This window comes from Sturnira hondurensis, unplaced genomic scaffold (assembly GCF_014824575.4).
Source record: "Sturnira hondurensis isolate 20B ecotype Veracruz unplaced genomic scaffold, ASM1482457v3 Scaffold0010448, whole genome shotgun sequence".
NCBI classification, from domain to species: domain Eukaryota; kingdom Metazoa; phylum Chordata; class Mammalia; order Chiroptera; family Phyllostomidae; genus Sturnira; species Sturnira hondurensis.
In genome coordinates, this window is record NW_028083079.1 from 1,408,302 (window position 1) to 1,480,390 (window position 72,089).

At 42.1% G+C, this 72,089-nt stretch overlaps 1 protein-coding gene across 1 annotated transcript; it reads right to left on the reverse strand.

Annotated features, from left to right (window-relative positions):
- Positions 1–21,007: 21,007 nt before the first annotated feature.
- On the reverse strand, positions 21,008–48,063 carry TNFSF8 (TNF superfamily member 8). Its single transcript, XM_037059138.1, has 4 exons — positions 47,580–48,063; positions 36,445–36,487; positions 23,678–23,749; positions 21,008–21,967 (listed from the first exon to the last, which is right to left on the reverse strand). The coding sequence occupies exons 1-4, from the start codon at positions 47,772–47,774 to the stop codon at positions 21,573–21,575; spliced, it is 705 nt and encodes a 234-aa protein (XP_036915033.1). The 5' UTR covers positions 47,775–48,063; the 3' UTR covers positions 21,008–21,572.
- Between the last annotated feature and the right edge of the window lie 24,026 nt (positions 48,064–72,089).

The window sequence follows — 72,089 nt, forward strand, 5'->3', positions numbered from 1 at the left end:
GCCCCACCCCCAGTGCTCCCCAACTCCCTCCCATTTCTGCCCCCCACCTTAGTTATTGTCCATGTGTCCTTTATACTTGTTCATGTGAGTCTATCCCTTTTTCCCCTGTGAATGTCTCCCCTCTCCCCTCTGGACCCTGTCAGCCTGTTCCCTATTTCAGTGTCTTTGGTCATATTTTACTTGCTTGTTTGTTTTGTTGTTTAGATTCCTGTTAACGGTGATATCATATGGTATTTGACTTTCACCACCTGGCTTATTTCGCTCAGCATAATGCTTTCCAGTTCCATCCATGATGTTGCAAAGGGTAGGAGCTCCTTCTTCCTTTCTGCAGCATAGAATTCCATTGTGTAAATGTACCATAGCTTTTTGATCCAATCATTTACCGATGGGCATCTAGGTTGCTTCCAACTCTTGGCTATCATAAATTGTGCCACTATGAACATCGGGGTGCATAGGTTCTTTTGGATTGGTGCTTCAAGGTTCTTAGGATATACGCCTAGTAGTGGAATTGCTGAGTCAAAAGGCACATTCATTTTTAGCTTTCTTAGAAAATTCCATACTGCTTTCCATAGTGGTTGTACAAGTCTGCAATCCCACCAACAGTGAACTAGGGTCCCCTTTTCCCCACAACCTCTCCAGCACTTGTTGTTTGTTTCTTTGTTTATGATAGCCATTCTGACTGGTGTTAAGTGGTATCTCATTGTGGTTTTAATTTGCATCTCTCTGATAGCTAGTGACATTGAGCATCTTTTCATGTATCTCTGGATCCTCCGTATGTCCCCCTTGGAGAAATGTCTGTTCAAGTCCTTCGCCCATTTTTTAATTGGGTTGCTCATCTTCTTTGAGTGGAGTCGTGTGAGTTCTTTGTATATTTTGGAGATTAAACCTTTGTCTGAGGTATCATTGGCAAATATGCTTTCCCAAGCTGTTGCTTCTCTTTTTATCTTGATACTGTTTTCCTTAGCCATGCAGAAGCTTTTAAGTTTGATGAGATCCCATTTGTTTACTCTTTCCTTTATGTCCCTTGCTCTAGGGGACGTATCAATAAAAATGTTGCTGTGTGGAATATCCGAGATTTTCCTGCCAATGTTCTCCGCTAGGGCTTTAATGGTTTCACGGCTTATATTTAAGTCTTTTATCCACCTTGAATTAGTTTTGGCGTATGGTGTAAGTTGGTGCTCGAGTTTCATTTTTTTGCATGTAGCTGTCCAGTTCTCCCAACACCATTTGTTGAAGAGGCTATCTTTACTCCATTTTATGTTACTGCCCCCTTTGTCGAATATTAATTGACTGTAGAGAGTTGGGTTTATTTCTGGGCTCTCTGTTCTATTCCATTGGTCTATGTGCCTGTTTTTAGGCCAGTACCAGACTGTTTGGATTACAGTGGCCTTGTAATACAGTTTGATATCAGGTATTGTAATCCCTCCTACTTTGTTCTTTCTCAAAATTGCAGCTGCTATTTGGGGTCTTTTATGGTTCCATATAAATTTTTGAAGTGTTTGTTCTATGTCTGTGAAATAATGCCCTTGGTACTTTAATAGGTATTGCATTGAATCTGTAAATTGCTTTGGGTGGTATGGACATTTTGATGATGTTAATTCTTCCAATCCATGAACACGGTATATGTTTCCATTTGTTTGTGTCTTCCTTGATTTCTTTCTTCAGTGTTGTGTAATTGTCTGCATACAGGTCTTTTACCTCCTTGGTTAGATTTATTCCCAGATATTTTATTTTTGTTTTTGCTATATTGAATGGGATTTTTTTCTTGATTTCTGCTTCTGCTGTTTCATTGTTGGTATACAAAAATACCTTTAATTTCTGGATATTGACTTTGTAAACCACTGTTTTGCCAAATTCATTTATTAGTTCGAGCAGTTTTTTGGTGGAGGCTATAGGATTTTCCATGTATGCTATCATGTCATCTGCAAACAATGCCAGTTTTGTTTCCTCCTTTCCAATTTGGATGCCTTTTATTTCCTTTTCTTGTGTGATCGCTGTGGCTAGAACTTCTAATACTATATTGAATAGAAGTGGTGAAAGTGGGAAACCTTGTCTTGTTCCTGATCTTAGTGGAAAAGCTTTTAGTTTTTGCCCATTGAGTGTGATGTTTGCTCTAGGTCTTTCATATATGGCCTTTATTATATTGAGGAATACTCCCTCTACTCCCATTTTTCTGAGTACCTTTATCATAAATGGGTGTTGAACCTTATCAAAAGGTTTTTCCGCATCTGTTGATATGATCATGTGGTTTTTGTCTTTGCTTTTGTTTATGTGATGTATTACATTTACTGATTTACGAATATTGAACCATCCTTGCATCNGTTTTCATTTGTTTCCAGAAATTTTTTGATTTCTTCCCTAATTTCAATCTTGACCCATTCGTTGTTTAATAGCCTACCATTCAGTCTCCATGATTTTGGGTGTTTTGGGTTTTTTCCTGTAGGATTGGTTTCCAATTTCAGTCCCTTGTGATCAGAGAAAATGCTTGGTATGATTTCAATTTTCTTGAATTTGTTGAGACTCATTTTGTGTCCTATCATGTGGTCTATCTTTGAAAATGTTCCATGTGCATTTGAAAAGGATGTGTATTTAGCTTCTTTGGGATGGATGGCTCTATATATATCAATTAGGTCCATTTCATCTAGAGTGTCGTTTAATCCTGCAATATCTTTGTTGATATTTTGTTTGGAAGATCTGTCCATGTTTGACAGTGGGGTGTTAAAATCCCCTACTCTAATTGTGTTGCTGTCAGTATCTTTCTTGAGGTCCTCTAGGATTTTCTTTGTATATTTGGGTGCTCCTATGTTGGGTGCATATATATTTACGATGTTAATGTCTTCTTGGTGGATTCTTCCCTTGAGTATTATGAAGTGACCTTCTGGGTGTCTCTTTATGGCCCTGTTTTTGAAGTCTTTTTTGTCTGATATGAGAATTGCTACCCCGGCTTTTTTTTTTCTTGTCCATTTGCTTGGAAAATTTGTTTCCATCCTTTCACTTTTAGTCTGTGATGGTCTTTTGACCTGAGGTGGGTCTCTTGTAGGCAACATATGTGTGGGTCATGCTTTCTTATCCATTCAGCTATTCTAATCTTTTAATTCAGCTATTCTGTCTTTTAATTGGTGCATTTAATCCATTTACATTTAAGGTTATTATTGAAAGGTACTTATTCATTGCCATTTGTGTACCTGTGTTCCTCTCTGTCTCTCTCTTTTCCTTCCTTTCCTTAAAGCAGCCCTTTTAGTAATTCTTGTAGAGCTGGTTTGGTGGAGGGGTATTCTTTTAGACTTCTTTTGTCTTGGAAGCTCTTTATTTGGCCTTCTGTCTTGATTGAGAGCCTTGCTGGGTAAAGTAGCCTTGGTTGTAGGCCTCTGTTTCTCATTACTTGGAATATTTCCTGCCATTCTCTTCTTGCTTGGAGTGTTTCCATTGAGAAGTCAGTAGCCAACCTTATTGGGACCCCCTTGTATGTTACTTCCTTTTTCTCCCTAGCTGCCTTTAGGATTCTCTCTTTGTCTTGGAGCTTTGCCATTTTAATGATGATGTGTCTTGCAGTAGGCCTCTTGGGGTTCCACCTGCTTGGGATTCTCTGCGATTCCTGGATTCGTGTGACTTTATCTCTCCTTAACTTAGGAAAATTTTCTGTTATTACTCTTTCAAGTAGGTTTTCTATCCCTTGTTGTTCTTCTCCTTCTGGTATTCCTATTATTTGGAGATTATTACGTTTCATATTGTCTTGCATTTCTCTTAAACTCTCCTCATTTTTTCTGATTTTCTTTTCCATTACTTGGTCCGTGTGGGACATTCTTTCTACCCTGTTTTCGACCTCGCTTGTGCGGTCTTCCGCCTTATTGATCCTACTCTTCATACCTTCCACTGTGTTCTTCAGTTCAGAAATTGTATTCTTCATTTCCTCTTGGCCTTTACTGATGGTTTCTATTTCCTTTTTCATGTTGGTGTAGTTTGCAGAGAGTTCGCTCTAGCTCCCCTGTAGTTTCTGGTAGCTCGTTGTAAGCTCTCTGACTTTCCTGATAACCAGTGCTTTGAATTCAATATCTGATAGTTGACTTGCCTCTATTTCATCTAACATTCTTTCTGAGACTTCCTCCTTTTCTTTCATTTGGGGATTGTTTCTTTGTCTTCCCATTGTTTGTGATGCTTTTCTTGTTGGCCTCAGCTTCTTAAATTGATCTGTTCTGGTTCCCTGGGTTTATGGTGTGAACTTCTGTGGTAGGATACCTGTGAAATTCAGTGGTGCAGTCTACTGCAGGTATCTTGGTGTTCTCCGCTTCCACCTACTCCTCTTTTTGGTTTCCAGGTGGTCAAACCTTTTCTTCTGGTCTCACTAGCTGCAGCAGCCTAAGGGGCTATTAGTGTGGCCTTTCTCTCGTCTCGGTGAACTCAACTGGTCTTGCCAGTGCCCTCCCAAGATCCAGCCTGGTGCCGCTCTCCAGCGCCCCACTGAGAGCAGATTTTTCCCCAGGCTTTCCTGCCCTGGCCTGGCGTGAGGGCGTGTGCTCCCAGCCAGGCTTTCCTGGTCTCGCAGGCTTGGGCATGGACCTTTCCCAGTGGTGTGGCAGAACACACAGGGCAACTCACAATTCTCCCAAGCCGGCAACCATGGCCTGACTCCCGGGTTTTTCAGTCTGTGCCCGGCTGGGTATGGAGGGAGCTGATGCCTGGCTCTTTTCCAGAGGCCTTGCTAGTAGCCCAAGGCTACCCGAGTCTGTGGCAGACCCGACTCTCACCCTGTGCTACAGGCTATGCACGGGCAATTCTCAGTTCTCCCAATCCAACAGCCACAGCCCGACTCCAGGCGCTTCTCAGTCTGCACCCAGCTGGGTAGGGAGAGAGCTGATGAGTGGCTCTCTTCCAGGGGCCTTGCTAGTAGCCCGAGGCTCCCAGGGTCTGTGGCAGACCCAACTCTGACCCCACACTACAGGGAACACATGGGCGACTCTCAGTTCTCCCAAGCCGGCAACCGCAGGCTGACTCCACGGGTTATCAGAGCTCTCAGGTTTGCTTCCCACTGCCCACTCCTCTCTCTGCCACTAGAGGCAAACTGATCTCTCCTGGTGTTTTCCAATCTGTGCCCTGCCAGATAGGGAGGGTGCTTTTGACTAGTTCTCTCCCAGGGTTGTTGTTGCCCGCCCTTGGCTCTCAGAGACCAAGGCGGCCCCGCCAGGGCCCTGGGGCAGCCCAGTGGAGGGCCTGCGGCCTCTGCACTGTTCACTCGTACCTTGTTGATCTGCAGTCATCTCCTCTCCTCAACCTCTGGTCATTCAGTGTCCGCTACACTTTCTGAAGTCCTGCCTTCCTATATGCTGGGTCCCTGTTGGGTGTTCACTGCGCTCCTCTGCAGATCAGCCCGGTTTTTCTCCGGCGCATGGAGGGAAGCGAAATCGTTTGTCCTGCTCCACTGCCATCTTCTCCCAAGCCCTTTATTTTTTTTCTTACAGCTCTGGCTAAGACCTGCAGTGCAGTGTGGCACAGAAGTGGTGACAGTATACACCCTTGTCTCGTTACCAACCAGGGGGCAAATACTCAATATTTACCACTGAGTATGATTTTAATTGTAGACTTTTGGTAAATATATTTCTTTTGTTTCTTAGTGTGAAATATTTAAAAGAATCATGGGGATTAGCGAGGAACATCTTTTCTCAATGTTTCTTTCACATGATGGAAGCTCAGTTAGCATAACTCCATGTCTGTCTCTGCTCTTTTTTTATTATGCCACAGGGGTGATAGAATGACTTATCTGGGAAAAGTACAATGGCCATGTTCCTCTCCAAGGCTCTCTTTATCTTCCTCTTGGGGGACCCCTGTCTAATCCAGGATTCAGTGATGCTGTAATAGGCAAGTTTGGCCAAACCTGGGATTTGGCTAGTGAGGCTGGCCCATTTGACTCTTAAACTAAGCTACATTCTCCAAATTGACCTTTCACAACCATAAAGTTGATATTTTAATTTCCCATCTGTCTTAATCTCTGTTTTAATTTTTGGTTTATTCCAGACCTTTGATTCAGAAAGGAAGGACTTGCTATTATTGTCTCCCCCTGCCCCCCAAACAGTTACATCAGGGGAGACTTTTACTTTTTGATGCACTAGTTTTATTAAATAAAACACATCTCTTTAGCAAAGAATTTTTAAAAATCTGTTAAGGGGAGGTATTTTTAAGGTGTGATTTTTCTCAAGCCCTTTAAGCATGCTTTCTTATTCTGCCTAGAACACCTTTGACCTCATCTTGATTACCTTTATCCTCCTCTTCTTCTTACTATGTCTTAGCCGTGTTTGGATCCTTTTTCCTTAAAGGCCTGGGCTTCTCCTCAGCACCACTGTGTCTGCACAGCTAATTTCTCTTCTAGATCCCCTTCTTCCCCACTGGGCCAGGGGTGGGGCTCTCCAAATTCAAATACCACAGTTATCACAGGAGTTCTGTCCCTTAGCAAGACATTCTCATGACAGGCCCTGCTGTAATTTAGCCTCTCCAGGCCACATTTCCATATCTTTAAATTGGAGATATCAATGGACCAAACTCATAGTATACCTGTGAAGATTAAAAGATGTTTGGGCCTTGGCTGGTGTGGTTCAGTGGATTGAGTGCTGGCCTGTGAACTACAGGGTCACTGGTTCACTTCCCAGCCAGGGCACATACTTGGGTTGCAGGCCAGGTCCCTAGTAGGGGGCGTGCAAGAGACAACCACACATTGCTGTTTATTTCCCTCTCTTTCTCCCTCCTGCTCTGCCTAAAAATAAAATGAGTAAAATCTTTTTTTAAATTTAATTATTGTTCAAGTACAGTTTTCTGTCTTTTACTCCCATCCCAGCCCACCCCGCCAGTGCTCCCCACTTCCCTCCCATTTCCACCCCCCTAGTTGTTGTCCATGTGTCCTTTATACTAGTTTTTGTAAATCCTTCTCCCTTTTCCCCTGAAATTCCCTCCCCTCTCCCCTCTGGTCACTTTCCCCCTGTTCTCTATTTCAGTGTCTTTGTTTTTATTTTGCTTGCTTGTTTGTTTTGTTGTTTAGCTTCCTGTTAAAGGTGAGATCATATGGTATTTGCCTTTTAACATCTGGCTTATTTCAAAAAATAAGTAAAATCTTAAAAAGAAAAAAAAATCAGAGTCATTTGGGTAAAAAGCACTTAGACTAATCTGTGGCACTTGGTATTCTTTTATTGCTTGTTAGTAGCTGTTATTAGCTGATATTATTGAATTTGTTGGGCTTTTTAATATATCATTTTATACTTTTACCAGGAAGTTTCGAGTACCTATTACATTTTCCAAACTTGTTTTTAAGTTCTACAAACACACAAATGAGTCTTGTACTTTTCTTGCATTTACTTTGTGCTAGTCATTTTTTACTATTTGCAATAGCAAAATGATAATTTTGATAGTTTAGTATTTTTTTGCCTGTATTTCTGAAAGACCATGAGCCTGATTCTTTTTGAAGTTTTGCTGTTTTGGTGATAATGGATATGTCCCTATTATGTGGAGATTTAGCCTCTTTAAGTATTCAGAGAAAGAAATGTGGTTTAGAATGAAAACTAATTTGGTTGCTGAAACCTGGGTTGAAGTCTTGGTTTTTCTACTTATTTATTTTCTTGGTGATTTTCCTGATTCTCTCGCTTTTTAAAATTGTTGTTCAAGTATAGTGTCTGCATTTACCCCCTACCACTCCACCCCCCACCCCAGCCATCCCTCCCTCCCTCCCTTGCTTCCACCCCACCCTTGGTTCTGTCCATGTGTCCTTTACAGTTCTTCCTGAACACCCTTCCCCTCTTCCCCCCACTACTCCCTTCTCTGATTCTCAGTGTTTCTATGTCAATAAAATCAGGATAGTAATGCCTTTTTAATGTAGCATTTAGCTTTCTTCTGTATTTCAATATTTAGATTAAAGTACTATAATAGTATTTTTGACAAAAATATGATTTAAAAATAGCTGTAACACCAGAATACTGTAAATGTGTATTGTAGTCACTAGTGCACATATATATATATATATATATATATATATATATATATATATATGTGTGTGTGTGTGTGTGTACCTATGCCTATATACATAGGGATATAAGCATATGAGATATACACATATGTATGTATATATGGATCCATATATATGTATCTATATTAGTAGGTAGGTACATAGATAGGTAGATAGATAGATAGATAGATAGAAAGAATTATTAACAATAGCAGAAAAGGGAATAGACCTTCAATATATGAAGGTGATTTTGTAACAGAACTAAAGGGGCTTGTTTGCCTGACACATCAAAGCCCAAACACCAACAGGGGTTTGCAGCAAAAGTTTCTTTAAGGAAATGGTGCCAAACTCAGAGTCACAAGTGAGCTATTGCTGCAAAACCTGGCTCCCCGATGGTTTCTAAGGGATGGGTTATATAGGGGACTAAGGGAGTTAGGGTTGTGAGTAGGGTCATGACCTCTGTTGATTGGTTGGAACCTGGATGTGGGGGCCGTGTGTCTGATCCTGATGTCAGCCACAGTGGCTCTCTGCCTGGTTTTGCAAGGGTGTGTTCTTTGTGGGATTGCTCCTCTTTTCTGGGTCTGAAGCTGGAACATAGCTGAGGCCTAGATTTTATCTCTAGTTTGACTGAAATTCTATCTTTGGGTCAACAGACCTGAGAATTTGTTCCTAAGATTATTGATACTGACCAGAACCACCTTGTCCTGAGGGTTTAATGATTCAGGAAGTGGACATTGCAAGGGAGAAAGAGGCAGGTGAGTCAGGGTGCTGGATGAGGTCAGTTTGAATGAAAAGGAAAGAAAGGGAAAAGTTCATATTAAAGGAATGAAGTTTCCATGCAGTTAACAATTTCAGCTTCTGTTCAAAGAAAAAAATAGTTCATAAGTACCTACCATGTGATTCAAAGAGGAATAATAATGATACCCTGTCTTTATTGGGTACTTACAATATTCCACCACCCACCGTGTTGGCTTTGTCCTGGTGTTTGAATACAACCCCATGTCTGATAGTGTATTTCTGGAAAACTGGATAATTTATTCTGGAAAATAGCCACATATGAGGCTCCATAGTTCACCTAGAATTCACTAAGTCCCCTTTACCAGTGGAAACGAAAGATACATTTTAGAAAAAAATTTTCACTTAAAACCTTTTTCATTATTATAAGGAAGTTCAAATCCTCACATCTCAAAAATTCTTTCATTTAGAGCTCAATCTTTGCTTTGTTTTTATGTAACAGAAAGGTCCATCAATGTGTTTTTTTAAAAAAACAAAAAAATATTTTTTTAAAATGGTAATTTACAATTCTGAGTTTAGAAATCTCCTGGCAGCTGTTTTTCTAACTCAAGTCATCAAGGTTGAATAATAATAATAATAATAATGGAAAAAATGCAATTCAGTGTCAGCCATGATGTTAAGGTTGAACTGAATTGTGTCATTATAAGGATGTGTAGGGCTTTCATCCCTGAAGTACACTGTGATTTTAAATTATTCTGCTTTTTATGGTTCTGTTGTCCCCTCTTACTGCAAGCCATTCCGGCTCACTGTGTTTAGTGGGCTTGCCTCTGAGGCCAGTTCTTCTTTTGTCAGGATAGATACTACCTTGGTCAAAGCCCATGCATTCTTTCATAAAACTCAGCACTCACAGACATTTTAAATTTTATTTTTATTTTTAATTCTTTTATTTCAAAATTATTTTATAATTATTTCTTAAATGGCCACAGACATTTAATATTGACCTGCAATATTATATTAGTTTCAGCTGTACAACATAGCGATTAGACATTTATATGTACCTTAGGAAGTGATCATACTGATAAGTCTAGTACCCATCTGACACCATACATAGTTATTACAACATTATTGGCTATATTTAATATGCTATGCTTTATGTCCCTGTGACTGTTTTATAACTAACAGTTTTTCCATCTTAATTCCTCTTTTTTTCACCTGTCCCCCAACCCCTCCCATCTAGCACAATGCCCACAGGTGTGTTCTGTACTCGATTCTAACACAATTGACACTCCCCTCCTATAGTTGACAATATTGAGAAGTTGACATAGAAGCAGTAGGCAAATCATTGTCTTTGTAGGTAAATTTAGCATGTGTGTGGGGTATGTTAATATGTACTGTATTTTGCTATGCACATTTTTTGCCCAAATTTTTGAGGGAAAGATAAGGATGTGCATTATACATGGGTATAATGATTACATAGCATGGGTATAATAATCCTATGTATAATGTGCACAAAACATGGGTGCCCATTATATATGGCACAGTATGGTCTGTCTTAACATATATGGAATCACCATTAATATATAGAAGGATATGGTGAACATTTTCTATAAGGGGACAAATGGTAAATATTTTAGGCTTTGTAGGCCGTAGAACCTCTCTTGCATTCTGGCACAACTACTTAACTTGTAATCATTGTAGTTCAAAAGCAGCTATGGACTGTATGCCAATGAGTGGACAGAGCTGTGTTCTAATAAAACTTTATTTACCCAAACATGTAAAAGCCCCAGAGGCTGTAGTTTGTTGATCCCAGAATATAGTATAGTCTAGACAAGAAATCAGAATACAGGGGCTCCCAGCTCTGCCCCTTACCAGCTGACTGAACAGCTTAATTCCCTCATGTGTCACTTGAAAGAACAGTTTTGTAAACTCTATAAAGTACTATGCTCACAGAGAACAGACTGACGTTGCCACAAGGGAGGGAGCTGGGGGACTGGGTAAAAAAGTGAAAGGATTAAAAAGTACAAATTGGTAGTTACAAAATAGTCATGAGGATGTAAAGTATACCATAGGGAATATAGTCAATAATATATGAATGGTCGGTGCCATACATATATTAGGGTACTGGAAATATTGGGAGAACACTTTGTAAAGTAGATGATTATCTAACCACTATGTTGTATACCTAAAACTAATATAAAATAATATTGAATGTAAACCAAATGAAAATGAAAATGAAAAAATGCTGTGCAGATATCCAAGATGATATTCATTTAATCTTTCATTTATTCAGCAAATGCACATCACATGTCTAATGTGTGTTAAGAGTTGTCCTAGAACAGCAAGGTGGTGGTTGACAAGAATGAGTCACATGAACTTTGGGTAGGGTACCAATGCCGGACAGCTGGGTGACTGTCCGTTGGGATCATAGGGTAAGATGACGGCCCTGTAGATGGAGGTGGGGTTTTCCCCTGAAGGGTCTTAATATTCACACAGTCACTCTTTTTGGGAAGTGGTTAATTTTGGGCAGGAAATGAGTTGGCACTTTGGGTTCGGGGTGGTCCTACTTCTTTCTGTCTCTGGGGCCAGGAAGAGTTGGACCAAGATTGTAAGTCACGGAAGGGCCTTGGTCATTCTGGCTGTGGAGAATGAGATGCTTCCTGGCTATTTGGAATTCAGCCTAGAATGATGGGTATCATTAAGTGTATGATTTTCCACTAAGTTGTGACAGTAACCAAGAGGAGAAAGAGCCAACATTTCTGGAGCAGCCAGCATGAAGGCTCAGGCTTGTAGAGTTATGGCCTCAAGGTAGCAGTGTCCTTTCCAGAGTCCAGAGTGTGAATGATGGGAGGCCATGCCTAATCATTTGGAAGCAAGAAGCACTTTATGTTGTAGACACTGGAGGGAGAAGTGTACTGCATATAAACATTGTTCTTACCATGAAGTGCACAGTCTAGCAAGGGAGATAAACACATAATCGCACAATTTTAGTACAGGGTGATGACTGCTTAGAGATGAGGACATCAAGGCCTGGGCTGGATGCCTGACTTAGCCTGGGAATGGTTCTTGAGAAATAATAAAATCTTATAAATGAGGTAAGTTAGCTAAGCTGAGGCAGAAGGGCAAGGACCCTGTATCCAAAGAAAGCAGTATGTGCAAAGTCAGGTGGCTTCACAGCAGAGCAGTGTAGGGTCCTCAGGGGTGTGGCTGTGCAGTCAGACTTCAAACATTTATATCCTGGCTCCAAGCTGCTTAAAGTTGGACATGCTTATGTCTGCCTGCCTGCCTTCCTTCCTTCCTTCCTTTTATTCAAGTTTTGGTTATTTTTGAATTTTATTACCCCTTTTGTTTTTTTTAAATTCTATTAAATTTATTGGGGTAACATTGGTTTCAAGTATACAATTCTATAACACATCATATATATACTGCATTGTGTATAAAAAGGGTCCAGAATATAGTGTGACAGAGGAAGGCTTGACCTTGGGTGGTGAGCACACAAAGAAAAAAATTTTATCAGATTAAATGGGCCCTATATTCTTGAGCACTTACTTTCATTCCTTTAAACATACTTTTTTAAAACCAGCCCTAAATAGACAAATAAGCATGTAATTATTTCTGCCTATATGTGCATTTATTGTTTAAAAAATAATTTTTTATTTTTCAATTACAGTTGACTTGTGATATTTTATTAGTTTCAGGTATATATCCCAGTGATTGGACATTATGTAACTTACTAAGTGATCACCCCAATATATCCAGTACCTATATGATATCATACATAGTTGTTACAATATTATTGACTATATTCTCAATGCTGTACTTTATGTCTTCATGACTATTCTGAAACTGCCAATCTATGCTTACGCATTTCTTTAAGGCTGTGTTTCCTCATCTATTAACATGGGAATAAACAGTCTTTCTCACAACAGGTAGTGAAAATAGACCAGTATTTGAAAGCTTCAACATGATGCCTGGAACCTGGTAAGCAAGCATTCAGTAGGTGTTAGCAATTATATGGATTTATATAATATAAAACTGCTTAAATAAACACACCGTAGTTAATGAAAAGAGGAACAGGTAAAGGTCAGATACAATTGAGGGCTGTCTGTTTGAGTGTATGAATGTGGCTTTGGCAATAGTAATTCAGCCTCCTTATGCGTGCTCTTGCTTTGTCCTCATCTTGATGCGTCAATCCCATGACTGTTTGTGGCCTTTCTTTCTTTGACTCCTCTGCATCTGATGCTGAATGCATCAGGCCAGCTGTTAAAATGAAACTAGTGTGAGAGCAGAAGGCACAGTCAGAGGTCGTGATGTGGTACAGTGGTGTCATCTGTACCACCAGCACAGACAATGCAATGATGAAATATCTCAGCTCGTTTTCACTTGCAGCCTTCTGGTAGTGAAGGTGGAGGGGACTTCAGTTCAGCATGTTCTCAGCTAGCTGCCCTGATACCCTCAGCTGCTAATTTCCTGTCTTGCTGTGAGTAAAATCTACAGACTTCCTGAGTGCTGACTTAGTGCCAGACCCTGACCTAGGCGTTGGGGTTCTCAGACAGATTCTTGCTTACGTAGTCCATTCTAAGTGGAAAAAAGACTCGAAAACACCAACACTCTGATGTGACCAGTGCTGCTCTGGAGGAGACAGGAAAGGGACCCCCCAGTACCCTATCTCCCAATATTCAACAGGCTTAATCAAGCCAGTTTTCCCAAAAGTATGAAAGAATCCCATGGGCATTGGCCTTGTGTACATCTTTGTCGGTCCAGTGGCTGTTTTTTCAGGATGCAGGTGGGAGTGGGATTCGATGGGGTTGTGGAAGCTTCGTTTTTCTCAAATTTGCTCTTGATTTGTTTTCCTGCTCCTTTTCCCAGAGTCGGATTCCTCTGAGGATACTGAATATCATTTGTATATATTTCAAGGTAATTGTGTGTTTGTTTTCCCCACAGTTTGGGGGCAGATTATGCTTCTCATTTTATAGCTGTGGAAATACAAGTTTAGAGGATGTTGGTGGCTTATCAAGATCCCAAACTTAGCAGTTGCCTGAGTTAGGATTCAAACTCAAGTTTCCAAGTTGTTTTTCCCTTCTGCTGCCCCGAGATGTGTTTTCTCTCTTTTCCTGGCCATAGGAAAACATATAACTCACTCTGGACTGTATTCCAAGCTTTCCACATATTGGCCAGTATCTTGTACAGTCTTGTACAAGATCTTGCCTAAGATTCCCAAGGGAGAGAACTGGACCAAAAGCTATTTAAAAAACTCAGTGATGATAATTACAAATGAATACTGTCATGGTGACTTGAGGATGCTCTTGGTAGTGTCTGGACCCTCATATTGCATAAGCAGCAGAAGAACAGGGAGACTGTCTCCCAAGTCAGCTTAGGAAGCATAATGGATTCAGTGCAGTTTTCTCCACTTCACAGGGAAAGTCATCAAAGCCAGTGTTCCTAAAAAATTAAATGGCTTATATAGAGAGTTGTCAAGAGGGCTAAGGAAACAAAATCCAGGGTGAGCTTTCATAGAGTATAGGTACCTGTGAGTCTCTTGTGGATCTTATTAAAATGGAAGTTCTGTTTCAATAGGTCTGGGTGGGTGTGAGATTCCAGGCTGCTGGTCTATTTGAACAGCAAGGGTTTAAACACTGACTCAAACTTAGCTTCAAATTTGGGAGCTTAAAGTCATCCTGATGACTGAGTTCTAACCCCAGAGATTCTAACTTAATTGGTGTGAGATATGCCCTGAGGGTTTAAAGAAGTCTTTCAGTTGATTGTAAGATGCAGTAAAATTTGATTTAANGGTACCTGTGAGTCTCTTGTGGATCTTATTAAAATGGAAGTTCTGTTTCAATAGGTCTGGGTGGGTGTGAGATTCCAGGCTGCTGGTCTATTTGAACAGCAAGGGTTTAAACACTGACTCAAACTTAGCTTCAAATTTGGGAGCTTAAAGTCATCCTGATGACTGAGTTCTAACCCCAGAGATTCTAACTTAATTGGGGTGAGATATGCCCTGAGGGTTTAAAGAAGTCTTTCAGTTGATTGTCAGATGCAGTAAAATTTGATTTAAATTCTCTATGTGAGCATTCCCCACTTACAAAAGGAATAGAGTAGCATCCAGCTATCTCATAGGGGTAGGAATAGAGATGAATTATATAGAAGATATACTATACCTTGATCATAAGGGGTTCAATAAACTAAATTAGAGTTTGTCTTTTTCAGATTCTCAGATGGCAGTAGTGGATTTTGTTTTCTGAAAAATTCTCCTTTCCTTAGTCTGCATCCTACTCTCCTGAGTCCTGAAAAACCATTTGAAGAAAAAGATTGTTTTCAATTTACATTTTCATATTTTGGAAAGAGTTTTTGTTCCTTGGGGGAAGGGTAGCTTATTTGCTATCTTCTCTCTAGAATGAGGCCTGTGTTTAAAGAGATTTTCTTTGATTATTCATTTAAGAAATAGTCACTGAATAACGGTTTTGTCCCAGGAGCTGTACTGGGCTCTGAGGGCCTAGTGCTGAATAAGATTGGGTTCCTGCACTTGAGGAGTCCAGGTGTTGAATAGAACCGGGGTGAACAGTACAGTGTTATGCACTTAAGAATGGAACAGTTAAGGGTATTAGGTGAGGCCAGCAGAGTCAGGAAGACTTCTCTGGGGAGATCAGACCATGATAGGTGGTAACCAGGCAAAAGTGAGCGAAACAAGTGTTCTAAGTAGAAGGAAGAACATCTGCAAACACCTGGTGGCAAAGCTGAACACAGAAAGTTTGAGGGATTGGAGTTTGAGAGTTTCAAGTTTAATGTGAACTAGGGGTGGGGAGTGATGTGAGGCTAGAGAGAAGGGCAGGGTCTAGATGGAAAGGGAGCTGGTTCAGAGATCTTAAACTTTAGAAAGGCTGGATTTGCAGAGATTGGAGCAGGTAATGTTGAACTGTGGATGTTCACACACCAGGGCTTGAGTCCCAGCTCTATCAACCACTGGCTGGGTGATCCTGGCCATGCTACCCAGTGTCTCTGAGTCCTGATGTCATTGTCTGCTGAGTGGGGATAATGACGTCTACCTTCTAGGGGTATTTTGAGGATTAAATGAGCAAGGATATCGAAAGTGAATAACATGTGAGAGCTGGGTAAATGATTATTACTACCAAGCTCAAGAACAATAGAGAGTTGTTATTGCTGTTTGGAGATGGGATTTGTGAGGAGACAGGAACCAGTGATGTGAGTTAGGAGGTGATGAGAGTGAATGCAAGTGAGATGATGGTGGCTGGGACTAGAGACATGGATGAATTGAACAGATGTTGATTGGATGGGAAATAGGAAAGAAGGGTGATAGAAAACTCATGTAGACTTTGAGATTTAGAACATGGGAATGGTGACAAGTTGTGGCATCGTGAGCTTGGTTCGGTACCTGCTGAGACTATCCATCAGGGATCAGTTGCAGAGATCAGATTTCACCCCAGCTTGCTTAGCAGGAAGGCATTTATCACAGGATGTTAAATGGCTTAAAGAATTGTCAAGAGGGCAGAAGAAAAAGAATTCAGCTTGAGCTTTCAAGAGCAACTTCTAACCCCTCTCCTAGGAACTAAGCTGCTCAGGTATCTCTTCAGTGATCTTGTACCAGGAAGCTGCCCCCTCAGGAGCCACCATACTGCTGTTTTGAACAGGAAAACACCACAGTCAGGAAGCTGCTACCACTTCTGGTTCTAGGACCAATGGAAATCTGCAACAGACCATCTCAGCAGCATGGATGCTCCTTTTTCCCTATGCCTAGACTCGCCATACTTACTAAGCTAGTATCTAAACATGGGAACCTCTGCAAAAGCAGCTGCAGAAATACCAAATGCCTCCACAGCTGGGCTTGTGGCAGAAGGGACAAGCATCCCAAAGTCTTGTTTCTCTTAGCTGCAAGAGCCCAAGCCACAAGAAAATAAGGAAAGTATATCTTCAGTTTTCCAACTTCTGGAGTAGGGGAGGTCACATGAGAATAGTATTTTGCAAATTGTGAGCTGTGACTCATGAAAGCATTATAAAATCAATTCAGGTGGTCACAACAGATTTTTTTCTTAGTTGCAAATAGTAAGGGCAACTCTTACTTAATGTAATAAAACTTTGTCTTAAGGGTTTGTGTATGTGTCTATATGTATACTTGTTTGCAAAGGAGAATATTTCTTTCTTTGGGTTGTGGTAAAAAAAAGCAAACCTCAAAAGTCATGCACTAGACGTTGAGTGCCAATCTTCCACTGCAGGGTCTCAGAGAGAGCTAATGGATAGAGCCCAGAGTCTACTGAGTATATAGGGCTGGGTTTTAGGAGAAAACCAAGGCTGGATATCTAGATTATATAGTTATTGCCAGGATGTCCTTTATTGGGTTTCCCCGAGCAGGATGGCCCTCATTTACTATGCACAGGTTCACTTTAGGCGGTTACCTTTTACAGAAAACAATGGAGAGGATGCTGGTAATCACATCACAGAAGCGGGATATTTGCAAATGAAAAGGCAAGAGTGGTTGAACTAGTTACACTGGTCCTTGGAAGGTTTAGCATTGTTTTTAGGAAATTTGCTGTAAATGTTTGTCACAATTCCGGGTGAGGGAGTTTTTACCAAAAAGCAAGACTCAAAGCAGCCTGGGTAAATAGCAGGCCTGATCCCCGACAGGAGAACCTATCCGTGGGTGTGGGTCTTGTGCATCTCCCAGTGGGAGGTGGGCCCACACCATGCAGAATGGTCTACAACACTGGGTCATAACCTGGCATCTGGCAGGGGGCAGGGCACCACATGGGCACTCATGATGTGTGCAGAGTGGGTGCACAGAGCAGAGAAGTGCTTAATTAAGAAAGGTAGAAAGAACTATTCAGATTCCAAAGCTCCAGCTCAGGAGCTGTGACCACAGGGGTCTAATTTCACTAGCCACAGTTGATTCAGTAGGTTCAGGCTACTCCGGCAGTCTCCCTCAACCGCTGTTCCACTTTGCATGCTTTCACTTACCCACAGTCAACTGTGGTCTGAGAATATTACACAGAAAGTTCCAGAAATAAACAATTTGTAAGTGTTAAATTACAGGCTGTTCTAAGGACTGTGATGAAATCTCATGCCGAGCAGCTCCCAGTTGAGATGCAACTCATCCCTTTGTCCATGAGATCCAGGCCCTACATGTCCCCTGCCTGTTAGTCATGTAATAGCCATCTTGATTATCAGACCGACTGTCACATGATCACAGTGCTGGTGTTCAAGTCACCCTTCTTTTCATAATAGCCCCCAAATGCAAGAGTAGTGATGCTGGCAATTCCAATATGTCAAAGAGAAGCCCTTAATTTTTTTAAAGTTAATTGCTTTTATTTTTTAAGTTAAAAGATATGTATTGGAATATGTATAGGAAAAAACAGTGTGTATAAGGTTTGGTACAATCTGTGGTTTCAGGCATCCAGTAGGTGTCTTGGAATGTATTTCTTGCAGATAAAGGAGGAACTGCCATATTTATATTTTTTAAAGGATATTTTTGTTGCGTAGAAAAGTGGCAACAAGCAGTGGGAACTGTGCAGAAGATGTGCTTATTATAGCAAAATCAGGAGGCAAAATAAAAGTTCATCTATAGAAGAATGGGCAAATGGTGGGATATTTAAATAATGAAATGTTAGCATATGACAGTTAAATGAATGAGCTAGAACTACAGTATCTGTCTGCATAAATCTCAAAAACTTACTATTACGTGAAATCATTCAATTCACAAAATGTTACATAAAGTATGATATCATTTGTTGAAATTTTAAAAGCTACTCTAAACTCTACTATACAATTTTATGGGAGAACAAGTATAAATTTATGTAAGTGAAGGGAACACACAAACTTCCAGGCAATAGATATTCTCTGGGGAGGGTATAGAGACATGAATGGAGGAATGAGACTTTAGCTTTATATGTATTACTTTATTTTTCAACAGAAGCAGAGACAGATATAGCAAAATATTAATAGTTATTAAATAGGCTGGTAAGGCATGGAAAAATATTATTTTCTGTTCTTTTTATAATTAAAAATAAATAGAAATGAATATAAATTTTGTAATGACCAGAGCAAGAATCAGGCTCCCTCTCCTGACCCCAGAATATGCAGATGACCTTTAAAACAATTACTAAAGAAAATACACACACAGATACATATTTGTATATATAATACACATGTGTGTATAGTGCACACACATGTACACATGTATCGAGATATGGCTGTACACACATAATGCGCTAACACATATATGCACATATATACATAATTTCAAATTAAAACAAGTTTTTAATTTTTTTATTGGGAAAAAATACCAGCCTTACAAATTTCTTCAGTTTCTGAGAGATAGAACTTTTATATCATGGGACACCAACCTTTCCCTGAGATTTGACCATGTATTGAATCTGCAGACCACCTGGGTCTCACATTAGAATGGTGATCCTGGTGTGACTGCAGTGAGGGCCAGGCAGAGCAGAGGACCGCCCTGAGTACTGGGAATACTTCACTGCGGGGCTGGGAAGATGCGGCCTGTGGAATTACAGATGGGCTGCAGAAAGGGACCCATAAAGCCTGGTGGGAAGTAATGGAGACAGGAGTCAGGAGGCTGGGCTCAGACCCTAGCCCTGCTACTAATCATGGGTAAGGACTCCCCAAGTCCCTGCCTTGTATTGGACTTCCATTCGAATGTTGGGTTAAGCTGATCTCTCAGGATCTTTCCAGAGATGACAGACTGACTGTCCTCTCAACTAAGGGCTTTGTCCTTGTGTGGGAATGAGTCAGTGGTATGAATTTTCCCAAGGGCAGCAATACATTTAGTCTATATTGACTTGTTACTTTTCATTAATTCATGCTCTTCTACAAGTTCTGCAAGTATGCTCTGTGTGTGTGTGTGTGTGTGTGTGTGTGTGTATGTGTTGGGGGGTGGAGAAGTGCAGTTAAGTTTTTACCAAAGAGGCGTATGTTTTAGGTAGCCTGACTTCCCAGTTACAGAAACTATTTATTTTACTGGCAAAGACGGTGTCATTTGCTCACCATATGTTCAGGGGGCTGGTTAACTCTCAGGGAGTAACTTTAGTTTTGAACTTCCTAGGTTGCCCACTCCCTATATAACCATTAGGTCATCCACTGCCTGTGTAACTGTTAGGTGACTGACTAGAGATTACTCTCTTACTGTTTTGTCTTGCTACAAGATTCCTTTCAGTGCTGTGCCCCCTGTGTCTTCAGGTGTTGACTTGATAGAGCCTGAGATTGGCAGTCACTCACAATGCCTAAGTCAGGTACCTCTGCTTGGAGGATGGTTGGTGAAAATGGCAAATGGAATAGTTCTTGAGTTGGAATATGAAATGGTAAAAAATGTGCTTAATTTACACATGGTTGGGTTGCAGATACATTTTCAAGAATGTATGAGTTGATCTAAAGCAAAATTCATTTGCCCTGTAGAGTTAGGTTATAACTCTAATGGCAGAGGCCTACTTATTCTCCAGCTTTGGGTCCTCAAAACCTGCTTATATTTTTACCACGTACCACTGGGCTTGGCTTGCTCAGATCAACACCTCTTCCAATGCCTCTTGCTCCCAAAGAGTCTACTAACAAAAAGGGTCTCAGTGTAGACTTTATTGAATAATTCGTTGATGGAGGAGGGGTCAACAGAGTATGCTGCTCAGCTACTCACTTAGTCATTTCTGTTCTCCCAAATTCCTCTCATCCATACTACCGCTGCTGATTTTTTCTTTTTAAATCTTTTCTAATCTTTCTCTGACAAACTTTCCTGAACTCTTAATCTTTTCTTTCCTCTCCCGCTTCCTGAGAAAAATGCAAATTTCACTTCACTAATTTGCATAGAGTTAAATGTCCCTTTTCTTTCTGAAGCATAACCGGGGCTTATGCTTCTAGTCCAATGGCCTTTTCAAACAGTAAGATGCTCCTTCAAAGATGATGGACAGCTGTCAAAGTTGACATAGTGAGTGAAATCTGGCTTTGCTCAGGAGTCCTTTTCAGTGTCTTCAGGGTCATCACTGTCTATCAACAACTTTGTGGGGCCTAACAAACCCTGTCCAGAAATGGTTTTCTGAGAGGTGTTTGAAGCAGGGGACAGAATGAACTCACGAGGGAGATGGCAGCACTTGTGCCCTGACCAAATGACCACATCATTGGGACCACTACATGCTCGATTTAAGAGTTGGCTGAATGCACAGCACTTCCCTGAAAACCAGAAACCATCTGTTGTTGCGTTATTGTCCCCCTTCACTGGAATGGACGGCCCCACAAAGACTCTTCAATTCAGAATGGTCAGTTTGGCAGGGTTTTTCCCCCACACATTTTAGGTCCTACATTTCACACCATTTATCCAGTTGCCCTGAAAGTTGTCTCCAAATTCTGACTCTGTGGAGGTGACATGCAGCCAGATGATGTTAGTGCCATTGGTTTTATACTGGTGTGAGGGCCTTCCCTTTGGTTGGGGGCTTCCAGAACACTGTCTGGAATCTTACTTCACAGATCTGTGATGAGAGAGGCTGGTCTTTGGAGATGTAAGAGACTTCAGAAAGATTCAAATCCAGCCCTTTCATTCTTCAGACATGGATCCTGAACTCCAAGGACAGGAAAGGAATAGCTCCAGGTCATGCTGTGAGTTAGTGGTTGGGGCATAAGCGCATCCCTTCTGATTCCCTTGTGGGGCTCTGTCCACCACACCACATTGCTTCCCTGCTCTCTATCTTAAACTCTCTTTTTAACCCTGGAGTTGTATCTTCCAAAAAGACAGAAGGAGAAGCATACTATTTAATACCCTTTGTGGTTTCAGTCTTGGTCTAGAGTTTCCTTTTTTGCTCAAGTGTTTGGATAGATGAAGTGCTATATGACAGAGGCCAGGAGAAAGGGTTCAGTCTGAACTACTGTATAAGAAGACAGACAACACATTCTCAAGAGGAAAGGTGTTTGTATCCACATACTGGAATTTATCCACCTGGACTGATATGGTGCTGTTGACCTGTAGGTGCTGCAGCAGGAACTGAGAGAGATTCTGGTATATCTTTTCAGTTTGCACTCCAGACTCACACACTGTCACCAGCGTCTGCTTTTTGACATCTTTGTCGATGAGAAGTTCCAACTTTAGGTCGACAGAATGTCCTGGGCATTTCACATAAAACTGCAGTTGGCAAATAATGAAGTACCAACCTGGGAACTGGATGACCAGGTTCCCATCCTGATATCTGACTCCATGGATGATGCCATCTTTGTTCCAAGACAACTTGGTTTTGTTTATATGCTTTGACACTGGAGAGAGAAGAAAAAACAAAACAATTATGGGGTAGATGGCAGGTGCAGGCTAAAAATGTGAAGTCTTTTTCAAGGTTCCCCATTCAAGACTTGTGTCTTCTATAATACTGCCTGCTCTTAATGACCACCTGAGATACCTCCTGTGTTGCTCTTTCTAGGTGGTGCTTAATATTCTTCCCTTTCTCTAATGCTCAAAGCTGAGAGTAAGAACACACAGGGTGCTAGACCTCTCTCTAGCTCCTGTAGAATTACTTTCCACTTAATTATTATATTACTCCGTTATTACAATATCTTTGCCTTTTCAGACTACAAGCTCCTGGATGTATTCCCCTCAAGTTCTGGACTATCATGTTCATTTATCCAATCAATCAATGAATACTTGATCAAGGGGGGACTACTATTTGGTAGGCATTGCACAAAGTATCAGAAATAGGACATTTATTTTTAGTAACCAATTTAGGCATCAAGATGTCCAGGAAAATCTCAGTCTGTTTACTTTCAGAACAAGATGCATCCTTTAACCATTCATTATCTAAATCTTTAAATATCTTCCTCTTCTTAAAAAGGCAGCCAAACATAAATGCAGATAGCCCTTACATGCACATTAAGGAGCTCTTCCAAGCTGGGACTTAATAGAAGGGTAGAATGTCAGCAGATCCTCCCAGGGGTGTTCAGCCTGCGGCCCATGGACCACATGCAGCCCAGGGTGGTATGAATGTGGCCTGATACAAAATAGTAAATTTACTTAAAACATTATGAGATTTTTGTGTGATGACATATTACAATGTATTTAATATGTGGCCCAAGGCAACTCTTTTTCCAGAGTGGCCCAGAAATGCCAAAAGGTTGGACACCCCAGATTATTTATGTGCCAACATATTCCTGTCAGAATCGAAGTCTGTCTGGGCCCTAACAAGGGAAAGTCAGCACTCGGTGCCTTTCAGAACTGGGAAGCAGGCCTGTTTGTTTTAACAGCCTCTATGCCTTCCCTTCAAACCTCCTTGCAGTTCCATTGGAGAGTGCAAACTAATCTAATTGCAAAATTGAATTTCTAAAATGAGCAGAATGGCTATTCAGAGAATCTTGGCTGTTGCCTCCATATCTCATCTTTCCCAGTGTAAGTGGCTCTAATTATCTCATTTATAAGGAGGCTCTTACCTTGCAATAATATGCAAATAGGCCCTGTGCTGACTTGTTCATTAAGCTGTCAATCTGGGGACAGGGCAGTATTGTGGTCCCTTTGTGAATAACTAGGCAGAGGCAGAGATTAAGAGCCTGCATCTCTTGTATGAGGAAAAGCACTATGCACTTGGCCTGCAACTTGTAGGGGGCCGAATAGAGAGGGGTGGAGGGGGTGGGACATAGAGGCCTCTGGGAGCCAGGTAGTCGGTGAGAAGGCGTGAATGCAGGGCAGGTGGCTGAGGCTAGAGGAACCTTACTGTTTTAGAGTAACTCTCTTCTCTTTCTCCTAAGGCATTTTAATTCAAATTGTAAAAGATAGCTTGCAGGCTAAACAGAACACATCTGCAGGTCACATTTGGCCACAGGCCTCATCGTGACCTCTGGCTTAGAAGTTTCAGAATGAGGAAAACAGGTGGAACAATTGTCACTGAACAACAATGAATTTTTAAAAAAGTTTTCCAAATGCAAAAAAGGCTGCAGGACTTGGCCCTGAAATGGTTGGAGTTCCTAGATTCAGTTACTGACCTTGGAGGTAGGCCCATGACTTCTTGAATGGAGCCCTTTCCAGGATACATGAGATGTCCTCTGAGCAATTTCCTAAAAGTGAAATCACACATTATCTGTTTCTCTGCTCTGGGAGTGGGAGACACCAGATCTTTTCCCACAGCCCTTTGATGGAGACCATGACTGTGCTGTTTCCATCTGTGGGCAAGGGGCATCTGTTTGTTTATTCATTTTTTTAGTGGTTTACTGTCTTTATTTTTTAATTTTAATTTATTTTTATTTAATCTCATATGTTATATTTTGTAAATTTAAGGCATACAGCATGTTATTATATATTATAATATGATTGCCATTGAAGCAATACTTATCACATTACATCTTTGTAGTATAATATTCATTATATTATACCACACATTAGATCTCTATAGCTTAGTTTTTTTTCTTTTTTAAAATTGTTAACACTATTACAGATGTCCCCCATTTTCCCCCTATTTGCCCACCTCAGTCTAGCCCCTGGACCCCCTCCCCTGGTTCTCACCACAGAAATCTGTTTATTTCTCATTTTGCCATCAACTACCTTAGTATTTTTTAAAAATGGACCACTTCTACTTGGGCTTTTCCCAGACTGTGGAAGTTGGGGAATGAAAACATACCTGACCCAGGTTCCTCTAAGTACCAGGTGCCATTCTTGCCCTATTACAGGTTTCACTTCACCTAGTCCATTCCCATCTCACTCAGCCCGGCCATGGTAGTCGGGGCAATGATAGGTGATTGTTGATGGTAACTGCTACTGTCCTTCCTTTGAGAGTGCACCGGATACTGAACTGTGTGCTTGTACGTATTCAGCTAATTTAATTCTCAGAGTAACTCTGAAAGGTTAATCTGGGGCCTAGACACAGTCAGTGGTACCAGGTCAAGCAAGTGGTTGGAAACTCCGAGATTCACATCTAAGTCTGTATCCACCCAGAGGCCAGGTTTCCTCCTTGAGGCTGTTTTGCTAGATAGTGGAGATTAAAAACATCCCTGTGTTCAACTGTAAGAGGATATAGGATCAAAGAAATCTAAGCAGGGAGCCTGCTATCAGGAGCTCCGTTGGCAGGGGGAAAAGACAATGTTTATGTCATTATGGCTTAAAATATAAAAATGTTTTATTAAATATATTTACTGGTGATGGTGGCTTAGCTTCTTATGATTGTAACTATTTTGTATGCAAAGAAACAAGTTACACATTTCCTACACTGCCTCGTGAATTCAACTTACTCTGGGCACATTCCATTTTTTCTTTAGGCCTTGATTTCCCTAGCTATAAAACTGGTAAGTCTATGACCTGACATTGACCTCTTTTGGATGATGTCATTATAAATGACTGTTCGTTCTGTCCATCAGACACTAGGCAGCCATAGGCCAATTCAGCTGAAGGCACTACACCCGTGAATTTGCTTACAATTCTTGTTGGGCTCACAATCTTCCCACTGCCCTCTCCTCCCCGGCCTGAGAAAATCTCTCGACTCTTCATGGTACTGGACTTGGAACAGCTGAACATTAAGTGAAGAGTTCCCTCTGCTGCCTTGATAAGCTTGCTGCTAGGGGCATCTTCACCTGAAGCATTGCCCTCACCCCTTAAAGAAGCTCTCTGATCCACATGTGTCTTTCCTGATGAGGACTGGAAGGCCAGCTTCCAGGCTTCTGAATCCATCTTTCACTCATACTCCAATGAACATTGTTGCCCTGCCTGTTTCAGCCCACAGCCCACATGTTTGGGGTGTGTAGAACTGAGATAGGATAGTGAGAGGCTAGGAGAATTCCTGGGCAAGTGGAATGGGGAAACTGAGACAAGAAAATTAAACATGACCAAACAGTTTAAGCAACTTACAGCCAGCTGATGAATCACAAAACCTTATCTCCCCTGACCAAGGGCACTTGAGAGTGAATGGTTAATACCTCTCCTCCCTAACCAGAGAACACAAAGCTTTGATGGCCATAAACCACAGATATCTGGGGGAAGAGAGCAATGCTAATGTGAAAGGAGAGGTAACACCAGAACAAGGGGAGAAGCTGCCAGACTCCCCTTTCAGCTCCCTTAGGAATTTCCCCCTCTCCAGTCCCCACGTTTCCCCGATATAAACTTGCTTCTGAAAGCTCAAGGGAGAGTGGATGGTATGGCTTTAACTCCTCCCCTTCTCAGATGGCTGGCCTCTGATATTTATAAAAGCACAATTATAATCCAATCCCCATCTCTGCTTTTTGGCTGAGTGGTGACAAGCCCTGGACTAGGTTGCCCTCTTGTCTCAGAATCAGATTCAAAACACTGAGGACTGCTTACTGTCTAATGCACTGTGACAGCTGTTGAGATTTCTGTGGTCCTGCCTCCTCTTTGTGGGGTGTGGAACATCAGGTCCGCAGGAGCAATCACAGAGAGGCGTGTTTAGCTGCGTTCTGCTTGAATCCCCTTCCTGACGCCTGTGTGCCTGCAGGATCAGGGCCAAGCTTCTCCACATGGCTTTCATGTTCCCTTGTGTTCTCATCCCTCCCCTCTGTCCTAATAAAATAATAATAGTAATAGTAGTGCTAGGAATAGTAATAATAATAGCTAATACATTTTGAGTGATGGCTATTTTCTAGGTACTTTGCTAAGCATGTTACATGCATTATTTTACTTAATCCTTACAACCACCCCACAAGAAATGCATTATAATGATTTTCATCTTGTGCCTAAGGAATCAAGGTTTTAAAGGGTTAAGTGACTTTTTCACATCCATACATCTAGTCAGTGGTGTAGTGGAGATTCAAACCCAGGCTGCCTGATTTTAATGCCTGAGTGGATTGCTTATCACTACTGGAGTTTGGGGGCTTCTGCTGCCCCTAAACACACATGTTGATTTGCCATTCCACTGGGATTCTCCTTCACTGGGCAAGTAATGGCTCATTTAAAGCATAGCCTGGCAGTCATCCCTTCTAGGAAGCCTCTTCTGACTGTCCCCTCGGTGTTCCTAGTTTCCTCCATTGGACCACAAAGGGACTACTGTTTATATATCCCCACTGCCCCGCACAGAAGATGCTCTGTGGATATTTGTTGAATTGGATCATCTAGTTCACCTCTCTCTCTTCCCTCTGTGGATATCAGGTAAGTTCTTCAGGCATGAGCAAGGTGAATGGGGTGCCTGGTTTGCCTTTCCCCTCCAGATTGAGATACCCCTGGCCTCATTCTCTCATTGGTCCAGCAGGTTGGGCTAGATGTAAATGAGAGGATAAAACTTGTACCCTGGAGTGAGCTCTGCTCACAGGCCAGAGGTCTGCTCACACCGTGCCGTACGTATCAGGTGAGCTTCTGTAAACAGATGGCTGTAAAAGTACAAGCCCGGGCTTGCCTCTCACATAGGCAGGTTCTTTTATTTTTCTCCCCCTTTGGTCTTTGCATGTTTGGTGGGTTGACCTCAGTTGTAATTCTGAGAAACCCAAGAATGAAAAAAAAAACATATTTGAAGTATTTGCATTTCCTGAAGTCAGATGGCGTGGTGTATTTTAATTTTTCTTGAAAAATCTCTTAAATGGTTTCAAGTAAAAGGAAAACCATGAGCCACTGCCTGTGAGAATGACATTGCTAAGGAAAGTGTGCTGGGCTCCAGGATCCAGGAGAGGTTGCAGATAGAATGAATGCCGTGGTTGAACCTGGAGAGGAGCTCAGAGGAGGCCTTGGCCATCTGACAAGGCTGTCAGCAGGAAGGCGGGCAGCCTGCTCTGCTGGCCCTGAAGGCTAAGGCTGCAACCGCGTGTTTAAGGAGTTGACCCACTCCGCTAATGGCTAATGGTGCTCTCATCCCCATTTCTCGGATGAGGCAATGGAAGGACCTTTACTAGGGGCACACAGATTAGACTAGAAGTCACAGTACTGGGACCTCAAATATTTGACCAGTCAAGTGCTGTTTAAAGAGGCATTGGGCTGCTCTGAGGGTCATGTGGCTCTTGTCAAGAGCTGGATGAACATTTTATGTGGCTCGTGTCTCCTTAGCACCCTGGGGACATGATTTTCTAGTTCTGAAAACAGGAAGGAGTGACTTATCAATGGGTAGTGCTATGTGCAGCTGTAATCCTGCAATGTCCCTGGAATTTTGTGTGCTGGGAGCATAGAGTACAAAACATTCCCTTTCATTCATTTCCCAGATGAATGTAAAATCTGGGATCAGGGTTGGTTTGAAGAACTGAAGACTTCCATGGGGAAAATGAGAGCTTTCTGTAAGTCATGGCTGAGTGTATGGCTTGGGAGTTAGAAACTAGGAATTTCCCCTCTTTGTGTTCTCATGTCCCTAGCTAGATGGAGAGCAGTGTGGATTTGATGATCTAGGAAGCCCCTTCTCACTTATTCTACCAAGCTCTGTAGACTCAGCTGTACACTGCCAGGCCTGCCATGGGGCAGGGGAAGTCAGTCGTAGCTCCAGCTGTCTGTCTGTATGGACATGCTGCTCTTCCCCAGCTAGAAGACTGTCTTCTCCTAGTCAGACTCCAGACATCTGCCGTGGTAGAACAGAACATTACAGCTCTGGGAATAATCAGAGTTACATAGGGCCTGGCTCCTTAAGGATGTGCATGCTTCATAGAAATGGAAGTTCCCGAGAAGTCACTTGGTCCAGGCATGGTAATCAGCAATAATATATGTGCTCCCCAATGTTACCCCACTGCATACTTGTCCTAGGTCACTCCATAAGTTAGGGACAGAGGCAGGACCAGGGTCTAGTGTTCCTTACTCCTTTGGGGCATTCTATCTTTCAGTCAACTCAAGGGCCCTGGGAATTCTGAGGGCCAAGGCTTTCAGATGGGAAAGAGTTGTAAACTGTTTTCCCAAGCTTTGGACTCCTCTGGAAGGTTCATGAACTTTCTAAGGCTTTTTTTGCAGGGAGGAACCTGAAGAGAAATAGGTGCCAATGAAACAGTCCTGGCCAGTTGCACTTTCAACCACTTTCGAGCACTTTCAATGTGGGTGAAAGGATCATGTTCTAGAAGTGAGAATAATGTCAACCTGAAGATTGGACCCCACCTTGAGATCTCATAAGGTTCTGCCTAAAAGGGCCATTAGATGCTAAGTTAACCACAATCCTAGTTCTGTGAGTGGGGACACTGACCCCAGAGGGGCTGGGCTGAAGGTATGGCCCCAAGCCTCACTAAGTAGCAGAGCTGGGTTCAGCACACCCCTAGTCCAAAGTGTTCTTCCTGTTTTTTGGTCTTTTCATGGAGCAGAGAGGGTTAAATGGAGGACGCAGTGGGTTTGCAGCTACCAAACGCAGCAGCAGCAGCACCACAGCACTGGACTGAAAACAAGACAGCCGGAGGTGCTAGGAAAATAAGCCTCTGGGCTCCCTCTTGTGGGAGAATGCCAGAAGGTGACTTCAGGCCCACGTGCTGAACCCTGCCAAGTCATCTGTTGGGCCATCAAGCTTACATTAAAGTGCAACAATGCCCAAGGTGGCAAAACAAACCACACCAACCATTGTAGCCAGATGGTATGTGGTCTGAGTGCCGGGCTCCTTCCAGGTTGGTATCAGGACTAGACAGACACAGTACATCTCCAAACAAACACCTGGGTTTTGGCCAGGGCTTCAGACCTGTCACTTCCTCTTACTGACCCTCAGTTACTGCATCTGTAAAGTGGGATAACAGTCAACCAGATGCATGGATCCTGTGATGATACGATGCGACGATGGATGTCAAGTGGCCAGTGCAGAGTGTGATGTACAGGAGACAGCCAGCGAGTGGTAGATAGTCCCTCCTCCTCCACTCCTCTTTTCCTCCTTGTTGCAGTGGCCCTGCCAAACACTACTGCTAAGCAGAGAAATCTGGCTGATGAAGTGCTCTCTAAAACAAAGCTCATAGCGTTATATGACGGATTAGTCTCTCAATTATGTATGTAAGTGTCTGAGGCCATCTGACACTTCCAGAAAGGTGTGCAGAATCCTCCTTCCACCTTTCAAAATATTTTAATCCTCCCAGGAAAGAGAGGAATGACTCTGCATCTCCCTGGGTCTGGCTGTATTCCACTGGGCTGGTGGAATACCCAGGAGAGTCCCATCGGGGGCATCTAGGGGAGTGTCTCTCCGTTATCAGTGGAGTTTGGAATCAAAGTGAATCACTAACCTAAGTTAAGGGCGTTTCAACTGGCTTTAGTTTAACGATCTTCTTGATGCCACCAAGCCAACTGGTGATGGAGAAGCTCCAGAATAAGTGGCCTTGGATTTAAAAAGAGCAGTTTGGGGGATACCAACCCTGGCCTGCTCAGTGATACGCACCTGTAGAGAAAATGATCAGTAGTACAAATGGAGATTAAGTTGGAGCTCATCTGAACCCCTTGAAGGTTCCTAAGGATTTTAGGGTCTTTTCAATCCTGACTTGTAGTTTGGGAGATAAAACTATCTGACCCTATGGGTATTTCTTTGGAATTCACTTACAGTAAATGCAGGTTGAATCGATAATATGGGGGCATTTAGGAAGCACCTTTAATGTCTATAATCCAAAAGACAAAGTAAATCTGGAGTCTCATGGTGAAATCTGCTAACATTTTAAACAACTTTTTGAAAGCACTTCTTAGCTTATTCTAGATGCAGAAGCGTGACAGCACCCTTAGAACGTTAGTCTTGGGACCAAACCAGCGTGGATTCAAGTTCTTCCCTGCCACTTACTAGACACTCAGCCTCTTTGAATTCTCCTAAGAGTGAGGATAACAGTAACCTCCCTTGAGGAGTTGCTGGAAGGATTAAATGAGATAATGCGTAATAATGAGCTTTTGTCCACCACCCAAAATGTACAAAATGACGTCTGGCTCCCATTCCATGGTTCAGGGCTGGCACTGCTGAGCTGGTAGAAATTTCAGCCAACACATGCGGTTTCCCGAGGGCTTGGTTGAAATAAATAATGAAGCCAGTTTGAGGAATAGGCCTGCTTTCCCTCCCCCACTTCTCTTTCTTTCCTTTTTCCTTCCTCAAAGTATTTGAAAGATGAGGATTTCCTCTGGATTTAGAGACTTGTGACTTGTATGTACTAAATTCAAGTAATACATTTTAATGTTTCTCAGTGATCAAAACAGTTTTTTCCTTTTCCTCCCTCTCCTCTTGTCTTCCATCTCCTCCTCTCTCTCCTTCTCCCTAGTTCCCCCTCTCTCCTCTCCAGGGCAGAGGGTGAGGGTCAGTGTAGACCCTTTAGCACTCTGCATGGCCTCCCCAGCACCTTATTTCACTTTATTCTCCGTGGCCAGTTTTCTACTTTCTTTATTGTGGAGAGATTTCTTTTTCTTGTTAGCTCTGCCTTAGGAAAAAATGAGTTTAAGAGAGGGTTTGTAGTGAATGTATTTAAAGTAAATGGAGAAGCAAATAAGCTCTCTGAGACCTGTGACTGGCTATGTGAAAAGTGATTGGCCTCCTAAGTGGAGGTAGCCCCCTCTTGCTAGGAAAAAAAAAAGCAACAACATCTGCTTGGTTGGATCTCCCAGCCTCTGCTTATCTAGATGCAGATCAGTCCAGCTGATAGAAGTAAGATTTGCTGCTTTCAGTCTTTGTAGGGAAGGGGGCTGTTGCTCCCCTCCCTGCCTCTTCCGCTGCCAGGGCGGGGTCCTGGTGGGACTGGGACTGTGTGGATCACAGCCATGTGACATCAGGGGTAGTGGGGTTTGGTGAGTAGTTAGCCTGAGTGGTTTAGCTTCCTCGCCTGCAGTGGGTGGCGGTTCCCGTTTCTTTGGGAGTGGGTTCACTGGATTCCGTTAGAGAGCCAACCTCACTTGATCTCTCTAATGCCCACATTTTCTTTTTAGCAAGAGTAGTGTGGAGGAAGGTGCCTGCCAAGCCAGGCAGGATTTGTAAGTTGTTATAATGGTAAAAGATCAAAGAATATTAAGATATTTGCTTGATTCCTGGAATGTTACACCCCAAGCAAAGTCTGGGCCAGGGTTAGGCCATCTGACTTACCCCAATCACTTCTAATCTTTTTGAAACCAGGAAATTCCAGTCCAACTAAGGGAGAATGAGTTTCTCGGAGTCCTAAGACTGGAGTGTAGGTGTGCCAAAGTTCAACCCAGTTCTCTGCCTTTTGTGCCTCGCCTTTCACTGGAGACTGCATTCAGGTGAGGGTGGGGAATTCGAGGATGGGGTTGTCAGGACCTTTGTGTAGTCTATCCACTTTCCTAAGGGCCTCTAGGAACCTCTGGATATGGTGGGCACAGGGCATTCACAGAAAAGACAAACCCCTTCTAACTGGCAGGAGAAAAGGAATCATCCTAGATTTTATGACTCCTCAGCTACATAGCTAGGGCTTAAACTGGCCCTCTAGACCCCTATCCTGGGCCATTTATGCTCCCCACCACTCCACCTCTCATGCAAAGGCATGTGTGCAGCCACCCTGATGGCGCTGTCTGCCTTGGAGCTCAGTAACGAGTATGCTTCAGTGACAGGAAAACAGACAGATGCCTGCAGGTTTGGAGGAAGTGAGGAAGGTACTGGCAGGATCGCAGCCATGGAGAACTGACAGGGGCCCTGGAAGGGAGCATGATGGGATTTTACTAAGCACCTGGACAAGCAAAAGGGCTCCAGGCAGGTCAGCCTGGATTTTGAAGTCTTGCTCCACTCCTTGCTAGCTGTGTAGTTTTAGGCAAGTCAGTAAACCTCTTTGTGCACCAGTTTCTGTTCCTATAAGATAGAGATAATAATTATCCTTGGGGCTCGTTGTGAGAAGTGTGTGAGTGAATTGAGAAGCCCTTAGCCCTGTGCTAGGCACATCAGTGTTTATTATTTTCACTCTGCCAAATCCTCAGGTCCTCATTCATGAAGTGAGGGAATAACAGGAGAACTGATTTAAAACTTGTCTGCAGAGTTCCTTAAGGGCAAGGAAAAACTGCCATTTGGTTGTCGGGATGTTGAGAAGTCCTGGGAGTGAGACCAAGGTGACAAAAATCTTTCTGCAAAATAGAGTCAGTAGAATTTGAATTTCTGCAGTGTTTAAGAGGGGAAGTCGTGTGTATGGGTGTGAAGTGTGGAAATGGGGAGAAGAAGAAAGTAAAAAGAGGTAGGAAGAAGAGTAGATCAGCATGCAAGGTAGAGAGCTTTGAACCCTGGGCAGAAAGCTGTCCCTCAGGTAATGCCCAGTGGCTGGAGTGGAAGAAGCCTTAGGAGAACGGAAGGGTGCAATTCCCAGTTTGCATCATCCTCTGCAAAGGAGTGCACTGCCCACCAGCTTCTCTTATACCCTAAATCCTGCTGCAGATGTTGCTGTACACAAGTGTTGCTATAGGAACACTGGGGAAATTAAGGCAGAGGTGTCTTTACTCTGTGGTTTGGACAAATGAGCTGCACGAGCACATACAAGATACAAAACGCGGTGGAAACAGAAAATTGGAACAAGAAGTGAGGAGCAGCAGCACATGCCTCACTCTCCCTGCAGCTCTCCTGAGTTCCTCATTGTATGTGGGGTGAGATAGAGCCCTTTTATTTAGTGGCAGAGGAGGGTTGTATTTGTTGTTGCATTCACTCTCATAGCAGTTCTGTCCAAGAGTTATTTTAACTCCGTTTTCTAGAGGAGAAGAGGAGTGTGCACTGGAAGGTTCTCCTGGCCGACAGTCCCAATACATCCTGGAGTGATCCACTGAGTCCTAAGCACAATGGAGTGAGTGTGAATGGCTGCTGCTGACCAGCATCCTGGCCAGGAAGAGGAAGTTTGTCCTGGGACTGAGAAATCTCTCCTCTACAAAAAGGGCTTTTCCCCATGGATTCCCTGCAGTTAATGGTCAGGCTGTGCTGAGTTACTTTAGTGTTCATACATGGCCCTGCTTCCCAGGCTCTGAACTGCTGCCAGCTTCCTGCTGATGGGGGGCAATGTCCATCAGCCAGTGGCACAGGGCTCCCTGAAAGTGTCTGGCTTCTGCTCTTGTATGCTCTAGTGCCTCTGGAGCTTCCTCCTGGGGGTTTCTGGGAGATGGTTCCTCTCTGCCAAGAATATCTTGCAATGGCTTTTCTAAAGGGGCAATTTGCTGCTTGGGCCTGTGTAGACAGGCTTGCTAGAGGCAGAAGGTATGGCTGCAGATTTCCTCAACATTACTGTTAGTTTTTTCTTACATATTTAAGCATTAAACAACAGAGTTATGGTAAAGTGTCAAAGCTGGAAGGGCTTTCCAGTTCATTGAGTACACTGCCATTACGTTACAGATGAGGCCCAGAGAAACCACCTGCTGAAGTGACGGTCTGTTCTGGAGACTAGATCTTACATGCTTTCCACCTCACGATTCACCGTGTAGACAGTGGGTCAAGTGAAGGGAAGAGTAGGCTTGCATTAAAAGCAGGAGAAGACCAAGTACCGCACACAACACGTCATGGACATTTACAGCTGAAGCACATCTTACAGGGAAATAGAGGGGAGCCTTGGATTCTGGTCCCTGTTCTGCAGGCAACTCCTTGGATGACCTTAGGCAAGTCTCACTGACTGCATGGGTGTCAGCTACTCATCTGCAAAATGGGATCGCTAATTCCCGTGTTGCTCACTCATGGGAGGGAGGCTAAGATCTCTGCAAGGGACATTCTGAAAGGTCTTTACCAAAGTTTCTAGCCCTAGTGCAGATTATTGTTAGCATTGTTTTATCTGGTAACATTACATTGTGAGCTGAAGTTGGTTTTGGATTAGTTTGTATTCTGATAATTCCCACTGGCAGCCAAGATAAGAGATTAACAAATAGTCTAGTCCATGGTGCCCACAGTTTTGGATTTCATGGGTTAATGACATTTACCCCAAAATGAAAATTCAATGACCCATACAGAGTGTCCATCTTTTGATTTTTTTTCTGTTGCGACCATTAAAACAAAATAAAATAACTTGGACAAAAAGCAAACCAACTTAACTTTCATCCATATCAGCTCCATGTTGTAAAAGAAAGGACATTTTAAGACTATAGATAGGAAAAGACTCTGAGAGCAAAGGAGCGCCCCTAACATTAAAAATGGCTGGCCGTGGGAAAAGGGGTAACCTTGTCTTTCTTCTCTGATTCCACTCTGGACTGTTGAAAACTGTAATAGGGGCAAATCCACTGGTTAGGGCCCCTGTGCTTGGCAGCCTATGCTGGAAGTTCTCTGCAGGTGCTAAACTGAGATCCCAAGGGGCTGAGGTCACACCGCCTCATTAAAACTGTCCTTGTCATTGAGGTCACATCCTTGTTAAAAAAAAAACTCTCAAAAAATGAAAAGTTCTGGTCTTGCTAGAAAAATCTGGGTAGCTGTGGTGGTGGAATGGTGAGAGTAGGGAAGGGAAATGACTTTTGCTCTGTGTCCTTGGCTTTCTGGAAGACTCTGTGAGAACATGCCTTACATGTTGTTGTGTCAGAGCTTGTACTTTTTCCATAATAGGGGTTGGCAGACTCTGGTGTGTAGGTCAAAGCCAGCCTACCTCCTCATTCTGTAAATGAAGCTTTATGGACCCGTAGCCCTGACCGCTCATTTGCAAAGTCCATGGCTGCTTGTGCGCTACAACAGAAGAGCTGACTAGTTGCAAGAAAGACCTTATGACCTGCAAAGCTTAAAATATTTACTCTCTGGCCCTTTATGGAAAATTTTTTTGCTTACCTTTTCATTATACCATGATTCTTTTTACTTTAATGTGACTGTCTACAGAGGCATTATGAGAATTGAGGTCACATGCTAAGTAATTAAAGCCACAGTTAAGATACTGTTGACAAAGCTATAATTATTCATCTTTCCCGAAAGATCCAGAGTGCTTGTTTGTTTTGGGGCCTTTGCCCCTCCTTTCTAAGCCTCTGGGTGACAGATAGCAAGAGAGACATGCTTAAGGGAACTCCAAGTGTGGTGATGTTGGTGTGGGAGGCTGTGTGTAGACACTTGTGCCCTCCTCTGGTCCCAAAGATCCTCTGGTGTTCCTGCCTGTGATGACCCACCCTTTCTCTTTTACATTTTTTCTCTGAGCTCTCTGGTCATCCAGCTGTGTTTGTTACTGAGGTTCTAAAGATTGCAGAACTGAGATGGGTTAATGTTCTTGAGTGAAAAGAATACTGGGTAAAAGATAAGGACATCTGGATTTTAGGTTTAGCTCTATATTACCTTGGACACAACACTTCACCGGGTCTTACTTCTCCTCTGTACAATGCAAACATTAATCTGATGATCTCAAAGTTTTTCACTTTCAGTGCTAACCTAACTGCATATCAGTCCTCTGGGGCTGGTAGAGACAATACATTATTTAGTGACCTCAATGGTAAAATATGTGGAAGGTGTGGAGAAGGTCTGTTTTCGCAATTCTTCAACTGTAATGTGCATTTTGGTGACTACCAATTATTTAATGATTCCTATGTATTGGTGGCCATGCTAAACAATTTATGAATGAGATCTAATTGGCTTCTTGAATGCCTTCATAAGGTAATATTGTTATTCCTGTTTCATAGATAAGGAACTAAGGCTCCCAGGTAGGGTGTAGAGCATAGAGCCAAGATTCATACCCACACTTGCCTGACTCCAGATGGCAAGCCTTTAACACAATGCTGCTTTGTGTGCCTGCCCATGTCCATGTGACAGCCTGTGCCAGAGGTAGAATGTTCATTAGTGGGAGAGTTGAGGGATGGTGGGAGACTTGTGGCGATGAGAGTGCACATCAGAGCCTGCTGTGATGAATTGACTTTGTCAGCTCTGCCCGAGCAGCCTGTACCTCCGCTTCCACCCACTTTTCTGTTGAGCCCTGCCATGATATTTCTGGCTGTTGATCACCTGTGTGGCGTGATGTGGATGACTCACTACACGTTACTCTTAATCTCAAGGTCTTACCTCCTTTAAGGGGGAATTTTCCTGGTGAGTTGGGAATGTAGTCCTAGAAGAGAAGAAATAAACAGTGTGAGGATGATATTCAATTGAAACAATACACTCCCCCACCCACACATTTTGATTGTCCTCAATGTACTGTGCTGTTTAGAATTCACATTCCATTTGACTCTTACATTTTAAAAAATAAATTCACTGACTTAGTTATAATTCCCTTGCTCATGCATTTACTTTACAATGTGCCTGTCAGAAAAGCAGTTCAATTACTATCCTTATTTCACAGGCGAGGAATGGGGGGCAGGGCTGAGAGAGGTAAAATGAAAAGTTTATGGCAGCTCAGGGACCAGAATCTGCAACCAACTCCCAGTCCAGTGCTTTTATTTTTCTTTTAATCTTCACATGTGTTATCTTTCCCTCTTTGGTCCACTTAAGAGCAATCAAATATAGTATATAAATATATGTGGGTTTCTTTTTCCATCTTTGATTCATCAAACAGTAAAAGTAGGTTGTAAACATACCAGAGAAGGTACATTTATATCTCTCCTGTGGTTAGAAATTCTGAATTAATTGTCATATGCCAAGCATCATGAGGATAACATTATTAAATTGAGTCCCTGTCCCCTGGATTTATTATGTTAAAAATAGAATATAATATGGAAATATTTATAAACATAAATAAGTGCAAAAATATTATATATGTATATATCACTATATATTTTATATTATTTACTGTACAGTAAACATAAGTGCAGACATCAGTATTTACACCGATAGCCATGAGATAGATAGGAACAGATTGTGTTCTGTGGGGGCACCACCTGGGTTGGGGCGTTGCAGGGGATGAAAGGGATGTCTTGTTGAGCAAGCAGGCAACAGAAGCAGATGGCCACAGTTCTTCACCCCTAGTAAATTGTTTAGGGACTAACTTCCCCACAATCAGTCCCCTTTCCCCTTCTCTCCACTTCAGCCATGGAGATATCCCTCAGGTATCCTGACAAGAGTAATAGGTTGAGATCTCCTGTGGGACATTGGATTGAAATATTAATAAAGACCTAGAGAAGTTGGAGCTCTTACATAGATGAGAACAATTTCTCCACCTCTATCAAAGCAAGAAGTTAGCAGCTGCCTGTATCTTATTTTCTTAGTATTCAGTATAAATACCAAGGACCACATCTGGAGTTCTCCTTTTATTTTACCACCTTCATAGGGGCTCTGCCTTTTGCCTTCCACTGAGGACTCTTTTTCTGGGGACTGGGTCTCTTCTCCAAGCCAAAATGGTGGTACAAGTCCAGGAAGTGTTCTGGAGGCAACACCCTAGCTCAGCACTGATCTGGAGATCGCAGAAGCCAGTATAAGCTCTCGGGCTTCAGGTTTTCAGGGAAAAGAAAGGAAACTTGGCTTCACAGGTTCTTCCCTCCTTGCTCTCATATTCTATGATTTTATTGCTGTAGTTGAAAGCTCTTAACCTAACTAACAATACTGTGCACTTGTGGTCTCTCGGATGTGCCTGCAAGTCATAGGAAAACCTGATACCACAAAATTCCCCTCCATGTTGCCTCAGTGAAACAATAAACAGCATCTCAAAATTTAATCAGCACTTAATTTACTGCCGAGCATGACCATTGATTAGCATGATGTTCAAATGGACAAAGAAAATCCTCTATGTTTGGGTGTGGTACTAAGATCACTGCATTTGTTGGCTGCACAGGAGAATATGGAGGTACAGTGAGAGAATGCCAGAACAGCAAACCTGTGGAGCCATCCCAGGGGCCTCTGGCAGTTGGGAAATACCAGAGAATCATTCATTCAGCACATATGGAATGAGCACCTGGTATGTGCCAGGCACCAAATTAGTCATTGGAAAACATCCTGTGGATTTTATGGCTCAGTCATTAAAGCAGTTATTTAAAATATACAAATAAATATATAATTCGAATTTTAAGTTGCTGTAAGAGCTATGAAGGCAAAAAGTCCAAATATTTCAAGGTTGTACAGTAGTTCCCTCTTATCCAGGGGGGATGCCTTCCAAGACCCCCAGTGGATGCCTGAAATTGTGGATAAAACTGAAATTTCTTATATACTATGTTTTTCCTACACATACTGACCTTTCCCCTTAACCAATATCCAAATCACCAGCATCACAGTAGTGATGGCTTTGGAGCTGTTATTAAGTAAAATAAAAGTGATTCCAACACACGCACTGCGATAAGATACCATGACGGTAGACCTGAGCACCCCATGGCCACTGAATGACTAACAGGCGGGGAGCTTTTACAGCATGGAGATGCTGGACAAAGGCATGATTCATATCCTGGGCAGGTCAGAGGGGGATGGAGGGGGATGTGGTGAGATTTTATTGCGCCACTCAAAGTTGTTTATTTCTAGAACTTTCCACTAAATATTTTTGGATCACAGTTGAGCACGGATAACAGAAACCACAGATAAGGTGTGGAGGGAGACTGCTACGCTCCTCAGGCACTTGAAGTTAAAATGCAAATTCTGCCTCTGCAGGTTTGGGTAGAGCCTGGGAGTCTGTATTTCTGACAAGCTCCCAGGTAATGATGATGCTGCTGGCCCACAGAACACACATTGGGTAGCAAGCCTGTAGAAGATAATACCTGGGAGGAGGACCTCATTTATATGGGTGTCAGAGGAAGCCTCTGTCTATCATTTGGGGGCTTCTTGGTTTCCTAACTTCAGATAGGAGATGTCAAAAACAAGGTACCTTTGTACAGGAGAGTCCTGTGGCTTAAACCTTCACCTGAGACCCAGGGCAGCCAAGACAGGAGTGTGATAACTCCTATTGTAAAGAGCTCTTGGGAAAAAGCCATCTAGGTCTCTTGGAGGCCCATGGTAGACAAGATCAGAGAGTCAAAGCCAGAGGAGAACCGGGACATCTTTCAGGCCATCAAGCTAATTTTATAGAAGAGGAAACTGAGACACTCATGAGTCAGTGGCAGATGTGAACTGAAGTTCTCTGGTGCTCTTTCCACTTCCCCAGGAGTGGCTACCTTTAGAAGCCAAGGGCAGGAAAGCTCAGTCTTCCCTCCTCTCCCCTCCCATTTGGAGATAGGAAAGCAGGGTATAAAGGAATGATGACTTCCAAATTGGCTGAGGACTGTATGTGCCCTAGGCACTATGCTAAGTGCTGTCCATCAGTTCTTCAGTGTCATGTCCCTCCCCCCCCGCCCCCCCAAGCACACACACACTCTAGAATTCTCTCCCACATCTTGCCTGGGAATCTGGGTCCTGGCTGGGGAAATGAACCATCTTCCTCAGTGACTTGACTTTGAGGTGAAAAGTACACGGGCACAGACACAGACAATGGATCCTCCTAAGCTGTCACTTTCAGCTCCACTAAGTAGCTCAGAAAACTTCATCTCCATGGTTACCAACCAGCTACACTTCCTTCAGTGAACTTCTTTTGGTTCAGATTCTGGGTATCTGATGCATGTCCCCAACAATGTTTCTGTGCATGGAGGGAGGAACCGTCACATTTTAACCTGCTCATCCAGATGAAATGACCCAATCCCAGTCATCTTCCCTGCCTAGGACTCCCATTTTCTCACTTTGTTTAATCATTGTGATTACAGAACTAATAATGCTACTGTCCACTGTGTTGTTGACAACAACATAGTTGTTGTTAATAACATCTTATTACAGATGTTAGGTATAAAGTGTTAGAGAATGCTTGAAAATGATACCTATTTTGGCTACTCTCTTGAGCCTAATGATGTGCTTAATTTGCCTCAGCACCTTGAAAGGCTATTTCCTTTCACAGAGCAATGCTGTGCAGAGGTAGACAGCTCCCAAATGTGCTTTTGATAAATACGTCCTCTCGGATTGAAAATGGCCAAAGGCAACTAATGTTTGGAATATGCAGGGGGGTTCCATATCCCCTTCCTTGCTGGCCTTGTGCTATCTTACTAGGTGGGCCACAGGGACCTTTGCCAGGAATGCCTCTTTTCTCTCTCTTTTTAAAAAGATTTTATTTATTTATTTTCAGAGAGAGGGGAAAGGAGAGAGAAAGAGAGGGAAAGAAACAACAATGTGCAAGAGAAACATTGAATGGTTGCCTCTTGCTTGGCCCCAGCTGGGGACCTGGCCGGCAACCCAGGCATGTGCCCTAACTTGGAATTGAACCAGTGACATTTCAGTTTGTGGGACAACATCCGACCCACTGAGCCACACCAGTCAGGGTCCCTCTCTTATTTTCAAGTTAACATTATTAAACTCTTAATCCTCTGGGGCTAAATACTTTATGTGTACTATTTTATTTGGTCTTTACTCCAAGAGTTAGTGACTAACCAAGACTTAGAGAAATGGCAATGATTACAGAGGGTCCCACAGATAACAAATAGTGGGAAAGGATTCAAACTCAGGTATGTTGACTTAGATGGCATGCCGTGTTGCCTTTCTAAGGAAGGGCAGGATTAAGCTGAGGCAGAAAATTCTGTGACCCTGAGAAAGTAGATGGAGGTCATAGGAAATTCCTAAGAGAAAGACGAAGTTCACTGAAGGAAGTGTGGCCTTTGTCTTGGTATGGTTAGTGGAAGTGGGGATTGAAACAGAGTGGCTTACAGCAGCACTTCTTCCTGTGAGGGTCTGGTTCAAATGCTGGTTCTGATTTCATAGGTCTGAGATGGGTCCTTAGGGTTTGCATTTCTAATGAGGTTCTGGATGATGCCCATGCTTGCTGAATAGCAAAGGCTTAAAAGACATCACTGAACAGGCAGTCAGAGCACCTAAGGAATGGGGGTATGGCTACAGGAGACTGAGTGCGGAGCTGGGCTCAAGAAGACTTCTTCCTAGACTGCTGACGGGAGTGGCATCCTATCTCTCACCTTCCTCTATCAGTGCTTCTTGCTGCCCAGGCCTATTTCCTGCTGCTACCCTTTGCATGCAGTTTGGACTGACTACTGTTTTGGCTCTGCCTTTACTCTCCTCATGCCTAGGCTTGCCTTCCTCTGGAATGTACCTTTGCCTCACCTGGAATGCCCTATCCCAATTCTACCCGTCACCGTCCTTCCAACAGAGAGCTCTTCTGCCTTGAAGAGTGCCAGCTAATAAATGTAGAAGGAATGAGAGAATTAGGCAATCATTATTCTACCCTCAGTGCCTTAGCTGACTCAGACCAGGGTCATTGAGGGTGCCAAAACCACTGAGTGGAGGATATTTACATGTCATCAGAGTATTATTGCCCCATAGATTGCTAATTAGTAAGAAAAACAGTGCTTTACAGAAGAGATGGCCAGTGGTTACCACCTTAATCAACTGACTAAACATCTTCGCCTGTGATGGGACAGCCTGACGAACGTCTCCAACCATGCTACAATAAAAAGTCAGTAACATTACCTATGCACTGTAATTGCAAAAAGTGTTTCACCCACATGTAATCACGAGTAAACACTGAGACAAATCTAAAAAGTGAACTGTTCTACAACAGAACTAGCCTGGATGCTTAAAAAAAAAGTCAGTGTCATAAAAACAAAGGGCAGAGAAGATTCTTAGATCATTGCTTCTCACTCTTCAATGTGCATATAGATCACCTGGGGACCTTGTTAAAATGCAGATGCTGATTCAGTAAGTTGAGAATGGGGCCTGAGATTCTGCATTTCTAACAAGCTTCCAGGACTGCCCTTCAAGTAGCAGAGATCTGGATTAACAGGCATAGCCAAATGTGGTGTGCGACCTGAACATGGGTTCTGGATCCCCAACAAAACAAAGCACAACCCCTGTAGAAAATATCTTTGGACAAGTGGGAAAATTAGTATATGGGCTGCATGTTATTATTATTAGATGATCTTACTGAGTTAACATTAACTGTCTCAGCTATGATAATATCTTTGCAGTAAGTAGAAGATGGCTGAATACACATGTACGTGGAAGGTCACACTGTCTGCAACTTATTTTCATTAATATATACATATGTACACATTCATATAAACATATACATACACATACATATATATACAGGGAGAGAGAGAAGGAGAACACAAATATGGCAAAATATTAACACAACAAATTTAGGTTATATGGGCATTTATTATTCTAGTTTACTGTAGGTTTGAACATTTTCAAAATAAAACTTTGGGCATAAAATGTGATTATTCTAACCCTTGGAAGAGGCTCAGCTTGCATTCCAGCTCTTCTGTTAACCCCTCTCTGACTCTAAGCAGAAATTGTCTTCCTCTCCTGTGGTCTGTAGCATTCTGTACCATTCTGCCCTGAACTCAAGCTCTTGGATATTTGGGCCTCACTCTTTAGTCTAGAGAATTCCAAGCAAACAGAAGTTCTGCCCTGTTTGTTTGGTCCTCCCATCACAGCCCATCACAGGGCTTAGATCCTGAGATTTTCAGAGGATGTTTTTTACTGATAAATTAAATGCATGAAAGAGGGTAACTTGGGTACAGGGAAGTACAGGGAAGTGCCACAGGGCATTTCAAGTCACCTCTTAATTTTATTTGAACTTAAAAGTAAACAAACAAACAAAACCCCATATTACCACTCCAGTCACTACCCTTAAACAGGCATTCAGTTCCATGCTTGGTAAGGATACATTGTCTAAAAAAGGAATTTTCTTTGATTATAACGAGAAAGGAGGTAGCTGCTTTCTTTTCTTTCTAGAAAGGGTCTCCTTGAAAACCTAGTGATTTGGTGGGAATGCAGACTGGTGCAGCCACTGTGGAAAACAGTAATGAATCTCCTCAAAAACTGAAAATGGAACTGCCTTTTGACCTGACAATTCCACTGCTATGATTATACCTTAAGAATCCTAAAACACCAGTTCAAAAGAACCCACGCACCCCAATGTTCATAGCAGTGCTATTTACAATAGCCAAGTGCTGGAAACAGACTAAGTGCTCATCAGTTAAATGAATGGATCAAAAAACTATGGTACATTTACACAATGGAATACTGAGCAGAAGAAAGGAGCTCCTGGAACTGGAGAGTATTATGCTAAGTAAAATAAGCCAGGCAGTTAAAGACAAATACCATATGAACTTGCCTATAAGTGGAACTTAATCAGAAAAACAGACAAGCAAGCAAAACATAACAAGAGACATCGAAATAAAGAACAAACTGATAGTCTCCAGATGGGAGGGGGAGGGAGATAAGGGGGAAGAAGGGAAAGGGTCATCAAGGAACATGTATAAAGGACCCATGCACAAAGCCAAAGGGGGTAGGATTGAGGGTGGGTGGGGCAGGGGAAAATGGCGGTGGGAAAATGGAGACGACTGTATTTGTTCTAACCTTTTAGAAAGTAAAGTATTCTCTTCAGGGGCTGGAGAAGCCCAGTTTTGGGATTTGTAAGAGAGATGTCCTTACCACTGAAGACCCCAGAGTCCCTTGAAATGTAAACACTTCTGAGGTCAACCTCATAGCCCACCTCCTTATCAAACTAACCTTTTGTAGGAGGTAAGAGACATATTTTTTGTTTTTGCTTTTGCTTTGCTGTATAAATTGTGTGGAATTTCACCCTGATGTATATGTGTGGGCTATGCTGTGCTAACATAATAATATATCACTTTTCTTTCTTTCCATATCATGGTGCGGAGGTGTCTCTTTGTTGGTTGTACTTTTACATCCTCAAGGGTGTGTTGGTACAACCTCTTTGGAAGCCAACTGACAAAATTCCACTAGGAATTTATCCCACAGATATATTGTTAGACATGCAAAGTGAGAAAAATTGTAGACAAAGACATCGTGTTCTTCATTATACACAGATAAAAATACATTATGAAGCAATCATACAATAGAATACTATGTGACTTCTCAAAAGAATAGGTGAATGACCATGTATTGGCATGGAAGAATCTCCCAGATGTACCATCAAGTCAATAAAGTAAGGTGCAGAACTATGAGTTTACTGTAATCATATGTGTATACTATATATTTGTTGATAAACAGATTTTTGGAAGGACAAGGAAGAATCCGTCAGTGGTGGTTATCCCAAGAAAGAGGGCTTGGTAATGGGGTGGGTAAGAGATTTTTACTTTTTTCTTTCTCCTTGTTTCCTGTTTACCAATCTTAAATCATTTGAATATAATATTTTATAATACATATACTGGTTTTAAATACAACCAGTGCATGTATTATACAAAGTGCAATTTGTAAATACAAAGTACAACCACCACACAGACGTAGAGATACCACTAGATGACTGTTGCAAAGCAACATGAAAGCAGGGTGTCTGTTGGCTTTGTTTAGGTCTATGAATAATCCCATTACTTAGAACAGTGTCCTACACACAGTATATGCCCAATAAAAAATTCGTAATAGAAACTTAAGTGCCTTTTTTGTCTCATCCAAAAAGCTTGATCTTGGAGTTATTTGATCTCAAGGACAAACCTCAAGGCAGTCTCTGTTGGTTTTCCCGAGTGTGTTACATCTGCTCTTCTCCATCCCTTTGCTCGTGTTCTTCTACCGACCAGGAGTTCCCTCTCGTTTGATGTCCCTTCTCCGCTTACGGGAAATGATACATGTCTCTCAGGCCAGCCTGAAACTTCAATCTCCAGTGAAGTTTTTTCTTAAACTTGCCTGGGAAAATGTTCTGTCTGCTTAAATTGGGATCTCACGGTAGCGCTAGGTGCCTGCCTACCATCACTTACTACATATTATGACTTCTCTTGTTTCAGTTGTGTCTGTCCATGTGCCCTTTTACCTGCAACTGTGACTTTTTAGGCTAGTAAAGCTGTTCTCATGGTTCTCCACCCTGGCCCCATCCATCCTCACGCATACAGTGCTATGTGGCCAGCAACCCATTTCATTTTTAATAATTGGGATGTGAGTTTAAGTTCTTTGGTTATCTCCCATTGATTTTTTTTTTTACCATAAGTCCTGTTGAAGTTTCTTCATTTGTCTAAACTCTCTCTATCCTAAAAGTCAGCCTGCGTTCCCTCTTCCTGCACGAAGCCTTCCCTAATAACTTGGGTTCCAGGTAATAACCCTTCTTATCTCTTATAATAGTTAATGTATTAACAATTTTTTGAAAATGACACGAGTAAAACACTTAAAATCACAACGCTTTCAAGCGAGTAACTGATACTTTTCAGGCTAAGAAATCACAGCATACCAAACCATCCAATCTGGTTGTGAAATGAATCTTTTCATATCCAAGCATGAGGTCTAAGTCAGAGAAATGGAAGGAAAAACAGACAAAGGTCCCCAGAGCTTTGATTGGGAACAAAGTTGTGCAGTGCTTCCGTTGCTGTCCGTATTGGAAAAGAGAATGCTTTCTCAGTGCACACTCAGGCAGTGGGCTCTACCACTTTCTCAGGATGACTTAGTTCAAGCCCTGTCCCCTTTCTTTTTAAAAAAATATATTTTATTGATTATGCCATTACAGTTGTCCCATTTCCCCCTCATTCTCTTCCACCCTGCACCCCCCCACATTCCCCCCTTTAGTTCATGTCCATGTGTCATAAGTCCTTTAGCTTCTACATTTCCCACACTACTCTTGTCCTCCCCCTATTTTCTCCCTGCCATCTATGCTACTTATTCTCTGTACATTCTCCCCCCACTCCTCCTCCTTTCTTTTACTCATTTCCCATGTTTACAAAAACAAAGCAGAGAGATCCATGCTAGTTCCTGTGTAAATAGAATCAATTCAACTAAACGTGGGATTTGCATAAGAGCTGTTCTGGAGCTTTCTCTAACTTTAAATGTCATCACCACACCCGCCCCCATTCTCCCTCTCTCTTTCTGCCTCCCCCCGCCCCCGCCCCAAGCAGTTCTAGTTGGAACCTTTAACTAGACCTTAAAGGCCACTTTGATTTCCTTTCTTTGGCCTTGGTTCACATCAAATTAGAATTACAGAAATTATAGAGCCCCTATCAAAATAAAAGTGCCCTGGAATATTTTCAAGAGTATTATTCTTAGTAGATGTAGGTAAGGCCATTAAATGGTGAGTTTCATACATTCTACTACTGAAATCAAATATTAGCATTTATTTCCTTTCACTTTTATGGAGATACAAGACTCAAAGCTTCATTTAAATTTCAACCCTGAGGACACTTGAGAAAGATACCACAGAGGTATGTTAAAGCCTGTTCTTTTTAGTAATTCATAAGTTATAGGGCATTCAGCCTAAAAGAACTGAAGGAAAACCAGAGCAAATTCTGTAGGATTGTAATACTGTGAAAAACGAGAACCATGAAGGAATAAACAGAAATGTTCTCATTTTTGTGGGGTGGGGAGAGAGTATAGTTCTTGAATCACCAAAATTAACAAAAATTTTACTTAAGGATGCATCAGCAATGTATAATTACAGTACACTGTTAATTAATAATAAATGTTGGTGGACTCTATACAAAACAGTTTTCTAAAATATAAAGAAGTGTCCTCCTTCATCTCTTCTGTTTTTGCAACAAAGGTTACCATTTACTTTAAACAGTAAGTCTCCTGAGACGATTTGACTACTGTATGCACCGTAAGTTCTTGTACTTTCGGTATTCTGAGCAGTCTCAGAGGGAACAGGTGTTAAAAACATTTCTGTGCCCTGCCTCTGTGCTGTTTCTTGTGACACCCTAAACTCTTCAAAGCAGTGACTTGGGAGGAAGCTTGCAATTTGCCTTGTGGGTTTCAATGCTGAAATGCCCAAAGCTCTAAGCAGCCCTGGTCTTCTCTTTTATCTCCTTCCCTCACCGACCTTGGCCTCTGAAACTGAGATCCTTGTTTAAAAAAAACAAAAAGCCCCTGGAAATGGATGAGGCCTCAGAAATCTGAAAAACATTTGGACTGAAAATACAGAACCTAAGAATCTTATCCCAAGACCTCAAAAGCAAAATAATAAGTTGTGCAAATAGGTTACCCGGTTTCCTTGCTGCTTCCCTCTTTGATATGAGTCTCCATCTCTTGCAAGGTTTAAACCTTAATCTCTCAAAGCCTGTAGCTCTTCTGCCCTCTTTTGGCTCATGGGAGTCTGGAAAGTTTTGAGATGATGGCTCAAAACATTTTTCTTTCAAAAACCCAAATATTTCAGAGTTAATTTCCCATTTCTTTTCTCCCTTTCACTACAAGATCGATGTACTTCTTTTTTTAAACTCTCTATTCATTTATAGTCTATTACCAAGGCTTTCTCTCTGGGGTAAAATGAATATAAATAAGAAAGGAAAGGCGAGGAAGAGAAGTCCACTTACCGTCTTCTGAACTACCAACACCATAATGGTTGCCACAGCAAGGACGAGACACAGCGCCAGCGTGGCCGTGGTGAAATAGAAATAACTGCGGCTAGTGGTTCCCAGGTGGCTGGTGACGGAGCCTGTTGGCTCCTGCATGGCTGTGTCTTGAGAAGGGGCCACTTGGTTGAGTGCTTGCTGCACTCCTGGGCCCATTCTTATATAGTCTTCCCCACATCACACCTTATCTCTCCTCATCTGATTCGGTTCTGGGCCCATCTCGGTTCCAAGAAGGATTCTCCCCTGCATCCTGGATCATGTGACTTGGAAAAAAACCTTCACCAGCTGCCTCATGAAGCAGCTCTTCTCTGGGGGCGTGAGGTGAAAGGCAGCAGCAAGGGTGGGGGAGAGGCTCATTTTTCATCGCCAGAGATTAATTTGAGTGCAGAGAAACTGTAGCTACACAGAAGGTAGCTGATGTCAGAGGGCGAGTAGGAAAATGACAGTTTCCCTATTCTGGGGGTAGGGGGTGGGGAGGTGTGCACGCGCACGCGTGCACACATGCAGCCACTTCTGCTTCATTTAGACTCAGCCACAAAATGCCTTCCGGCTTGAGATGCTGCACACTGTCTTTAGGGAGGCTTGCAGATCTGATGATCTTGTCAGAAAATGTCTCTTTGCTGGGCCTCAGGGAGGCTGGATTCCTTGGATTCAGTTTGACAGTATTGGCCCTGCCAAAAACTTGAACTGCTACCAGATATCTGGGAAGGAAGAGCCCATGAATGTGAAGATTTACCCAAAGAAGAACAAGCTTGTGGCAGCATAAAATTTGGGGACAGGTCCAAAGAGACTGTTCGTAAGCAGGAAATCTGGACACACTGATCTTCGGAACAAAAATTTCTGCAAAATGTATCAGGATTGTTAAAGTTGCAGATCACCTGGGCTTGTCATAAAACTCACAAAAAGGGGAAGGAATGTGTTACGAGGGTGGGGGTGGGGGTGGGGAAGTGGTTGTATGCCAGAAGTGAGGGGTGTGTTTGCACGTGCTGTATGTGGGTGGTTGCATGTGTGGTGTGCATATGTGGTGCATGTTGTGTGCTTATGTATGTATTGTGTATTGTGCAGGTATGAGACTATTATAGTTGAACCTCTACTGTTTCAGACACTGTCCAAGGAGCTTTACACATGGCCTCACTCCACCCTCATCTCCACCCTCGGAGGCAGGTAATATTTCCTTTTTCCAGATGGGAAAATAGAGAATCAGGGAGAATGAAAACTGTCTCAAGCCAAGTTGCAAATGTTGATCAATGAGATAACTTGGGTGCAGTCATACCTGGCTAGCCCCCAAGCCCAGGCTAAATCATTGACCTGTCACTGCACTTAGAGGCTGAAAACCTGAGGTTGGGTCTCAGCCCTGCCCCTACTGGCCTTGGGGCCTTGTACAAATCTTTATGGCCCTCCCTTCTCCCCATATGCTTTGACAGCCACTGCAAGGATGAGATGGGATAGTGATGTAACAGCACTTCATGAACGGGAATGGACTTGGTTGTGGTGTTGGACCATTCCGGTTAAGCATCTGAAGTGGTCCCCTGGGCCCAGTCTGGAATTCAGATAGATTCAATAAATAGATTCTCTGGGGAACAGAGCTGGTCACCTCTGTGCTTATTAATGCTTTGCATGTCAAAACACCATTTGAAACGTGAGTCACTGCAGAGTTGGTGCTCTGGGTACAGCCCCTTGAAAACCTCATCTGGAAGTACCCAATTCTTTGTAGCACCCCTCCCCTTTCTGCTCACTTTTTGGCTGAAGCCACTTTTTGGATCTTTCTGAGAGCCAGCAGAAACCCCAGTTCCTCCTAAGGAAATGTCTCGTGTCCCAAGCCAAGCTTGGATCCCTCTGCAGGGATACCAAACTGCTGAGCATCACTGGAGTCAGGTCAGACCCTAGGAACTGGTCTGAATATTTCTTCCCAGTGAATCTATAAAATCACAGATTACAGATACGAAAGAGCCATTCAGAAGTGCATTGTTTACTTGGGTTAAATAGAGTACGAGGCTGTAGACCCATTTTATCCTCAAAGAAGCGGAAGCCCCTTGATCCCAAGTTGGGAAATAATTGATATACATCACTGTATGTTTAAGATGCCCAGCACAATGTTATATATAAATGTGATTATATATTATATTGGTATACGAATGCTATATATAATATATATAATGATTCCCACATATGGGCTTGGTTTAGGATGAAGTCAGTACACACACTGTTTTGGTCTGGAAATTGAGGTGGGAATGAAGCAAGCAAGCCAGTGGGCATTTTTTTTTTTTGCTTGTGTACCTGGCTGATTTGGGGGAAGGCTATGTCCTGTGGTGGGCATGGGCAGTGAGTGGGTAGCAGGGGATTTAGTAATCTGCCCAGGGCTGCTGAGAACAGCCTGCTCCCTCGGCCTCTCTCTTCACTTTCTTTGATGAAAGTGGAAAACTTCTGATTGTTGAATGGAAGTTGTGGGTGTTGAAAAATAAAAAAGGTTTGCTTGAAGTGCAGGTCTTCCTGAAGGCCTGTGGGGCTTAGAAGGGCAGTGGAAAAAAATGTTTGTCTTACAGTTACCCATTTTGCATATAGTACAATGTCCTGGGAAGGAAGGCTGACAAGGGGGAAAAATCAACCTTTGTGTTTACTCAGAACCTTCTGAGCAGTTGAGATTTTCAGATGAGTTTGCTTAGCAGCTTGTGGCACTTCTCCCCTTGCAAACCTCCTGTGAGTTTCCTGATTCCTGCCCCCATTGGCTGAAACTCTCTTCTCCCAAGCTGTTCTAGGAGTGAGCCCGGCCAACCCAGCGGCCCCATCCGTTGTGCTCACTGTTCTTTCTCCTTTCTATTCAGCCACCCAACGCACCAAGGGAAAGAGCCTTCACGAACTTTCTTGTTGAGTAATTCTCAGATCCTTTCTGGAAGTGAAACTGGACAGGGAGTGAACACTAGAAGAAAGTGGAGTTTCTTTGGCGGAAGCAGATGGGACGAGGAGAAGGGCCGAGCCCAGCCTGCTCATTTTACCTTTTAATGGCCTAGGGTCTCTTCAAGATGGAACACCATTTGGAAACTTGTGATTTAGCTCAATGCCTTCATTGCTCAAATCGGGAAACTGACATAAACAAATGGAAATGACTTGTGGGAGTTCACACGGGGAGGGTACAGACAAGTTCAGAAGTCCCCTGTGCTCATTCTCATCTCTTCTCTGCTAATATTCCAGGAACACCCAGGCTTCTTTTCATGTTCTCCTCCCCTTTCCACTGCTTCAGGTCCTTCTTGTCCCCCTGGGCCACTGCCAGGCTGCCTCACCTCCTCTCGGAAAGCCTGTCTAGACCTCTCAAGTCTACCAACATCCTCTCTCCAGAACTCTCCGTCTCCATGCCCCCCCCCCAACATTGCATTTCATTATCTACTAATAGCCTTGACATATGATGGTCAAGTGCATGCACCCATGTGCATTTTGCCTTCTCCATAAGATTGAGTCTTTGAGGGCAGCCTGCACTTTCCCAGTCTCCTTCTGACTCCTTGCGTCCCGTCCTGGATTAGTTGGTGCAGGGCCTAGGAATGACTGACCCTCAGTCAGTGCTTGTGTTGACATTGTGTGTGGAGAGAGAAAGTTCTAGAAGTTTGGCTTGTACAAAGGAATGGTGTGATGTCCCGCACCTCCCTGTCCTTCTACAGGTGAAGTGACCACCAGCCTCCTTTTAGCCTTGAATTAGTAGTGAGGTGCGGCTGTAGCATCTGAGACTCAGTGCGCAAAAAAAACCAAATTTCTTATCTCTTTAAGGAGCCCCATTTTTGAAATGAGGAACCAGCTCTAGAAAACCCTCCCCCAACCAGTGCTTCCCCACAGAAGGGACGGTGAGATTGCTAGCACATGGACTGGTGGTTCCTAAAGTGTGGTCCCCAGGCCAGCAGTAGGTAGCAGGACTTGGTGGCTGCAAATGCTCAGGCTCCACCCTAGACTTACCACATCAAAGCTCAGGCTGGGGTCCAGCAATCTGTTTTGACATACACCCCCAGAGAGTTGTGATTTGTGAAACCATTTAGAAATTGCTAGTGTAAAGAACTGACCTGTCTATTCCAGAATGAACCTCCTAGGGGTCATCTGGTCGAGACTGTGCCTTTGGGCAGGTGAGCCCTTACCCTCATTGTAGAGATGAGAAAACTGGGTCATAGAGAAGGGATTGTCCAGGTTCATGCAGCTGGGGAATGTTGCCATGAAGACTTGTTTTTCTGTCCCTTGATTGAACAGTTTCCAAACTCAAATATACTATTGCTTATGCAGATGGAGATATATTTGTAATATATATCTGAAGTTCTCTTGTAATCATTGTCTGTGGTAGAAAGATATATTTAAAAATGATTGGTGTATGCAAGAGAGGGACAAACTCCTCCAGGATATTTTCAAGCAATAAAATATGTAATAACAATGCTACTGAGGAGGGAGGGTCCTGTCCCATTAGCTGGGCAGCCATCTGTTTTGCTGGGGTTACCTTGACTAGATTGGACATTAGAGTTGGCCAGAGTGACACTTCCTGAGAGGATGCAGCGAAGACAGACCCAGTGGGGCGTGGGGAAGGTTTAGAATAGGGCCAGCAAAATCCAGTTACAGGCCAGATCTGGCGTGCCACTGTTTGATAAATAAAACTGTGACATAGTCGCGTCCCTTTACTTATGCACCACTGATGGCTGAGTTTGCACTATAACAGCAGCCTCGAGTACTTGTGATAGAGACCTCGCAGCCCACAAAGTCTAAAACATTACTATTTAGCCCTCTACAGAAAAAGTTTGCCAACCCCTGGGTTAGGGTATTAAAATAAACACAAGACAGGATAACCAAAGAAGGGATTTGGAGAATAGAACAGAAATGTGTTTCCTCAGGGTCCCCTATGAAATCTTTACTTACATTTACATTGCTAACTCACGCCTTCCTGCGAGAAAATTCTTTTTAAGGATTCACCAATTGCAGAGGAGCTTGATGTCCTCTGCAATTGCCAAAAATGAACTACTGGAGAGGACGTAGGAGCTGAGGGAGAGGTGTGGCAGAAGGTATATATACAGATATATACCTTCTGTATATATTGGGGCAATATACAGATAGATATGTTTTCAATATTGGACATATGCGTGTTCATAAATATGTGACATACATATATGAGTGTATGCACATATACATGAATGATATACATATATACACACACATATATATGTAATTACTGCTGACTTAAAAAATGTTTTGAGGCAACTTAAAATCAATACACAGATTTAGCTCTGACTGGCATAGCTCAGTGGATTGAGCGCGGGCCTGCGAACCATACGATCGCAGTTCCATTCCCAGTCAGGGCACATGCCTGGGTTGCAGGCCAGTTCCCAGCAGGGGACCTATGAGAGGCAACCATACATTGATATTTCTCTCCCTCTCTCCTTCCCTTTCCCGCTAAAGATAAATAAATAAAATCTTAAAAAAATACACAGATTTATAAGAACTGAAGCCATAGACAAAGCAAAAAGTAGGAGCCAGGGTAGAAAGGTAGAGAGAAAGTGGAAGGATGGAGAAACCCTGGCAGGTGAGTTTCAGCATTTGAGCACAACATGTATACCCTTGAGCTCCCTGGTAACAAAGAAGAAGACACGTTGGGTTGCATGATTGTCTTTGATCATAAGAAGCAGATGAATTCAAAGGGAGAAATGGACCCTTTGCTTGTTATATAGGTGCTTTGAAATATACACATTCCAAAATGGTAGATGATGGTAATCTATAAATTTAAAATATGCCACTGAAATGAATTAGAATAAGAGCCAATCTTAAGGATCGAAAATATGGAAGTATTTCAAAAGACATGCTTTATGATTTCCAGTGATCCAGAGCTGGTGATAAACAAACACTAGGGAAGTGGGAGATTGAAGAACAAAAATAGATCATCACTCTCCTGACCTCTGTGGGCTTCAGTAGAATTGAAGAACTAAAAAACTCATCAATTAGATGGTCCCTAAGAACTCTATTGTCATTCAAAGAAGAGAGATGAGCCTGTATTTTTTGCAAAGCTGAGGCGAGGTCCTTCCTTATCAATAAAACAATACATAAGGGAAGAGATGGGTGTTTTATGGTACATTGTGCACTGGGCATTTGAGAGCTTACTACATGCTGGGTATTGTCAATATAACAATGAAGACAACAGATATCATTCCTGCCTTTGTGGAACTTGAAATTGGGTAAGTGATATTGGTAACAGAAGACTTGGGGTGTTATACATGTACAGTGGGAAAATTCAAGCTGATCTATCATTGTATAGGGGGCTTCCTTGTGGTGAGCTCTTTGACCTCTACACTAGGTTAATGAATAAAAATTCCCCTGAACACTACTAGGTAGTTTCACTCCATTCCTCTTCTGCTGCTCAATCTATCAGGATCTTCCTTTGTCCGCGGAACCTGGTCACGTTTCCTTGCAAGCCCTGCATGATCTTCTCCTAAGCTTCTTTTTCAGTCTCTGACCCACTGAAACCCTACCTCTGCTCCAGTTGTGCTCTGTGTTCCATTCCCCTTCCTTGCCAATCCCCTCCCCAACTCTGTATTTTTTGTGCAGGCAACACCTTCATCAGATGCTCTTTCTTACATCTCTTGCTCTGATAATTCAACACTGTTTTTTTAAAAAAGTTGCTCTTCAAATATTGTCTCTTCTCTGAGTTTCCACCCTAAAATCCCAGTAAGAAATATATCCTTTTCCTGTAGGGTTCTGTAGCATACTTCTATCTCCAGTCAGTAATGATGAGAGTAATAATAATTATTGTATGGTTAACAAGCATCGCCTACATTTTGTGAGCTCATACTGTGTGTCAAGCACATTACATTCATAATTTCACTTCTTTTTACAATTATTCCATGAGTACTATTTTCCCCATTTGGCAGATAAGGAAACTGAGGTTGGGAGCTGCCAAATAGCTTTTTCCAGTCTTACTGTTACGCATTGATGGAGCTGGCATTGTGACACAGGTCTGCCTGACTGTAGAGCAAGTTGCTGAAACTACTGTGCAATTATATTAACTGTTTTCTAGGTGCCTGCCTCCGTACCCCAACTACACTATAAGCACCTTGAGAACACAACATGTCTCGTGAGTGAGTGACTTGCAGATATTCACCCCTATTAGGCTCCCAATAAATGTTATATGAGAGAGAGAGAGCGATTGAGATTTGAGTGGCTCATTTCTCTGGTTATGCTACATTTATGGACTGCACTGAGGGTGGAGATTGACACTAAAAGATGTCCTAAAGTGTTGTTTCCTGATGTTAGCAAAATCAGGAAGTGACCTTTTCTCTTTAAAGTGTGCCTTTTTTTTTTCGATTTCTGTGAAATTTGAAGCTCGAAGGGTCTTGGTTTTAAAGTAATACTTGATTTATCCCTGGAATAAACTATTTCAAATCAAACAGGTGCTTTTGCTGTGCAATGCCACATATTTTCAGTTGTGAAGAGACATGCAAAGGAGGAAACATGTGAACCACAAGAATGTACCCCTTCATTTTGCGTAGTTGTTCTTTTTACTGGGAAGGAGAACAAAAAGTCCCAACCTAACTTTGCTTTCTTAACATCAAACTTTCAGCTGTGACAATAAAGGGGGGGATTATCAGACTGAAAATACCAACTTGTGAGCATCTGTCTGCAGAGGAGATAATCAAGAAGGGAGAAACACAGAAGGTGTTAAGAAATAGAAGAAGACATGTAGTGCGGCATCTCTCTGGGAAACTTGTCCTTTCTGGGCCTATAGTGGTCCCCTCTTATGCACAGAGATACTTTCCAAGATCCTCAGTGGATGCCTGCAACTGTAGATAGTGCTGAACCCTACATATTCTGTTTTTTCCCTGTATGTTCATACCCATAATAAAGTTTAATTTATCAGTTAGGCACAGTAAGAGATTAACAACCATAACTAATAATAAAATAGGACAATTACAATAATACACTGTAATAAAAATTATGTGAATGTGTTCTTTCTCCCAAAATACCGCTTGTATTCACCCTTCTTGTGAAGATGAGATGAAATGCCTATGTGATGAGGTGCAGTGAAGTGAATGACATAGGCGTTGAGATGTAGCATCAGGCTACAACCAACCTTCTCACCCATGTCAGTTCAGAAGGAGGATCGTCTGTTTTGAGTGATCCTGGGTCATCAAGCCATGATGATGTTGGTGGTTGGATGTCAGGAATAGATAATGTCAGTGGTTGGAGGAATGTGATTTAGTTGTTGAACCACGATTGACCACAGGTAATTGAAAGTGTGGACAGCAAAGCTGTGGATCAGGGAAACTGTTGTATAGAAGAGTGTGGATGTTTGGAGAAGCATTCAGAGAAGTGACCTGCTACAGACCTGATTTCAAATTCTCTCCCCCTTCCTTCTGTTGGGAATGAAGATTTATTAAGCACTCATACAGTAAGGTATTTCTAGCATTTGGGAGGGGGCTTACTTAGTCACCCTATGTGTCAGTTGTTTTCATTGGTAACATGACAAAAATCATTTTCACTTTTAGGGTGGTTAAAAGATTGATATTGTATTTAAAACATCTTAGAACAGTTCCTGGTATATAGTGAGCACTTGGTTTACATTTGTTGAAAGGATCTGAGTCGTGTTGACTTGAAGCATTAATCTAGCTGGACGAGCTATTGAGTATGAGTCGAGGTCATGAAATTCCTCCAGCATTGTTGGTCAGATCACCAAAGACACCCATTCCTCCTTTTCTTTCAAGCCTTCTTCCCTTTCAAGGACTTTCCCTATTCCTTTTCTCAGTTGTCCTTATTCCCTTCTTGGTTCTAATATTCCCTTCTGCTCTCCTAGCTGCAATTTTAACCAATTATATTTCTCTTATTCTTGTTATATATTTTTGTCTGAATGTGATTATATGAACATGTATTGCTTTTAGTAAAGAAGGTTAGAAACAACCCATAGTCCCCTGACAATTAATATCGTGTGATTATATTGAATATGCTATATGAGGTCTGTCTGGAAAAAGTCCAGCCATCGTTACTATAATAACGGTTTGTACAACATCAGTGTAACCTGGCAGCCAAAGAGAAGGGACTGGAGTGAACTTGTGTGAACAATGATGACTTCACTGTACTATTCAGTGGGGGTGGTAGATGTTGAGTGAGCATGGGTACTGTGTGGCTGTTGCATTCAAAATGACTGAGCAAGTAGAGCAATGACTCTGCATTAAATTTGTCATTAAGCTTGAACATTCCTCCATGAAAACTATTCAGATGATTCAGGAGGCTTTCAAGGATGATGCAATGAGTGCAGTGCAAATAAAAGTGGGACACAAACTTCAAAGATGGTCAAGAATCTGTTGAAAGTGATCCATGTTCCGGAAGACCTACAACAGGCAGAACACTTGAGAATGGTGAATGTGTATGGGCTGCAATGAATAACAATTGGAGACTAACAGTGCAAGAACTAGAAGCTGATCTAGAAGCTGACAAAAACTACTGTGTCCAAGATTTTGATGCAGGATCTTGGCATGAAACATGTCATAGCAAAATTTGTTCCATGGCTTCTGCTACCAGAGCAGAAGGAGCATCATATTTCAGTTGCTAATGACTTGATTCAAACTGCTACCAATGATCCAGATTTGGTGCCCTGTGACTTCTGACTTTTCCCAAAAGTAAAATAACTTTTGAAAGGGAAGAGATTTCAGACCATCAGTGAGATTCAAGAAAATACTGTGGGGCAGCTGATGGCAATTCCAACAAAGGATTTTGCAGAGTGTTTTGAACAGTGGAAGAAATGCTGAGAGAGCTGTGTGAGGTCCCAAGGTGTCTACTTTGAAGGGGACTGAGGCATCATTGTCCTGTGTACAGTGTTTCTCGGATCTTTCATTTTCTTCAGTAAAGGTCTCTAGTTTTCATATTACATAGCTGGACACTTTCTGGACAGGCCTTATACTCTTCATTTCTTTTTTTCTTAAATTATATATGTGGTAGTTTCCTACAGGCCATAGGAAAATCTATTATTTCCTTTTCTGAAAACCCTGTACTACCTTTCACTACCTCTTTTCAGGGAATGTGAAATGTATAAGAAACAAAAGTAAATTTCTCCCTCTGAAATCAGCCCACAGAGTGGTGGACCCAGCCCTGTGTGTCCTTTTCTTCTTCTTGTGGAATGGTGTAGTCTGGGGTATCCCCTTCTATCCACATGTCAGAATGTTGACGTAGCTGATGAATAGCTGGACAGGCTGAAAACCCTTTGTGGGAACTGAGAGAAAATAAGGTATCAGTCCAAGAGACTCTTCAGCCAGTCTGGCAGAACTTTAGAAGATGATTACCCTATCACTAGAGGACTGGGACCCAGGGCACATGCCAGCAGTGAGCTGCTCCTGTGAGGTCCTGTCTTTGGTTTCCCGGTGCATGCCCCTTGCAGGATTCAGGCTGGACAAAGGTGAACCAGCTCTCCTGTACTTCATGGAACAGGGGGACCCCAGCTTTGAGGCCACATGGCTTTGCCTTCCTTTCCTCTTTCTTCAATGTGATGGTGCTTGATAAGCATTTTTGGAGAGAAGAAATAAAACCTAAAATTTAATGCATTTAAAACATTGTGTAAATTGTTTTCTTCACTGCATGGGATTGAGGGCTAATTGATTAATTGTAGGTTTTCATAGCATGACCTAATCTCTGTTACAGAGTCCTCTGGAGAACATCAGTAATGCTATGAATGAATTAGAAGTAAAAACTAGAAACAACAAGAAAAAAATACACATGAATATGGATTTCATCTGAGAGATCATCCTAAGAGCATCCTAAGAGCAGCAGGTCATCCTAAGAGCAGTAGAAATTGGCTAGTGTCTACTCTTCTGTCCATTCTATGTGACCACCAGTTCTGCTCCTGGGTTCATCTTATTTCACTGCCTCAGAAACTTTAATTATGCATAGCAGTTGCCTGGGGATCTTGTTAAAATGCTGATTCCAATTCGATAGGTCTGGGGATCAGCTGACCACATCAAGCAAGTACCATTAATGCTATTCCTCCAAGGTCAATACTTGAATAGCAAATAATGATAATCAAACCAGCATGACCACAGCGGTCCACTTGCTTAGAAGAATGATGCAAAAGAAGCACTGCAGGCCACGAGGACAGCACCAAGCATGTCCCTTCAGTAGGGGTCTTCATGGCAGTCCAAGGGCTATAGTTGTCCCCCCCCAAAACTCAGGTGTTGACCTTGTAATGAGACTATTCTCTTGGGTATAGGGGCCACTCTAGTTCAAAAGCCCTAAGTCCCACTGCAACCAGTATCTGTTTCTCAGCTTCCAGGTTTCACAATGTAAGAAGCCTAAATCAATGCCTTTTCACTTGATAGTCATAGTTCATTCCCAGTCTGCTCCGACTAGAGGCAGTTTATCAGTCAGGTCATTTTCCCCATGAGCGATGTTGTTCCACCTTTATCAGATGGACCTATGCTCATTTACCCATAGAGAAGGTGAAGGCATGTTGTTAAGTTTCTACTCATACTCATCAATTTGTTTTTTGTTTCTGAGCACACAAGATCACCATGAAGTCTACAGTAATCTGTCTCCCTTGCAGTTAGGGTAGAGCCGTGTGTCTCGTTTGAGGCAGTGAATTATGATGAGGAGTTATGAGTTGGCATATTTCTCTGCTCTCTTTCTCAGCGAGTGAGTGGGTACAGAGGATCCAGTGAAGGACTCTAGGGAGGACCTGTGGGGGATGGTAGAGTCTCAAGGTGGAGGGAGAACAATAATGTGGACAGAGAGATGTCTGGTGAGAGTTGCTGTAGGTTGTGTATGTGCAGCTTACCTTATTTTTTTTTTACTTTCTAAATATTTATTTATAAATATATTTGATTGATTATGCTATTACAGCTGTCCCATTTTTTCCTCTCCTTTATTCCCCTCTGCCCAGCACCCTCTCTCACACCTGAATCCCTCCCCTTAGTTCACGTTCATGGGTCGTACATAAAAGTTCTTGACTTTTTCATTTACTATACTATTATTAACTTCCCATTGTCTATTTTGTACCTACCATTTATGCTTCTTTTTCCCTGTACCTTTTCCCCCATTCTGCTCCCTCCCTCTCCCCACTGATAACCTTCCATGTGATCTCCATTTCAGTGATTCTGTTCCTGTTCTAGTTGATTGCTTAGTTAATTTTTGTGTTTGTTTTTTTTAGATTCGGTTGTTGATAGTTGTGAGTTTGTTGTCATTTTACTGTTCATAGTTTTGATCATCATCTTTTCCTTAGATAAGTCCCTTTAACATTTTATATAATAAGGGCTGGGTGATGATGAACTCCTTTAACTTGATCTTATCTGGGAAGCACTTTTTTTGCTCTTCTATTCTAACTGGTAGCTTTCCTGGATAGCAAAGTTAAACAATAAACTTTATTGTTTAACCAGGATGCCTAGCAGGCAAAGGGGCCTCGAATATTAATAATTACAGTGAATTACACTAGGGACAATAGGTCTGAATTTTTCCAAAATAGATCCAAACTAAACACAGTGGTCACCCAAGATACAATCTCTTTTGTTACCACCCAGCAAATTCTTCAGTAAAACAATGTTACTTACCATTGCCTTTGGGGCTGTATGTATGTGTAGGAGGGAAGGACATAGTGAAACACTGAGTCCAGTTTGAAGGTAGATTTGGGTCAAAATCACGAACCATTCGCGGTGATGAGTAATGTGCATGAGAAAATTCATAGCCAGAGAAGTGACTTTCCAATGTCACATCATAAACTGATGACAAAGTTGGACCTCAGACTTTTGCTCTCTTCTTTTCTTTTTCCAGTGTTCCATTCCACTTCTTTGCATTAGTCAGGATAATACTAGGACATGCAGTAGTAACAAGTTAGCCATAAAATACCTGAGACTTAATAAAAAAATCTATTTCTCACTTATGTGAAGTCTAGTGGGTGACAGGTAGTGCTTGTGGTCTCTCAGGTGGCTGTGGAGAGGGAAGACAGAGTGGGAAATTACACATGGAATTACACTGTGAGCTAGTCCTGGAAGTGGATCCTATCACTGCTGCCTCTATTCTGTTTGTTATAATTCAGTCATATGACCCCAATCTAAGTATAGGGGAGTCTCGAAAATGTAGTCTTTGTGTGTGTCTAGGAAGAAGTAGTGTGGTGAACATCAAGCATTTTTTCCCCACACCCTGTCAGAACTAAGCTTTGACAATTGGCTTTCACAATTATATAGGGAACTATGTAAATAAAGCTGAGGGCCCCACCCCCACTCTGTATTAATCAGCTCAGGCTGCTATCACAAAATACTACAGACTAGGTGGCTTAAACAACAGACATTTTCTGCCTGTGCCCAGGATACTATATTATTAAAATGTATGAATACTTAGGTTCTGTTCTGCCCAGGATTCTGGGAACTGGAGCCTCTAGTTAAAGAAGCAAAGCTCGTGTCTTAATGGCAGTGGGATTTATAATCCAAAGGTGCTTATAGACAGCTTTGGAGGTTGGTGTCACCATGGCTGGATTCTGGTGAGAGCTCCCTTTCTGGGGTATAGGTGGTTTCCTTCTTGCTATGCCGTACATGGTGAAGGGAAAGAGAGCTAATGCTTTGGTCTCTTATAAAAGCACTAATCCTATCAGTAAGACTGCACTCTTGTGATCTCCTCTAAATCTAATGTAGCACTAACCTCCAGATGTCATCATGTTGGGGGTTAGGACTACAACAAATGAGTTTTGGAAGCACACAAACATTTAGTCCATAACATAGAACTTATGCCATTTTCTCCCTATACCTAGGATACTATATGATTAGAAATATGGGTACTTGTGTTCGAACCCACCTGTGACTCTGGGAACTGGAGTCTCTAGTCATGGGACTTCTTGATGCATCAGCTTCCTAAAATATCTGTCTTTGGAGCTCTTGAAATAGTGAACATGAAGGAAATCTATGGAATGTGGTGGTGAGTACTGTGCCACACTCAGATGGGGAGAGACTGTGTGTTCATCTTTTCATTTATATATATTTTGAGCACTAAGTGTGAAGCCTTTTCTTAGAATGTAGAGATACACACAATGATGACCAATAACACACTTGCTAGATGCACAAATCCTCTCTCTTTTTTTTTTTTTGCCTAGCCAGGGACATATGCATTACTTTTTTGATAATATGAATCATACACAATTATGGATTGTCATTAATACTATAAAGGAAAGGTACTCAGTCACACAGATGGTCACAATGAAAGCAGTCAGTCTAATTTGGGGTACATTAAATCTTCCCAAAGCAAGTAACATATGATTAGAGGTTTGAAGGAAAATTTGGAAATAATCATTACTGATGATGAGGATGACAGTGCTTACTGAGATCTTACCATTGTGCCTGGTGCTCTTCTGTGGGCCTTACATGTACTATTATATCCATTATCCCTCACAGTCACTCTGGGATCTGGATGTCAATATTAGCCCTGGTTTACAGAACTAGTTGGTGGAAAAAGGGGTGAATCTTAGTAAAGGAGAACAGCAAATATGCAATTCCTGCCGTTGAAGAGAACATGGCACTTGATGCATCTGAGGAGCTAAAAGAATGAGGAAAGATTTAGAATTATTTTTTTTGTAAAAATGCTAAGGAAAAACACTTCCTCCTCCTTTTTAAAAACTTTTTAAAATTGTTGTTCAAGTACAGTTGTCTCCATTTTCCCCTCACCCTTCCCAGCCACCTCCACTTCCCACCCTTGATCCTGCCCCTCTTTGGTTTTTCCACATGTCCTTTATAGTTGTTCCTGAAAACCCTTCCCCTTTCCCCTCCATTGTCCCCTCCCACCTCCCTTCTGGGTACTGTCACTTTGTTCTTAATTTCAATGTTTCTGGTTATATTTTGCTTGCTTGTTTGTTTTGTTGATTAGGTTCCACTTACAGGTGAGATCATATGGTATTTGACTTCCTCCTTCTTATCAAAGTTTGAATGTATTGACAAACACAAATGTAGAGGTTTGTGGTTGGGTATCAAATTTAGCTGTCAATAAAATACACTGGTTTATGAACTTATGAAGAATTTTATTTAAAAGTTTATGTCTGGGTTCCTTTTAATGTTATCACAAGAACTCAGAGAAATTTGGTTTTTTGGAAGATGCATAAAATCTCAAGACCAGGAGAAGGGGGTTTAGAGTTTGCTAGCACTTTCCTTCTTTTGAAGCTATGAAGTTGAGTATGGAAGCTTCCAAGGTTTGTGGAGAACAGGGTTCAAGGAGAATATTTCCACTTGATCTTATTTAAATCTGTAGCATGGGTTGGGGGAGATAACAATTTTGTATAATACAGTAATAGCCTCTCTAGTCTGGTTCAGAGTGTTTTCATAGCAGGTAATTGGAAGGAGTTTATTTTCTTCTCTTCTTAGAAAATGATCAGCTCTTTTTGAAGTTAGAGTTTGATATTCTATGCTAGGCAGCAATTTGTTTTCATTGAATTGACTTTGATGTGATATTTCCTGGCATTTTTCAATTCTGTGAAGGAGATTTTTCCCTCTGAAACTGAGATATGTGTGTGTATAATTATGTGTGACTGTGTCTCTAATTTATGCCTGTATTCACTCATTTGTTAGCAGTATTTATTCAGCACCTATTATACACTAGGTTCTGGGAATGCAGTAGTGAGCAAGCATGTCAAGCAAGGCTCATGTCTTCCTGGCCATGGGATTTACAATCTGAAGGTGCTTTTAGATATTCAGCCAAAAAAGATACAGAAAAGTATGTTGTATTGAGTACTCAGATGCAAAAGCACAGGTTCGCTATGAGGCAAAATAACAAGAGGGTTTACCTGAGAATAGATAATACACTGGGCAGCTTCTGTTCACCCTGCTAACCTCCTACCTGCCTTCTCCACCTTCCCCAGGAGGCTGGCCTGCATGGATGGCCATTAAGGGCTCCTCTGCTCCCAGCTGGAGATTGGTCATTAGGAAAGTGAGAGAATGAGGCTGGGGTATTTACTTCCCTAGTTCCTTCTCTACCAGGCCTCTCTGCTCAGTTGTGACCCTCTGCTGAAGGCTGCCAGTTCTTTAAGGCAGCCTCCTTCTTATAGCTACTCTCTCCAGGTTCTTGTATGTGCTCTCTCCTCTCCTGATTCAGCCTGAGCGAGGTCATGTCTGCTTGCTGTTGTTAGCCATGGGCACCACATTACTTCTTGTGGGGGTTTGTAACTAAACTCTGCCCACACCTTTGTACATAGCCCCTTTATTAACATTTACCCAAGTTGGTATGCATCACCTGCTTCCTGCCAGGGCCCTTGCTGAGAGATATCCAAGAGGGCATTTTTTGAGGATGTGGATTTTAAAGCGAAACTTGAAATGTCAGAAACTGTGGACCAGGAAATTAATGGGAGAAAGTAGGTTTTAGGAAGAGAAGAACATGTGTGAAGGCCAAGGCCTGAAAGAGTTTTATTGGTTCAAGGGTCATATAGGGGAGAGGTGTATATGTGGGAAAGGTGAGATGGTGCCAAATGACACTGGAGAATAGGTCAGGGATAATCACACCTGGCTTTGCAGTTGCTTTTAGAAGGTGGGTATAATCTGAGTATAATGAAAGAGTTTAGGTAGGATCGATTCCCAGTCAGGGCACATGCCTGGGTTGTGGGCCAGTTCCCAGTGGGAGACGCATGAAAGGCAACCATACATTGATATTTCTCTCCTCTCCTTTCCTTACCCTCTAAAGATAAATAAATAAAATCTTTTTAAAAAAGAGTTTAGGTAGGAGATAGTCATGATCAAATGTGATTTATTTATTTATTATTAATTGGCTTCATGTCATTAATTGACACCTCCTGTCTGCCAGCACCTATACAGAGTATGTGGGGGAGGGAGGCACATAGACATACAAGACACGGCTCTTTGATCAAATAGCTGGCATACAGGATATGGGTAGGATATGGGTATACAGAATGCTGATATAAGACATGATACTGAGTAGTATGAGAGGGAGCTCCAACTACATATTGTTTTTAGTGAAGATAAACAGGGAGGAGTTCCTGGAGGTGGCAGTATTTGGGGTGGGCTTTAAAGGATAGATCTTAGAAATTGATGATGGAAAGGTATTCCAGGGAAAGAGGAGTATATTAGTCAGTACTGTTAAAAGTAGCTGGTCTGAGTACCAATCAAAAAATAAACTTGGGTTTGAAGGAAATGGCATTGCTCCCTTCATCAAGGGAGTGTTGCAGTGGGCCACCTGATATTTATAGGTAGGAGGTGGAGGAATAGAGAGAAAAAGAAGTTTGGTAGAGCAGGATGCAGCCAGGTCACAGAAGGATGCAAATAGATGAGTGAGGAGTTGGGATTTTAGGTTGTGGGCATTGTTGGGACATTGTACATTTTTAAGAATGGCAAGTTTAGAGCTGTATGTAGAAATGTAATCTAGCAGGACACTGCTAGATCCAAGCGGGAGAGGATGAGGCAGCAATCAGGAAACCACTGTGGGAGCTGTTGTGGAGACTCAGTTCTCTTTCTCAGGGCCTCATTAAATCCACAGGTGCTGTTTTATCTTTGAAATAATGGCTATGGTATAAAATGTGCTGTTATTTACCTACTCCCTTTCCATGCTAATTTTTGATGTTCTGGAACAAAGCCATGGGTCTTCAATGAAATAAAACGGAAGTCTTAAGAGCAAGAGTGAACTATAGTCTGCTGATTTTTAGCTTGTTGATTTAGGGTAGGGGAGTGAGGGTACAACTATTCTGTAACTTCTGTGAACTTGGACAGATTTCAGAATTTCTTGGTGTTGGGAGGAGAAGGATATGCATATCTATTCTTAACCTGTGTAAACTTGGGTAAATTATATCAATAGAATATTAGTAGGATGGACCCATCACTTTTAGAGTAATGCCAAAGAGTTATGCACAGAAATTTGGTGAATTATTAGAATATTGTTTAGATCAATTGTTTGAATTAACAAAGGTCCCAAATAAGATCCATAGAAGAGAAAGGGGAGTGTGGGAGGAAAACAAAGCCAAGACATCTGTAGGCAAGTATGGATCTCCTGTGCGTGTTTTCTGGGTTATCTGATTAGCTGGCAGTGAGCAAGTGGTTCTGTGTGTGGATGGCATCCTGGAGGAGACCGGCTAGGTATGTCACAGAGAATAGCCTTCTCTGTTTGTGGCTTCCCTGGAAAGCCTCAGGGCTTAGTTATGGACTGCACAGGACAGACTTGGTCACTGTGAGTGTGGAGGGATTCCGAGAGCTTCCAGGCAGAAGGAATAGCCCCAGGAAAGTACTGAGGCTGGAGGAACCTGGCATAATCAAGGACCTGAAAGATGGCTTTTGTGGCCAGAATGCAGAGACAGGAAGGAAGGCTGTGGCCTCTGCATAGAAGCCCTTCTATGGCTCCTGGAATCAACAGGCTGTGCAAACATCCACGGTGTTGCTGATGCATCCTTATTACTATGAGCTGTGTCATCACAGCTGCCACTTTGGGAGCTCTCACTGTGTGTCAGGCACTGTGGCAGGCACTTTCCATGCATCAGTCTATCCACACTTCCCGGCAACCCTAGGAGACGGGCATTGTTGTCTCATTTTACCAATGAAGACACTGAGTTCCACAGAGTCCCTTGACATGCCGAAGTCATACATTAGTGAGTGGCAGAAAGGGATTGGTAGCTAGTTCCAACTTACTGCACTATCTCAGTCTTTGTAATGTACACATTTCTTCTTTCTGTGGTCCTTTTTCACCCTCAATCACAGCACTTGGCAAAGTGCAAATTGGAATTTGCACAGCTGATTATTGCTATGATTATCATTCTACTCAGTAGATGACAAGTTTAGGGCAATTGCTTCCCCCCATCCCCCACCCCAAATGGTACAAACAAGAATCTAAAAGGCATGAAAATAAGATAGCTGCTTCCTGAACCAGGAATCTACGATCTAAACAGATGAAATAGAATTGAGATAAGCTATTGAATGAATCATGGATCCAAGTGAATTGCCCACAATGAATATTTAAAGACAGAGTGAACTACTTACTTAGGTAAGTCCATCATCTTTGTGTGACATCACTTTCACTTTGGCCATCGGGTGTCCACCTAGAGTTCCACAGACTCTGAGTCATGGCTTATGCATGCAAATATTTACAAATAAATTCCCAATGTCTTTACTAATAAACCCTTTCTTTTTTATATGTAGTGTAATATAATCATATCTCCTCCCTGCCTGGTTGTCAAGATTAAGTGAAATCCCTTATGTGAAAACACTAATGTTTGAATGAATAAATATATTTTGCTGTTTTATTTTAGTTAAGTCAGAGATTCTCAAAATGTGGTCCAAAGACCCCTGGGATCTCTGTAACCCTTTTACAGTACCCACCACATCAAAGCTATTTTCATACCAATACAAGTTGTTTTTGGCCTTTTTCATCCTCTCATAAGTATAAGTAGAATTTTCCAAAGTCTGCATAATGTGTGATATTTGCAAAAGACTGAATGGAGAAGCAGATGTGAGAATCCAGCTGTCTCCTCTTAAGCCAGACGTGAAGGAGATTTGCAAAATTGTAAAACCATTGTCACTCTTTTTAGTATTTTTTTGAAAATATAGTTTTCAAAAAAATAAACATTTGTGTTAACCTATGCTGGGTTTATTATTGATATTTTAAAATGGATTAATAAGTTAAGATTTTTCAAGCTTCTCCCTTTTTATTTTTAATATTGTTTATAGATAAACTCCTCCAAACACATTTTATGGAGTTCTTCATTTTTAAAAATGTAAGGAGTTTTGAGATAAAAATGACTGAGAATTGCTGATTAAATTAATGGTTAGGGCACATTATTAATTCAGTGCTGCCTCATCCCAGTACAATAAAAATAATTTGTGATTAATCCTGAGTAATTTTTACAAGAAAATGCCAGCAGCAATTATGTGGAGGCTTCCTGCCACTTTAAAGGAAGCAGGAGTTAATCTGCGGGGACATAAGCAATACTTCACACACAAAAATAATTATATCTGGGTATTACTTTAACCCAAGAGCATGAATTGTAAAATGTAACTAGAACTCATTCTATTAAATATTAATTGCTATCTCTTTAAAAGAGGAAACAATTTCTATTAAAAGAGGGGAAGAAAAGAAGAAATCCCCTGCTTAGAATTTGGCAGTCTCGGGCTCCTGTCTGCAGTGTTTACAGACTTTTTTGTCTGAGGAGCCTTAAAGAGAAGACCCCACGAACCAGAAGTGGAGCGATCAGCAAGGTGACCCTGATTCTGCTAGCAGCTTGTTTTCTGATGAGGGGAAATCTTTCCCTGGGGTCCATTGCTCATGGAGGTGGGGAGAGAGCATCCCGTGGGTCCTCCCTTGAAAGACCCAAGTCTGTACTGTGATGTTGGGAGCAGAATGATTAGCGAGTGAAGAAGAGGACACTTAGAAAGTCAGTCGAGTGATGGAGAAGATCAAGACTTTGGATTTGGGGACTTCCGGGCAAGATGGAGGCATAGGTGGAAACACTGTGCCTCCTCACACAACCAAGTTTAAAGACAACAAAGTTTTAGTAACAAAAATGCAACCAAAACACAGAAAATTAAACTATATGGAAGTCTGACAAAAACGATCTGTTCAGCCAGACCAGTAAGAGGGGCGGAGCCAGCGGCGGAGCCAGATCGGTCAGGAAAGATTCTCCGGACAGACCCAAGAATGCAGGCAGCTGTGGGTGGATCCCAGGTGTGGGGTAGCAGTGGGCAGACCTAGTGAGGGCACAAGGCGGTCTGACCGCAGTCACACATTCATGCATAGATAAACCAGGCGAAGGAGCGAGCAGTGAGACAGACTGCGCAGGCCCCAGCAGGAGGAAGCAGCAGAGGGGACTGCCATTGCCCCTCTTTGACCCCGCCCCCACATACAGCATCACAACCCAGTGACTGAGTTGCCCCATCCTGGTGAACACCTAGGGCTCTGCCCCTCATACATAACAGGCGCTAACAGACCAAACATTATGGCTCAAGAAGAAGAAAAAGCCCCAGAGCCAATAACTCTGAGCGACCAAGAAATAGCCAACCTCTCAGATGCACAGTTCAAAACACTGGTGATCAGGATGCTCACAGAACTGGTTGACATTAGTCACAAATTAGAGGAACAAATGAAGGCTAAACTAATTGAAATGGAAGGAAATGCACAGGAAACCAATAGTGATGGAAAGGAAACTGGGACTCAAATCAAGGGAGTGGACCAGAAGGAAGAAAAAATGACCAAACAGAAAAGTATGAAGAAACAAGAATTCAAAAAAATGAGGAGAGGCTTAGGAACCTTCAGGACATCTTTAAACATTCCAACATCTGAATTATAGGGGTACCAGAGGGGGAAGAGGAATAGTGACAAGTGGAAAACTTATTTGAACAAATAATAAAGGAGAACTTCCTCAATCTGGCAAAGGAAATGGACTTCCAGGAAATCCAGGAAGCTCAGAGAGTCCAAAAGAAGTTGGGCCCAAGAAGGAACACACCAAGGCACGTTATAATTACATTAGCCAAGATTAAAATGAGGGAGAGAATCCTAGAAGCAGCAAGAGATGAGGGGACAGTCACCTACAAAGGAGTACCCATCAGACTGTCAGCTGATTTTTCAAGAGACCTTCCAGGAAAGAAGGGGCTGGAAAGAAGTATTCCAGATTATGAAATGCAAGTGCCTACATCCAAGATTGCTCTGTCCAGTAAAGCTTTCATTTAGAATGAAAGGGCAGATAAAGTGCTTCTCAGATAAGATCAAATTCAAGGAGTTCATCATCACCAAGCCCTTATTATATGAAATGTTAAAGGGACTTATCTAAGAAAAAGAAGATAAAAATATGAACAGTGAAAGGACAGCAAACTCACAGTTATTAACAACCACACCTGAAACCAAAGCAAACCAAGAGGACAGCTAGATCAGGAATGGAACCATAGAAATGACGAACACATGGAGGGTTACCAACAGGAGAGTGGGAGGAGGAGAAGGGGGGAGAAGGTACAGAGAATAAGTAGCATAGACAGTAGGTAGAAAATAGGTAGGGGGAGGGCAAGAATAGTATGGGAAATATAGAATCTAAAGAACTTGAGACACGTGGATATAAACTAAAGGGGGGATGGTGGGGGAGGGGATGTGCAGGGTGGAGGGGAATGAAGGGGGGGAAATAGGACAACTGTAACGGCATAATCAGTAAAATATATTTAAAAAGGACTTTGGATTTGGTTGAAGAGAGGTGAGAAGAGACTGGACGGAACCTTGCATCCAAAATTCCAGGGTGCGGACTAAGGAGATGGAATAGGCAGGGTTGGATAGGAGTTTACTTGAGAAAGGCAGGTCACTTTGTTGTTTCAATTACAGTTAACATTCAATATTACATTACTTTCAGGTGTACAGCATAGTAGTTAGACATTTATGTAACTTAGGAAGTGATGCCCCCATAAGTCTAGTACCCCCTTGACACCATACATGATTATTACAATATTATTGACTATTAATAATAGTCACTTTTAAAGCTAGCAAGGACATTGGGAGGTCCCTTTGCTGCTTAGAGATGAGTTTGACACATCATCTTGAAGGAAACAGATACAGTCTGTTTGAACTTTTTGACTGCACAATAACTTTTTGTTAGATTGTAGATTTGAATCTGTTTTTGTGCAATAATCATGAAAGGATGAAATATGCTCATGTGTTGGTCATGGTCTTGTGAGACGTTCATGCTATTCTGTTGATATCTTCATCCAGTGCTCAGCAATGCCTTGGAATGCTTCAAGGTGACATCCTGGTATCTTCCTTGTTGTCTTTGCTAGTTTGTTCCTAAAACACTTCTATAGCCACACTCTCATATAGCCAACCCAAACCAATTCAAGTCCTTTAAATCATCATGCTTGATCGCACCCCTGGGCCTTTACATGAGCTAGGCCTTTACATGAGCTAGGCCTGTGTGAGAGGTTCCTTCCCCTAAACTGTCTGGCTAGCTCTCAGGTTCTCAGTTTAAGATTTCCCAACATCAGACAGCAAGCTACTTACTGGCAGAATCAGGGTCACAATGCAGACTGCACCACTTTTGGTTTGTGAGGTCCTTCCTTTAAGACTCTTCAGACAAAAGTTAAAGGAGTTCATCTCACCAAGCCCTTATTACATGAAATGTTAAAGGGACTTATCTAAGAAATAGAAGATCAAAAACTATGAACAGTAAAATGACAGCAAACTCAAAACTATCAACAACTGAACCTAAAAAACAAAGACAAAAGCTAAGCAAACAATGAGGACAGGAACATAATCACAGAAATGGAGATCACATGGAAGGTTATCAGGGGGAGAGGGAGGGAGAGAGAATGGGGAGAAGGTACAGGGAATAAGAAGCATGACAGGTAGGCACAAAATAGGGGAGGTTAAGATCAGTATAGGAGATGAAGAAGCCAAAGAACTTATATGTACAACCCAGGGACATGAACTAAGTAAGGCGGGAGGGAATGCTGGAGGGTGGGGAGGGGGATAAAGGGGAGAAAAAAATTGGGACAACTGGCATAATCAATAAAATATGCTTTAAAAAGGACTCTTCAGACAAAAGAATCAATTTCTATGAAGATTAAGTAAATTTATATTTTATCCACTCCATTATTCTTTTTCATGACATCTTGTTTTGGGGCTTCATAACACCTACTATTTTTTGTAAGTTTTGAGATGGTGTGTTTCCGAAAGTCAATTGCTATTTTAACAAACAGTATGTATACACACATGTTAAAGAAAAACACTGAAAGGTTTGCAGTGAAAACAGTGCCCTGCTTACTAATCCCTACCTCATTATTTAGTCCTGCTCACCAGACCAACCACTTTTTAACTCTTTTAATTATTTCTTATGGCATATGCCTCTATATTTCTAGCCAACATGCTTATATTATTATTTACTGATTTATAAATGTGAAGCTTCCACTGACTTTCTGCTATAGTAGATGAAAATGTAAAGCTTTTATATATCTCACTTCTCCTTTCCTCTTAATACATATATAACAATTTGGGGTAAAATTCAAATCAGTGTATCTATGTTTACAAACATGCAAATATTGTTCACTGAGTCCAAACAGTGTCCTGTGGTCATTCTTTTCCTCGTACACTTTGTATTATTTCCTGAGTTAACAGTTGCTCATTATCCCCAGTTCATGTAGTTCCTCCCTATGTTTATTATCTTTTTTCACCCATTCTAGCAAATCAGTATTTTTTTCCTTTTTATATCAGGATGTGACAAATTCTATAAAGAATCACATAGTAAAAATCTGACACTGTTCAGTCTAGACAGTCTCTGATGCAACTGCTGAGTTGTTGTAGAAGGAATGGGGTCAGAGGCAATGCATAACTGAACAGCAGAAAATACATAAATGGGCGTGGCTGTGTTCCAATAAAACTTTGTTTACAAAACTAAGTAGCAGGTAAGATTGGAACATGAACCGGAGTTTTCCGACCCCTGTTCTAAGTGATAAAATATATAGATACTAATTTGTGTCGTTTTTTATTTTCTCACAGCCTTCATCCGGAGCCTCCCACCCTGCCAGCACCCTGGAATTCCCCTACACTGCTCTCCTA

What these genes read in the sequence shown, in the direction of transcription:
- TNFSF8 (XM_037059138.1), bottom strand. Translation starts at nt 47,774, where the DNA reads ATGGGCCCAGGAGTGCAGCAAGCACTCAACCAAGTGGCCCCTTCTCAA. An exon ending in TGTTGGTAGTTCAGAAGACG is followed by an intron (nt 36,488 to 47,579) that starts GTAAGTGGACTT and finishes CTTCTCTTCTAG; the next exon opens with GACTACATTCCCAACTCACC. An exon ending in AAAATTCCCCCTTAAAGGAG is followed by an intron (nt 23,750 to 36,444) that starts GTAAGACCTTGA and finishes TTTCACTTTTAG; the next exon opens with GAAATTGCTCAGAGGACATC.